Source organism: Antennarius striatus, chromosome 8 (genome assembly GCF_040054535.1).
Source record: "Antennarius striatus isolate MH-2024 chromosome 8, ASM4005453v1, whole genome shotgun sequence".
NCBI lineage: Eukaryota > Metazoa > Chordata > Actinopteri > Lophiiformes > Antennariidae > Antennarius > Antennarius striatus.
Window position 1 is genome coordinate 18,422,162 of NC_090783.1, and position 60,948 is coordinate 18,483,109.

Genomic DNA, 60,948 nt, shown 5'->3' on the forward strand with positions numbered 1-60,948 from the left:
ATGTGTGTATATACACATATATATACACATACATACATACATACATACATATATATATGAATTTTTAAAAATATATATAATTATACCTTTAAAATCAAAAACATAAATATTTTCTTTAAACAAATGTTTTCTTCATAAAATGGTAAAATTACTGACCATTATAAAGTTTATAATTAAACCTACAGGGAAATACTTCTTTGTAAAAAGCAGGTTTCTTGTGTGAGGATAAGCAACATCCTTTGGTTTAAGAAACAAAGGTTGACATCAGTGCTCAGAAGTTTTTTCATTTGTTTACAATTTTAAATAACAATAAACTTTGAACAAAAATGTGTAGTTTTTAAGTTTAGTTTGATGTTAAATTGTATATATCTTTGACAGAATTTGTATGACAGTACTTTTAAATAATGTTCTGAGGCAACATGCCTTCATCAGCAGCCTCTCTCCAGCATTAAGGTGTACAAACTTTGTCTTTCCACCTTCCAAACAACAATCTCTTCCCACAGAATAACAGAACACATCAAATTATATCATATCAACAAGTCAAATTCAGAAATCCAATTACTGATAAGACCACTATATTGATGTGCCTTTTAAAAAAAAGCATGTTATAATCATGTGTAAAGGAGAACAATATGGTTGTACCTGATACGTGTCACACCATGTGGTTTATAACTATAGTCCTATTTTGTAATCATAATTTTATTTGTTGTTGTCTTATATTTTATGAAGGAGTAGTTATGATTAAATAAATAAATGTCTGCAAGAAATTGATATGTCTACTCTCATTTCCATCTAAAAATAAAAATAAGCATTTTTATTGATTTGTTTTCCACTGTCTGCTGTGTATTTGTTACTTACCTCAAAACAGATAAAGCAAACGTTTTTAAAAAAAATCTAAAAGTTCATGCAATAGAGACAATCCAAACAGTAAACTGATGATGCAAAACATTCACAAATTCAAGGAGTCAAGGAGATGTCAGAATTGCCGAATGCTTTACCAGCGCCATCTGGTGTCTCACTGGTCACATGACAGGTGAAGTGGAAGCCGTACCCAATGACAGACTGTTAGACTTCGTCTCAAGCCCAGTGAGTACATCAAATGATAAACTGTCATAGATGTAATTAAAGCTCAGTTCAGGCACTAACCTTCTCCACAGTTACCATCAGTTTTTATTCATCGTCAGCAGGTGGGGGCAGAATTTTATTTCAAGGTTATGAATGAAGATTTCTTTGTAAGATATACATTTGAATTACATTATAGCATGTACCAAAAAATACAGTTTCATCGAGCTTATTATCATTTTATTTATTATAGCATGGTATTATAGTATCTTATTTTTATTCTTGTCTTTTTATGAATCTCTTTACAATTTCTGTATTTTCCACGATGGATGTTTATCATGAACCATTGGTACATGTTTATCATGTATCATTGCTATCACAGCAGTGACTAAAATACTTGTATGCATGAAACAATGATTCATGATAAACATCCATTGTGCAAAGTACAGAAATTGTAAAGAGATTCATAATAAGAATAAGAATGTTATTTATTGCTCGGGTTTTTTCTCTGTGTGGGAAGTTTTTGGCCCCTTTTGTGTGATTCAGTGATTTTATTTTATTTTATTTTATTTTATTTTATTTTATTTTATTTTATTTTATTTTATTTTATTTTATTTTATTTTATTTTATTTTAATATGCCGCCATAAGCGGAACTAGCGGCAGACGAATGAATGAATGAATGGTGACAACTGTAAGCATGCGCGGTGGCCAAACGGAAGTTGACGTTTCCCTGGTTACACTTCCACCAGCTTTGATCGTGGTGCGGTGTCCCGTGCATTCGGGTGTAGCATTATCAGTACGGGTACCTACCGGTTATCAGCATACCATGAATTAAACCAGACAACAGCCACGTGTTGACAAAACCTTCCATACCGGTGATGTAGTTATAACGGTAGGCTAAGACGCTTAATAGCTAAACTAGCTTACGCCGAACCAGACGAGCATTAGGCAGCGATGAACGCATTACCACGAAACTAAATCCTTTTTTTTTTTTTTTTTTTAAAAAGCTCGGTTTTAATTTATTGCGTTTAGTTTCACCGTTTTCAGAATGACAACTCAGGACTGTAGGACTCTGGCTTACACGAAAAGCCCGAAAACATCGAAAAGAACAACATTTCAGGTAACCGGATTGTGTAATCGGAACAATAAAAGAAGTAAGAGAATCAGAAAAGAGGAATGAATCTCCAAAGTTCCCGTGAAGTGTTAAGTCATTCTGAATTTGTGTTGTTGTAGGACGAACTTGAGGCTGCTGTCTCTGCCAGGGCAAGTAAAACCACCACAGATCAATACTCAGATGGATTCACAGAGGATGAAGATGGTAAGGCAGGACCTTGCATAACTGCATTACATAACTATGTATATAACAATGATTCATGAAAATCATGATTCAGAAAAAGCAAAAAATAAATGCTGGTCCAGTCACTGATCTTGGGGTTAGATTGTTTTGTTGTTGATGAAGTATGTACATATATGTTTACCTATATATTTCTACATTTCACAGATTTTCTAAATAAACTCCTCAATTTAAGAAAAAAGAAGGCCAGTAAATTCAAGGCTGAGAGGAGTAAAAATAAAGTCTACGACTTTCAGATTTCAGATGATGAAGACAAACCTGGCAGAACGAAAAGAGTTTCGTTTATGAAAACCCAAAGAATCATCCCTCCCTCAGATGACACCACAACATCAGATTCACATGAAAACAAGCCTCCTGACCCGTCTATCTCTCTGCATACTGATGAGAGTGACTGCTTTTCTTCACAAAACTCCAAGGATGATGCACAATTTGAAAAGAACTATGAAGAGCCTGCTGATCTTCATACTGCAAGATGGGGTGCACGTGAATCTCTCTCATACCAAACAGAGGACGCTACAATGGATATGCCTTCACCAAGTGACAACAACGTGATGGAAGCTCCACATTCTGGGGAGAAGAGACACTATTTTCAGGAAGAATGTTGTCAGACTCCACTTTTATCAGCAGCTGACCTCAAAGACATGTCCTCAGCAGGTTCTGTTTACAGTGTTTCGTTGACAAGTAATAAAGGGTACATTTTACGTTATTTACCAACTATTATTATTCAGGTAGGGCTCCTGAGAAGGAGCTACCAAGGCCAAAACCGAGGCAAAGAACTCTTGGATTGACGAGTCACGACATGAACCAAGAAGATGGGAAATCTCAAGATCTTGCCAGACTTCAGACGTCTTCTGCATCTATTGACGTACCTAGCAACATTTCAAAAAGGAATTCCAGTCCAAATGTGTGTTACACTGCTTGTTTTTTCATCATTTTTAAAGGCAGATTACATCTTTCAATTGTTTTTGTCTAATGTTATTTTATCATTTAGCTAACAGAAGGAGAGGAGGTACTTCCAGGTAACCTTAGCAAATCTTCAAGCGAGAGTGAACAGTTGCAGTTTTTCACAAAGTCCACAGCTGACTCTGCATCCAGAGGTAATACACACTATGTTCAGCACCATAACCTTGTTTTCTGTTTATTATTAACGCCATGATCTTTTTATTATTTAATGTATTGTTTTAGATGGCTTAATTTTTGATGACAGTAAAAGAAAGTACTCCACATCATTTGATGACTTAAATGTAAGTCATTCATTATTTGATGTATTTATGGTTGTCTCATGTTTGATATGTTCTGCCTCCTTTTATGTTCATTTTCAAACTCAGTGACCGTTTTACTGTTTTCAGCCAAATGTAGTCAATGGCTCAGATCAACTCTCTTATGGCCATGAAAATATATGTGACACCAGGTAAGTAAATTATCTACTGCAGCTAACATGCCTGCATATTTATGGATAAGAATGATAGAAGTCTGACTGGATATTATTTCACATATTGGAATATCAAGTTCTCACTCTAAGACTTCCAAGAAATCTGCGTGCTCCAGAAAAGTGGAATCAAGATATCTGGGCTCTCTCAAAGTTCTGGATGGTGAAATCTGCCAGCATGAAACACAAACAGCAAACTCATTCAGAGCTGCCATATATCAGGTCAGTGTGAGAATGAACATGTGTTGTTTTTGTTCTTCTTTTATACTATAGGATATAAAACATTCAGTGGTTTTACTGTGTCCTGCATGTTATGGCAAACAATGTATGCATCAGGGTAGTTGTCCTACACACTATGTAGAGCATTAAGAATGTCTTCCTCACTACATTATTCTACATGTCTATCATCAAATAGAATGAGGGCAAGAAAGAACCGATTTGGATTTGAAATATAGATTTGAAATATACCTTTTCAACAATAATTCAATTAAATAGAGAAGCCTTGAACAGTGTCATATTGCAGTTTAACAGAGTAAAAAAGTAAACACCACAACACACGACAGCTGGAGGTATTGACAGTGAATGAATGAATGAAACGTCAATACCAAATTGTTGTGTGGTACAACAATTTCCTGTTGGATGTGGCTTAGTTTAAAATTGAATTTTATTTGAATAGATTTTGTTTGTACACACTACATTCCACCACTGGTGTTTATCAATCATTACAGTCATTTGAAGGTATCAATCACGCTTATCTTCTCCTCGTCTCTTTGTTGTCCTAAAAGAACTGGCTTCAAAAGCATAAGGAAAAGTTAAGAGAGAACATGCTGCTGAAGAAGAAGGAAGAAATACTAAAGGAATCTAAAAAAAAGGTACATTTTCCTTTTTTTTAATCAATTGGGACTACAGATCAAACTGACCAAACTTATCCAGAACATTATTAAAGAAACACAGGTTATGTTCATGCTGGCTGCTTTCTAGGAAGAAGAAGTTAAGAGGGAAGCTGCTGCTGCAGCATTTGAGGCATGGAAAGAAAAGAAAACTGAAAATCTCAAAGTGAAAGCCAAAGAGAAGCAAGATAATATCAGAAAAGAGCAAAGGAGGATTGAAGAGAAAGAACAGAAAAGACAATCTGCTAAACAGGTATGGTAGCTGTTCATTGTACAACAACAGATCTAAAAAGCCATTTTGTGGGAAAGTATATGTTTAATGTGAAAATTACAGGTGTTTGAACAATGGAAACATCAGCATGATCAACAAAGCAAAGAGAAGTACAGAAAACAAAGAGAAGCTGAAAATGAACTGTTGTTAAAAAAGCAAGAAAAAGAGGATGAACGAAAAAGACAGAGCAAATCTGCCTTTTCTAACTGGTGAGTGTGCAGTTTAACTTTTGGTTATTATTTACATATTTAAAGAGTGATAAAACATGATCTGCCTGTGCACTAACCTCTACAAATGCAAAATGTCATGTTTACTTGTGCATTTGTAGATTAAATACTGTCTTTTCCATGGCTGGTATGGTAGGATTGTACTGTATTTCAATATTGAGATATTTATAATGAAAATAAGTGGTGGTGCATTTCAAATACTGCAGACGCTCAACAGTGTTGTCCAAATGATGTGTCACTAGATGGCAGCAAAAGCCAGCTGTGAAGCTATGTTTTATCTGCAAAGGATAAAAACTTTTTGTGAGCCAGTGGAGTTTTCCACATATTAACCTAGTCAGTATTTGGAACATCCTATCAGCGTGTGTGTGCACATGTGTGTGTGTGCTTGTGTGTGTGTCGAGAAAGAGAGACAGAGGCAGTAGGAGCATGACAAGTATTTCCCATCTAATACAAAGGTATGAAAAGAAGACAGATGGTCTCCATGAAAAAGTCACGATGGAGCTTAAGGCAGTTAAAAATAAGGCAGAAGAGGAACAATACATGAAAGAAGAAAGAGATCTGATGGCTTTGGAGGTGTATGAAAAGTGGCTAGTAAGTACAATTAATTGCTTGTGATATCAGTGATTAGTGGCAGCAAAGTTCTGTTTTATTTGGGGGGGGGGGGTTCAGTAAAGGCAACAAGAAGAGTTGATTTCTTGTGATATACTTTGTCTAACAGGCACGGAAAGATCGACAAGGGAGAAGACAGCAAGAAGCGAGGAGAATACAAGCAATACTCAGTCCACCTCCACCTTGGAGCCCACCTAATAAAATAACACCATTTGGAAAGTAACATTTAAAAGTAACATAATAACCTGAAAATGTCTGGTGTCTGTGTGTTACATTTGAAGTACATTTGAATAGTTTTATGCTGCTTGATTTACTTTTTTTGGGACAGTTTACATTAGCAACTTCGTTTTGTGAGAATAAAATTCTATTTGAGTAAATGCTGGCAATGATGTTAAATTTATGTGCTTATGTGACATTTTCATGTTTACTTGCAAAAACTTGTGTGGCCTTACATTATTCTCTAATAAACTAGTAATTAGTGATCGAATTAATATTGATGTGAAAGGCTGTTGGTTTGTTTTATCTTAGGTTCAAAAACTTCACACAAAAAAGTAACCTGATACGTAAGTATTTTATTTTAAACATATGTTTGTTTGTCTGATTTGTTCGTTTTCCCTACGTGTTTTTTTCTCTTTTTATTCATTTTCACTTTTTTCATTTTCCATGATCCAAAACATATACTTAGAGTGTAAGAAGTAGTTATAAATGTGATGCACTGAAGTGAAAAATCTACATTTCTTTTTAAGTGTCCTTGTACCCACAATAAGAGTGACACTGGACAAATTTATGCAGTGAGAATGATCTTGAATTTACAACTCAAACACACTGGAACCCAGATGTCTTATAATGAATGAATGCTGTTGTGAAATTTGGTTATGACTGCACTGAGGGCTCCTCCTACTCTATTGTTGTATAAAAGACTCCCTAACAGTGCTGGGAAACTCTTCTGATTCTACAATCCATGCTAGTGCTGTCTGACTACTAAAAGCTGCATATTGAAAGGTAAGACATATTTATCTATAAACAGTAGTCCTACTTTCCATACTAAAGCCAGTTTTGAGAGACAATATAACAAATTCAAAGTCAAATATTTTACCAAAAATTTTGTTTCCCTTAGACAGGAATCATTCTACAGCAGTGTGTGTTTTTAATCCATTTAGTCAATATACATGACATGATGACATGCGCCTTAAAGAATCTACTACATTGACTGTGCATGTGCAGTTTGTATTATTTAAAAATAATAGATGTTCTTTGTTATTAAGTTTTATTTAAATCTCAATTTAATCACTTATAACAACAGAGACATTGAAGCCCTTCGAAACGTCTGTGTATGTGATTAAGCGCGTTACAAATAAAAGCCGACTGATGATTGATTGACATGTCAAATGCTACACTAAATAATAAGCACCATAAATTCTTCGGGTGACACAGTTGAATTATGGCACAATCAGTAGTTTGTGTGTGGCCCCCGTCAGAGTTAATAAAGGAGCAGTAATGCTTCTCATAGACAGATTAAAAATTCCAATGATGTCCTTTGGGATGGCAACCCACCCTGCAGTCAGAGCTGCTGAGTCAGCAGAGGATGTTCACCCTGTTGTGCTCACTCACTTGATGTGTTCATTCGTACAAAAAACGAATAAAAACTGGTTTAGGCGTTTTTGCATAAGCTTCCTTGTGTAAGCTTAGACAAAGTTTTTTGTGATCCTCTGACATCACAGTACTAAGACAATATAAGAATAGTTACGTGTTTGGTAACATTCCATCAAGGATAATTTTGACTTCCCTTTATAGGCATGTACAGTAATTAGCAACAGCCGTATTTAACCAAAACAGAGCACACTGAAAACTTAACCCTCATAATATGACTTCTTTCCCACAGGATTTGCAATTACATTCAGTTAAAAAAGAATTTGAATTTCCTGATTCTACCCCTTTGTCCACACACTCAGAAACTAAATGGATTCTTCTTCCATACAATTTGACAAACCCCTCAACATGGTTTGATAAAAATCTGTACGGTAGTTTAGAGTTAATTCACAGAAATCATGATAAGACCAGGAATGTCAAAGTAAGTGAAATTGTGTGTGTGTGTGTGTGTGTGTGTGTGTGTGTGTGTGTGTGTGTGTGTGTGTGTGTGTGTGTGTGTGTGTGTGTGTGTGTGTGTGTGTGTGTGTGTGTGTGTGTGTGTGTGTGTGTGTGTGTGTGTGTGTCCACCCCGCCTTCAGCATCAGCATGCCAATGGAATGATCCGGGTCATGTTGCCCCACCCGTGGTATTCATTCAACATGTCCTGGATGAGTGAGACTGTATACCAGCTTCTTGCAGATGACCTTCCCTTTTTTCTTTTCTTTTTTTGTGGGGGTGGGGTATTAAAGACCAATATTATTCATAAAAATCGATAGATAGATAGATAGATAGATAGATAGATAGATAGATAGATAGATAGATAGATAGATAGATAGATAGAGATATACAACCACATTAAAATAAAAACATATTTTCCCTTAAATTAATCACTAGTTACATTTACCTGTGATTTACTTACAATTCACTCACGATATTCTATATTTTTTTCCACACTTCGTCTATTTTGACGGAAGCAAAGAATGAAGTTGGTGCTTTTACTTTGAAAATATTATAGCGGAAGTGTCTCCCCCACAGCGTAACAGAGAAGGTGGAGGTATCCCATCTCTGTTTTAATTAGACCACGGAAGCCTTAGACTAAAGAAAAGGTGAGTGTGTGCGTCGATCAGTGATGTATTAGTTTGTTAAAATAGCCTTTTGAGAAGAGTTGCTCTGTCTGAAGCTACGGTAATCACGATGAGATACTTTTAAAGGAGGAAACAGAATTTGTTCATTCCTGAAGTTCACAGTGTCGAGGTGGCAAGCTAAAGCAGGACTGTATTAGCTAAGGTTTGCTGGCTAGTAATTCAGAAGGATTGGCCATTGATTTGTTGTGATTGGTTTCGTCTGCTCATGAAGACATAACGCAGATCGTGGCGTAAATGCGTCGTCTTTCCACACACAGTCACGTTGGATTTGTGGCAGTGCTAATGTGATCTAGGAGTAGGTAAGTTGTGAAAAGATGATTGGTGGTGTTCGCTAGACGTGGCAGAGTTTCCATGAATGACTCCTTGTTCTCCACCAGCCTGCAGTGGTTCGACTGGGACTGACGAATCGAGTGATACGTGTGGAGCCTCCAATGATGCAATTAATCCAATAACGAGCTGATTCAAATTAATTTATTTATATAGATAAATGTTTTAACTGTCTTCCAAGCTCAAGGTTTTAGGAATTTGTTAAGCCATGTCAACTAATTGTTGATTATTCAAAATAAGATCCTTACTGTTCAACACAAATCTCAGCTGATGAGTTTTAGGTTCCCTTGAAACAGTTTCACCATGAAAAAAAAACTGAACACTATAAAACATTACAAGTTTTACACTTTTTGTTTTCTGGGTTACAGTTCTTCATTTAGTTTTAGTATTGTCTCATGATTCATGTTTTTTTTTTTTTTTTAACTTGCTCTTTCACTCTACTTTCACAGATGTTTCAGATAAAGAGGATCTGTTGCATTGGTGCTGGGTATGTCGGAGGCCCAACATGTAGTGTTATCGCTAACATGTGTCCAGAGATTGTAGTGACTGTTGTGGACATCAACGAGTCTCGCATCAAAGCCTGGAACTCGGATACTCTGCCCATATATGAGGTATCATATCTGTGTCTCAAAGAATGTGTGTGTGTGTGTGTGTGGGGGGGGGGTTGTGAATTGAATTTAATAGTGATGAAACAATGGATGGCAACGCAACTGCAAATGTAGTCAATTCCAGACCATTAAGTGTTGCAACCTCCCTACGTCAAACATAACCACAGGGTATTACATCATCATGACTAGTGTAGAGAGCAGTTGGCAGCCAATAACGGAGAACTAACTTCACATGTCTAACTGTGCCCTGTTCGTATTACACATTCACTGACTCCCTGTCCCTGTCTCATTTCCTGTCTCTTTCCACCCAGCCGGGTTTGAAAGAGGTGGTTGAATCATGCAGAGGGAGAAATTTGTTTTTCTCCACAGACATAGATTCAGCCATCAGGGATGCAGACCTTGTTTTCATCTCTGTAAGTACATCAGCCCCTGCGTCTGCACATGTTGAAACAGATATTCTGTTGTTTGACCAGTGAAACAGAAAAGGCAATGACACATCAATTGAATTTTACTTCCTCCTTAGGTGAACACCCCAACCAAGACTTATGGGATGGGGAAGGGTCGTGCAGCCGACTTGAAGTTCATTGAAGCTTGTGCTCGGCGGATTGTAGAAGTTTCTGATGGCTACAAGATTGTCACAGAGAAGAGCACTGTACCCGTCCGAGCTGCTGAGAGTATTAGACGGATATTTGATGCCAACACCAAACCCAGCCTCAACCTACAGGTGTGTAGTCGAGCATTGAGGATCGTCCTGTCGTCTTTAGTTCTTCAAGCTGCTAAAGTTGTGTCATTGCTTCAGGTTCTGTCCAATCCAGAGTTCCTGGCAGAGGGGACAGCAGTGAAGGACCTGAAGGAGCCAGACCGTGTCCTCATCGGTGGTGATGAAACAGCTGAAGGTCAAAGGGCAATCAGAGCACTGTGTGCAGTTTATGAGCACTGGGTCCCCAAATCTCGAATCATCACCACCAACACCTGGTCATCTGAACTTTCCAAACTGGTGAGTATAGGGCTGCGGCTAATGACATTTTTTTTATGTTTCTTTCTATTTCTCAATGCTGGATGCATTTTATTTAATTATTTTTGTCAATAAAACATAAGAATATATTCAAATTTGCTTATATAATGTCTCAGAGGGGCAAGGAGATATGGGTGGAACTGAAGGCACGCTGCTGTTAGATATATGGGATGCACATTCTCTTGACTGACTGAGCTTAGATGTACCCCATATTTCTGTTAATATTAAAATAATAATGCCTTAATCTTTACCAAAGATTCATGAAAACTACTAACGGTTGCTGGACGTGAACCAGGTGTGAATGTATTTGTGTGATTTAAGAAAACAGAAAGCTACAGTAATTTCTATGTGTTTCTTTGAATGGTCTGTACTCTGCTTTTAGCTCTACAGTCTAAACCAGGGGTGTCAAATTCATTTTCACCAAAGGCCACATCAGCATAATGGTTGTCCTCAAAGAGCCAGATGTAACTAATAAATGTAACTGAATGTAACTCAATGTAATATAAAATAAATGTAACTACTCCCTAATGTTAAGTAACCCTGAATTTATTACTTATTCAAGTTACAAACATTACAGTTACACAGAAAAAATATGTTTGCTTGTTTCTCTGTTGCAACATAAATTCTTTTAATTTGTCGGGTTATGAAACCAACAAAACTGCATCAATCAAGGATCATAACTATCCAAGAGAATAAATACTTTATTAATCCCGGAGGAAATTGTACAGAAATATAACATCAAGCAAGTTATGACATTAACTTTGCTCAAAACCTTTTTGTCAAAGTTAAAATGGGCTTAATTAGTGCATTATGGGAAATGTAGTTTATGGTCAAAGCACACTTTGGACCTATTCATTTTCAGACACTGACCTTTTATGCTCTCGCGGGTCACATAAAATGATGTGGCAGGCCACGTTTGGCCCCCAGGCCTTGAGTTTGATACATGTGATCCAAACCAAGTTGGTTTGTGTTTTGTAGGCAGCCAATGCATTCCTTGCACAACGAATTAGCAGCATAAACAGTATCAGTGCTCTGTGTGAGGCCACTGGGGCTGATGTGGAGGAGGTTGCCAAGGCTATTGGTATGGACCACAGAATAGGCAAAGAGTTTCTTAAAGCCAGTATAGGTAAGAAACATACCAAACACGGTTATTTTGTGTGTGTGTGTGTGTGTGTGTGTGTGTGTGTGTGTGTGTGTGTGTGTGTGTGTGTGTGTACACCATTTATATGAGCTAAATGCAGATGAAGTGTTGTTTACTGTGCCTGCGTCTTTGACATTCTGGTCAGGTTTTGGTGGAAGCTGTTTCCAAAAGGATGTCCTGAATTTGGTGTACCTGTGCGAGGCCCTGAACTTACCTGAGGTAGCCTCCTATTGGCAGCAGGTGAGACACTATTGAAACTAATAGTTGTTTTTTTATTATGACAAAGGCAACTGGAAGCTGTCTCCACTCTATTCCCCTCACTTTCTCTTTATCACTTCCACAGGTGATAGACATGAATGAATACCAAAGGCGGAGGTTTGCCTGCAGGATTATTGACTGCCTCTTTAACACTGTTACTGGCAAAAAGATTGCTCTGCTGGGTTTCTCCTTCAAAAAAGACACAGGTGACACAAGGTTGGTTTTATTTCATGTTGTTTTCTCCCAACTTTTTTCATTTACCACCTCTTAATCCTCAAGTCTTTGGTTTTTTCTCCCAGCTGCTCGGTTACTCAGTAGCATTGCTTGTAAAAGATGCCTCAAAAGCTTTTTTGTGTGCACCATTTGTAAATACAAAACACACAGCATAATTACTTATTCTATATAACTGCCTGCCAACATCCTATGGTTAACTACAGCCTTGATCAGAGTTCATTTTTTTGTGTTTAACTCCAGGGAGTCATCCAGCATCTACATCTCTAAGTACCTGATGGATGAGGGAGCCAAACTGTTCATCTACGACCCCAAAGTTGTAAAGGAACAAATCATGCATGACCTCTCCCAGCCCAGTATCTCCGAAGACAACCCAGAAAGAGGTCTGTAAAGCTTAAAAAGTCACCTATTAGTATTTTTGTTCACCATTTGCCCTTGTTACGTAGGCAGCACAGAGTTTATTGGAAACAATTGGAGTTAGGGAATAATACAATAAGGACAGGGGTCTCAAGTTTTGATGACATGGTCAGTCTTCTAAATTTCAAGGCAAGTTAATGACTGCCCTGAAGAGAAGTTATCCATGTTGGAGATGTTCACTCATGACATTCTGAAACTTAAAATCAGTGTAATTGAACTACTGTAGTTTTTTCTTAGAATTTACCCCTGTATAGTGTGAAATGGGGGTCTCAGCACAATATTTCATCTGAATGCCTATCTGTGATGATCCCTCGATAAGACCAAACTCCTCATTCATTAATGAAAGAATTATTTTGTTTTTTTCTTAGTATCAGAGCTGGTCACTGTTACCTCAGACCCGTACGAAGCATGCCAGAGTGCACATGCATTGGTCATCTGCACTGAGTGGGACATGTTCAAGGTCACAAGCCCACATTTTTTAAATCAACTATCTTTTATTTTCAATAAACACAAGTCATCAATGCTCGTGCTTTAATTCCAACATAGGAACTGGACTATGAAAAGATTTACAAGAAGATGCTGAAGCCAGCCTTTATATTTGATGGTCGCCGGGTTCTTGACCACCTCCACCCACAACTACAGAACATTGGCTTCCAGGTGACCGAACAGGAAAGATGCAACAAAACTAAAATGACATCAAAATGAACATGTGGCGTTTAGAAACTAGGCAGGTAATTTGATGACTGCTCCTGACCTATTTTGCTACTTTTTTCTGCAGATTGAGACTATCGGTAAGAAAGTGATTGCAACACGAATGCCCTTCACCCCGGCTGCAGTGTGTCCTCGTATCCCTGCAACTGAACCTCCCATCAAGAAAGCCAAAGTCTAAAACTTACTTCATCCACACACAATGCAGCACATTCCTCTCCCAGCCTTTTTATTGCTGGTGAAACATTTGACCCCCTCCTGCAGTTGGTACATACCTAATGATCAAAAGGGTGACTCCCTTGTTGGTTGAGTGAGGGGGAGAAGTTGGACCTTCAGTCCTAAATCATGAGAATGTGATCCATGAATGTTTGAATGAATTGTAGCATTTGTGAGCCAAATATTTTAGATAGAATCACACATGCACCCTCTCTAGTCTATTCCAAATTACAGCTTTTAGCATACATGCAGTTTCCCACAGTATATCCTATATAATCAACTTGTTGCTAAATTTGATACTATTTTTTAAGAATATTTTTTATAAAATCATGTTTATTAAGTAGTATTAGTCCTGTGCTGTCAATGCAATAAAATGTGATACATCCCTCCACTTGTGCCTGTTGACCAAATCAATAATAAAAAATCATACCAGCGAATCTTCTTCAGTTTTTTTTAATTTAATGTACATATATATCTATATATATTTAGTTTAATCAGTGCCTAAATAGAACACATCTTTCAAGTGTAATTTATAGTTTTTTTGTGTAAAAAAAAAGTAGTTTGCACAAGTTGGTACAGATATAGGAACCTATATGTACATTTCTGCATCTGACAACTTTAAAATAGAGCATAGATTTGTTTTTATCACATATCTACAAGAGCATCAGACACAAAAACTTTTGCTTCATTAACTCATCAGTCCTGATCATGAAGCAAAAGACATTGGAACTAATATACGGCCGGTGTTAAAAGGTCAGACACTCGAGGCCCTGAAGGGAAGAGTTCCTGATAGATGAGTACAGCTTCTGCCAACATCAGGCTATTTCCTGCTGGCAGAGACATTATTCTGAAGCTCTACCTGTTCTCTTCTATCCCCGCTCCCATTTCATGTAGGCCTTTGGGAATTGTCACCAATGAATCGCAGATGGCAAGTGTTGAATGGAATGGTCTCAACTCTACTGAACCTTCATAAATACCTTCTTGCTAGAGCTTGAAAATTTTGTTCCTACTCACAGTGTGCTAAACATGTTTCCTGTGCTGCAGATACTGAAGTAAAGCTGTGATGCTTTAGAAATTAAGTAGAAGCTACTGCTTTTGTGCATTTTATTTTGCACTTGTCACTTCTTCTTTTCTCTTCTTCAATAGATTTTTCAGGAAGAACTCGCCTGTAAATGAAAAAGCATGGATTAAAAAAATATTCACTGACCATTATGAATTTAATGAAGAATTAAACAGGGAAGTTTTCTCTATTCTCTTTATAGATGCACATGAACAGTGATCAGAAGGTGTTATCCTTTAGGCAGACAGCAGTTAGCTTTGGGACCTTTGTTTTGTAAAATATCACCCACTACAATTACAGCAATGATCCATTACTCATGTTAAATAATGTTATTTGAGAGATAAAGCCCACATATTTGCTTTATACCTGAAAGTTTAAAAATGATGAAATTTAAATTCAAATAAGTCCTCAGTATTTCAAAATTCAATGCAGAAACTGTCCCTGTTAGCACCATTAAACAAAAGAAGAATTATTGTTTTTAGTAATTATTCTCACTAGGAGGCATTGTGATTGATCTAAAGCGTGACTGGCAACTTTTACACTTCTAAACTGTTACAATGAGTTTTATGTGGATTTTAATCCTATTTGTGTTCTGACACTTTCTTGAGAGCCATTACTGTACTGCTGGAAAATTTTCAAATATTGATTTTTAGAACAGAAAAGATGCCTGGTAGACACAGATATTGTAAAACCTGAGCAGAGTAAAAAAAAAAACAAGGAGTATTGAGGGTTTATATGGACTCGAAAAACAAACCTTTTGGCCCAATAATGAAAAATAAATAATGAGGCAAATTCTGAAATAATTCTTGATTTCTTTTTTCAGTCTAATTTTTTTTGGTGAGAAATAGCCATAATCTCAATCAAGTAAATCCCAAATGGCTACTACTCCCTTGTTATACTAACCCTTCCCAATAAAAAGGATTAAAAACTGATAAGGAAATACCATCTGCAAGGACGCAAAGGCTGGGGCAGCATGACCGGGAATGCGTGAATAGCATGGTGGAAGCAGGGAGTCCATCAAAAGAGATGCTAGGGTGGTGAATGTTCAACATTCCACTATAATGCATCTGTGGCAGCATTATGTAGAGAGAAGAAGGTCAGCCTACTGGCCTGACTGATCATGTATGACGACCCAGAATCAGGATCAACATATCTTCCTGCTGCACCTCAGAAACAGGTTCAGACCAGCATCACGTGACTGCAGCAGAAACTATTTGCAGCATATGACAGGCCTGCACCAAAACAATAAATCTGAGGTATGATGAACTTCAGGTCTGACAACCTTGTGTGATGACATGGCTACTTCTCTGTATTTGTGTATATGCCCAGTTTCCAGAGGAGTTCATAGGGCGTAAAATCCTCCACATACTTAAGAGCAACTCTGGTAAGCTCTGATTGAGGAGAGGGCCCCCATGTGGAGAACTTCATGGCCCTTAAAACATTGTTAGATTGTTCTTTCAATGCCTGTATGATATTCTCACTGATACAATTAATCCCGTCATGTACAAACTATGATACCCTCAGGATTTTTTTTAAAAAGTGTTTTTACTCATCTTTAGGCACAAAACACAAGCTTTAAAACAATCTATATTTTATAAAGATATTTTTTAAATAAATTAAATTACTAAAAAAAATAAAATATTTGTTTCCACCCAAAAAAGTCCCAAAAGATGAAGAATTTTCAACATCTGCAGCACAAATAGACTTATTGTACCTGTACCTATGTATTGTAGCTAAAATACAGCCAGTGATTTCAAGATAATCAATTAAAGTTACTATAAAACTTTCTAAGAAATTTGCAAATTAGAACATTTTTAAATTCCTTGAGTATAAAATATTACAAGGGGTGAATTAACCGCTACGCCTGCTCTCAGAAATGTCTTTGTTACCTGCTTTGTAGGAAGAGCGTACCAGTGGCCCACTGGCTGTGTACACAAAACCCATATCATTCCCCACTTTCTCCCAGTGGGCAAACTTCTCTGGAGTGATGTATTCTTCCACCTAAAAGCAACCCCACATTTCAATTCATTTAACCTTCATTTTTCTTATGCAGCATTTCAATAAACTCAACCATGTGTCATGTTTGTACCTTTAGGTGGCGTTTGGTGGGTTGCATATACTGCCCCAGTGTTAGACAATCCACTCCTGCCTCTCGTAGCTCTGCAATATTGCACCAACAATGCAATTAGAAGACGAACATGTTTCACATTAATGTTTACGGCAGATGTACATACCAGTCAAGGTGTCAAGTATCTGTTGGTCGGTCTCCCCTAATCCCAACATGATTGATGTCTTGGTAAGCAGAGTGGGTTTGACCTTTTTGGCATGCTTCAGAACACTCAGAGACTGGTCAAAGTTCGCTCTATGGTCACGTACATACCTTGGATGAGATGAAACAGACAAATAACCAAAAAGCTGAATACAGTATATAAATATAGATACCCAAGATATATACAGTACTCAGGTCATCTTGATCATGTACTGCAAATGAGGAACACACCTAAATCTGACATCCCTGTGCTTACATTCCTACATTTCATTTCGCATTTACACTAACAATCTGGAAATGGCTTTCTTGTTCCATCAGCAGATCAGTGTGTGCGTCACTGTCCTGCTCTATGGCTGATTTCCCTCTTGAGAAAGAGTTCTGTGGTGCAGCAATTTAATTTTATACAAGTACAGTACTTATTTTGAAAAAGATTAATTTCACTTTAAACCAGGAGGTTTGATGATAGATGGTTGAAATGTACTTGTTTTTACATATTATCCATAAAACAGCACCACATGACACATTTTTCGGCACCCATACACTATTTTGCAAGAACAAGAAAAATTAAACACTTTCTGCCTTTTGCATTGATCCACTCTTTGAGGTTATTCTTTGGACTGTTTTAAAAGACTGCAGGATGTTCAATTACCAGTCAGTGTGTGAAAATTTTAGCTAACCACTAAAATTAAAAAAAAAAAGAGAAGCTTCCAACTCTGAACACAATATCATCTTATCAAGATACAGAAATTACATGCCAAATGTTAAGACACTTATTGGTATATAAATAAAAATAAGATAAATGGCTATCTGTACCCTTGCAACTCTCGCACTGTCTCCACATTGTGGGCATAAACATCTAACCCTGACAAGGCAATTTCTTCTACTGCTGCCAGGTCACCACGAAAATCAGGGGTCAGACATTCAACCAGGATCCGATGGTCCCTTGATGAGGGAGACAAAAGTGCTGATTTAGCAAATTTGCACTGACATTAAGATACTAAAAGTATTTATATCCAGAGTGGAAGATTATACCTCTCCTTCAGGGTGGAGACTGTTTTAGCAAAGTGCTCAGCCCCTCCATCAGGTATATCTGCAAAATAAAGGAACAAGTTGCATTAGGACAAATTAGTACCACTGACATGATTCTTTTTTTTTTCAGAATCTGTATATATACATATAGATACCAATTAAAAAATATGTTTTTAAATGTATTTGTATGAATTTATGTATTCTGTTAAAACATGATTGTAATGTTTTGAAAATCCTGCTTGTGACACATAGCTTTTCTTCTTGAAAAAAATTGCTTACAATTTTAAGTCACAATCGGAAGCATTTAGGTAGATACTGTACACTAAAATAACAATCCATTACCATCCCTGTCGACCGAGGTCAGCACAACGTAGTCCAGCCCCCAGGCAGCAATTGCCTTGGCTGTATTATAGGGCTCATTTGGATCCAGAGGTGGGGGCTTACGGGCGGTCTTTACAGAGCAGAACCTGCATCCACGAGTACACGTGTCCCCCATCAGCTATACAGAGAGACAGAGAAAGAGAGGGAACTCAGCTACACCTGTGTTGAAGAACTGAAACAAGTAATTCATAGAGTTTCATAACTACAAACCCTCTCTAGCGCTATGTTACTTATATGTGAACTAATGGAAAGTTTACGAATTAAAACACAAAACTAATTCAATTGCTGCTATTCTTATATAGTGGACCTACAAAGACGACATCAAGGAGCTTCATTTATTTTTCTATGTTTTTGTGAATTCTGTTGCATTGCAGAGTCACAGTGTTCCAGGAGACTGACCATGATAGTGGCTGTGGCTGTGGCGTACTCTCCTCCTCCCCAGCATTCCCCAATGTTAGGACACCTTGCCTCCTCACACACCTGGGGTAAAAAGAAGACATATGCAAATACAGTAGATCCTGCTATAAAATATATAATAAGTTTATAATTTCATGACTAAATGGATGAATGAAAGATATTACTATCTTGAAGGAATGAAGGAATTAATCATGGAAAACTGCTTATCCACGCACATGGGGTTATGTTTGGTTAGGGTTAGTATAGGGGTTAGCCCAGGCATGGGCACACTAGGGTCGGTGGGCCAATCACCAGTTCTAGTTAAGTGTGAATAAAATTCAAAAATAAAATATAATTGCATTGACATGGGGCAGCACAGTGGCGCAGTGGGTAGCGCTGTTGCGTCACAGAAGGAAGGTATTTTTTCTGTGGCATCTGCATGTTATCTCCATGTCTGTGAGTGTTCTTTCTAGGTTCTCTGTCCTTCTCCCACCTCCAAAAAACATGCAGCCGAGATAAATTAGTCACTTCAAACTGTCTGTAGGTGTGAGTGTGAGGGGTGGTCTGTCATTCTGTGTGGCCTATTGAGGAACTGGCGACTTATCCAGGATGCACCCTGCCTCTCGCCCATGGCCAGCTGGCATAGGCTCCAGCGTAATCCACGACCCGGATTTAGATAAGCGACTGATGGCGAGACAATTACGACTGTCTGATCTTCAAAAAGATGAATAAAAGAACTAATATATGATGATTCTTCCATTGGAATGTAACTTTAGGTCCCTCCATTCATCTATGCGAGCCATTTTCTTTACATTATTCCTTTAACTTACCGTGTGGAGGTTGAGATCTCTCAAGGTGTTCTTCAGCTTGTTGTAGTTTTTTCCAATGGGAATCTCTGTCTTTAGCCATGGAGGAAGTCGCAGCCTGTCACAAACACAACAGCAGAGCCATTTCACTACATATGCAATAGTAGTCTCCTCTCCATGAAAAAAACTAGACACTGCTTTACAGTTGTTAAACAAAAATGACCCTGAAAACCAGATAACCGCCACCTTTTTCAAAGAATTCTAAAATATTGAATATCCATACAGTTCTGCAGCAGTTCCACTAAATATTTTGCTAACAAAGATCCATTAGCTACAGTATATTTTGTCAGATAATCAAACTCTGGTTTCACTTCAGTTTTGCCCATGAAGCTCATTTCAGAAAGAGCTGGATCTGATATTTGCATCTACCAGTTTTCCCTGCTCTAGATATTAACCCAAACTATTTTCATTGTCTTTGATGCACATTGTTCCTCAAATGGTTTGTGATCGCCTAAAATAACTTGCCCATTTCAATGATGAGCTTTTGTGGTCTGATGACTAATTAATTCCAATTCGAGTGAATCAAGTAAGGCCATGGGGTGACCGGTCTTAGGTCAAACCAAGTACAAGGCAGTGCTCTTGGAAAAAATGCACCTTTCTACATTCTCATAAGAAAAGCATCATCCAACAAGAATATTGTGAGGATGTGTTTCTAAATATTGCAGACATCTGACAAGAAGTGTGAGGTGTAAAGAGAATGCCTCAACATCCAAGATCCCTCAACATCTGTCAAGAAGGACACTTTAAACTGAATACACACTCTTGTAGCACTCCAATTCAGTCTTTGAACCCTTCTGATAACACTTCATTAACAGACAATATGAGGGGTGATGCATTGTAATTATCAGTGTTCATCCGTTCGTCTGTCTGTCCGTCTGTATGTCCACCAAATATCTTCACAACCGTTGCAGATAGAGAGATGAAACAAAAAGCACATTACTCTGGTGGCAAAGGGGATGAAAATGACATGATGACCTTAACCTTGAGAGAACTAGGTCAAGGTCAACTTTTGTACACTCAGGAACCGGATAAGATAGAAAGACGACGGAGAAGGCCAGTGTGAGTAAGACCATAGATCAAAGCTAGTACTTTGATCTGTGAAAGTAGGTCAGAGCACTAGCTTTGATCCTATACAAGTGGGTTAGGGTAAAATCTTAAATTCAGGGGTGTCGCGGGATGTTGCATTCTGTGACTGCCTGGGTTCTAGTTAAATTTGACAGACAACATCAATAACATATGTGCTCGCTTGCCTTTCTCCTTTCTGTCTCTTCAGGTTGCCTTTGTACTCTTCCCACTTGCTTTTCTCAGATAGCTCCCCTGAAATAAAATCTTGTAGGTCAGGCCCGTCATCGCTGAGGAGCTCTTTTCTGTTCTGTCTTTCTGCGGACGACTTCGCAACAGTTGAAAAACTGCTGGTGTAACCCTATAAATTAAAGACTGGGTTAGTTCAGTTTCTCCTCGCACACTCACACTGTTTCTCTACGTGTTTGATCAATTATAAACACACTTCCTCTCATTACTGCTAGTTCAAAGGCCCATGATGAAGGCCCATGACCGGGCATACACATGAGCTTTTAGCTAAAATTTTTGTAGTTTGGAGAATATGAAAGCAGTGAATGTATGTACTCACGTGTAACATGCATCTTGCACTCAGCCATACATGGTTCGTCAGAAAACGACCAGCTGCACAAGAACTCTGTTTGAGAAGTGCCATAACATTCGCTAGCAGACCAAGACCAGTGTCATCGACAACAAACCTCTGTGATTGACTATTTTAGTCTGGTGCTGCATTCAGGTGCTCTACAAGAGTAGGAGAACAGGACTGTTGTTATACAGTATTTTATTGTACAGTAGTGGATGTGTGGAAGGAAGAAAAGCAATACGATCGCAGCCAACACCAAAGCAAACTGATCACAGCCGACACCAAAGCTAGTGCTTTGATCCATGACAGTAGGTCAGAGCACTAGCTCTGATCTTTGACTTATGCAAGTAGGTCAGGGTAAAATTTTGAATTCAGGGGTGTCGCGGGATATTGTTGGGGCGGCAGTGGCTCAGCAGTAGAGCAGACGTCTTGAAGACAGACTACCCAGCCATCGGTGGCTCGAGTCCCACTCCCGCCAGGACATCCTCCAGAGTGTGAGCTGACGGTGGGAGGTGTCAGCTCACCTCCCAGCCACTGCCAAGGTGCCCTTGAGCAAGGCGCTGTCCCCCCTACAAGCCGTCCCCCCTGTCTGATGTCTGTGTGATGTTAATAATTGCATGCCTACAGGCCCATAGCGTGTTGTGTTCAGGGGCCTGTATTTAACTATGCATGACCTAAGCCATATGTAACTGCATGCAACTGTAGTGTTGAGTGAGAACGACAATTTCCCCATTGAGGGATGATAAAGTGGACTTTCTTCTTCTACTACTTCTACTCTGTGACTGCCTTGGTTCTAGTTGTTTATTGCACAGGTATAGGACAGTACGCATAAATGCATGAAACCTGTTTTCCTAGAAATAAAAATATGCAGCGTGCCGTCTGTAATTTTTTAAAGGTTATTTTTACTGCTTTCTAAACCTATGACCTATGAAATTAGTAAAACTATTTAGCAGCTAAATTGTTTGTCCGTTGAGTTCCTCGATCGACCAGTCACGTCTGATGACGGCCCCGACGGGGCTCTTCATCTGCGTCGTGACGTACTTCCTTCTTCCTTTCCTCTGATACCGTCGAGGTGAGGGTTGCATAAAATTGTTTTGTGGGTTTCATCTAACGTCATCTTTGTGAATTAAACGAGTTTTGTCTTAATTTTCAACCGTCAGACGTAGAAAATGTTACACATCACAACTTTATATGTATTTCCCCGTTGCTCTAAGGCATGTAGGAAATACGCTAATTGTTTTGCATTGGGTCCGGCGTTGGTGAGATGATGTTACTGTGTCCGAAGGCCGCAACCGGATGAGCAATACTATAACTCTATACTGTATATACTGTATGTGTATGGCTTCAGGTGCGGTGTGTGTTCACTACGTTAACATACGTTTTGTGAAGCATACTAGTGGTCGAGTCGCTCATCTGGCCTCGGCTAACATTAGCGCTAATGCTAGGTCATTCAGATGACTGGTTGTACTTCGGCTAATGTTCAGCTGTAAGTGTTTTGTTTAATATCACCTGAAACTCTTTTTAGAGCCTAAACAGCAGTAGTTTGGTACTTGGTGCGCCAAACCAGCCCAAAACAATTCTGCACAGTTTAAGCTGACTATAACCATAGCCTTAAATGACAAATCAGCAACTTTTCTTGAATGGATTTGAAGACGTTTCACAGTCTTAATTATGTTGTGTGTCTTTGTAGAATGAAGACCATTCTCAGCAGTCAGACTGTCGACATCCCCGACAATGGTAAATATGTGATTCCTTTGAAATGTTGACAATATGGAACTTGTGAAGTGTGGCTGCTGAATGTCTCCCCACCCCCTGTGATGTGGCTGTACAGTCGAGGTGCGGTTGAGGGGCCGGACAGTGACTGTCAAGGGGCCCCGTGGGAAACTCGTCAGGGAGTTCAACCACATCAACCTGGAGCTCAGCCTCCTGGGAAAGAAACAGAAGAAGGTAAGGAAAGCAAATCCAGTTTGAAGCCAATATATCCAAAAACAAACCTCACAAGTAACTCAATGTAACAGAATTCATTTCTTTAGCACATTCATCATGACACTGTGGCCTCATAACAATTGAACCACATTAATCTTTTTTTTTTTTTTTTAATAAGAGCACATGTAAAAATCAAGCATTTGTAAAAAACAAACAAAAACCCACAGGATTATTAAGTGATAACTTGTGAATTTCCATCAACAATTAGGAGGTTGTTATGCAATATATAATGTTCAATGAGAAATTTATAATTGTCATTTTTATTACATCATAATATGTCTTTGAGTTATAACTTCATATATTAAGGAGTTTGGGGGGAAAAACAATTTCTCACCTCAAAGAAATATATACTACAAATTGTATCTGTACTGTATTACTTGAAATGGCAATAGCTGCAATATGTAAGCAACTTCTCAAGTGCAGTATAGTATTTTTAATGTTGGGTTGAAGAATGAATTTTTTTTTATGTGCAGAGTTTATAAGAGACATTTGAAAGTGAGTTTTAAACTTTAAATATAAAATAACTTTTAAACTTTAAATATGAGAGTTGTCTTAAACCTAGTTTTTTTGAGATGCGAGCTGTCATGTCATTCTCAGCTGCGTGTGGATAAATGGTGGGGAAACAGAAAGGAGCTGGCCACAGTCCGCACCATCTGCAGCCACGTCCAGAATATGATCAAGGGAGTCACTTTGGTAAGACTACTGTCAAAGAGAACTGGATGTTCTCTAGTCATGAATTCTATTGTGTAGCTAGACAGCCACGCAAATGGTCATTGTTGGTAGAACCATTCCTGACATTTGGTTTCTGTGATTCTACTAAATCTTTTTGAATTTGTTTGGCTGCAGGGTTTCCGATACAAAATGCGTTCTGTGTACGCCCATTTCCCCATCAACGTGGTCATTCAGGAAACTGGAACTTTGGTGGAAATCAGAAACTTCCTGGGAGAGAAGTACATCCGTCGTGTCCGGATGAGGGCTGGTGAGTTGATATGTTCTGGAACTGTTGCAGTGAAGAGATGAGAACTGTGATCAGATGTTTGTCTGATTTAAAATGTGTGACAGTAAATTTTAAGTTTGTTGATAAAGATGATCAATATTGATATCTGTATACTGGGATAGAAGTTTTATGCTGGTGTGGTAAATATGGATTATGTAATTACAAGACCAAATAATAATGTTAAATCTGGAGAATGAACCGGGTGGAAACGGTTTAATTACTAATACCTATTCCATTGACGATGCGCTCCCTCACAGCGGAAGTGGCACAATCGCAGATATCAGGGTGAATACATATCAGCGCCATTATATATACGGCAAGCGACAACAAGCCAACATTATTACACTTATCAAGAAATCATCTCAAATGAAGATGTATCACTTGATTGATCATATTGTGCTGTAATGGCTGCCCTGACTGATGAAGCGATAGATGTCGCCGATGACGCCTGACCCCACATGACGGTGCTGCTGCAGCACAGCTTTTAAGGTTTCCTGACACCAGGGATGATGCCAGACTTCTGGAAAAAAAATTTATTTCTATTTTTTCATAATGATAAACAAAATAATATTACTTTAAAATGAGTTTACTGTCGCTTTAATAGACCAGTGTGTTGTGGCCATCAAGAGAGTCATGATAGAATTGTGTTGATCGGTTAATGTTATTCCTGATACAAGTGTTGCTGGACCTTTTACCTTTTGAGAGCTTTTTTCCTTCTCCACACCTTTTGTCATAGGTGAAGTTGTTCCAGAAACCCAAGCACTTGTTAATGAATAAACAAATTAATTGCAGAAGCTTATGGATTTGATAAAGTACTACAGACGTATACACTCTGTTTTTATTACTATCTATTGATTTAAGGATGTGTGGTAGTTCTTGTATTCAGTATAATTGCAAACTCATCTTTTTCCTCATGTCTCAGGTGTGAATTGTTCAGTCTCAGCCTCCCAGAAGGATGAGCTGATCTTGGAGGGTAACGACATTGAGTTGGTGTCAAACTCAGGTAAAACATTCCCTTTCCTCCAATTTTATTAGAGTTATTAGTGATTGTCACTGAATTATTCTTGAACATGAAGGTTTTAAAATGGGGCTTCCTCATGAGACCCATGATAGAATAATTTCAGTAGTGCTACACTGAAGTTCAGTCCAACACTTTGTCATTAGAGGTAACAGGACATCAAGAATATTTGGAGTGATGATTGGATTACCTTTGCACGTTAATTTTAACGTGTTTTGTTTCATAAAACTTTGCTAAGCCATTAAATATATGCAAGAATACATAAGGTAGTGGTAACATTGTACAATAGTGTTTAAGTATTTACATTTCTTTGTAGTGGTGCTGTATTCTTGCACATTTTTTTCACGTTACACCGTGGACAGATTTTTACAACAAAAACAATAAACCAAACATCTTGGTTGGTTACCAGAGGGGTGGTAGGAATGTCGTAGAACAACAACAACAACATAACTCTTTCGGCATCTCCAAGAAATAAAATGTCAATTTGTGACCAGAAATTCACATGGTTGTTCTTCATAGTTTGTAATGGCACTCGCTTTCCAGGCCTCATCTTTTATCCAACCTTTTGTATAATTGTGATCCTATGTGATGTGACATATTGCTCATCATTACAACTTTTCTCTGTTCCAGCTGCATTGATCCAACAGGCTACCACAGTCAAAAATAAGGATATCAGAAAGTTCTTGGATGGTATTTATGTTTCTGAGAAAGGAACAGTCGTGGAACCAGATCAGTAAAAGTTCCATTTTCACCCAGAGGTAAGACAACACCTTCTCGGCCGATGTGATTTTATTTACTTGGGTTTTCCATTTCCGTTGCTCCCTGGTGTTTGGTTGGCAATGCAGAAATGTTAATTATGTAATTCTGATGTATATACAAAATTCGAGAACCAAAATACACATTATCCACTATCATTCAATCTTTATATTTTCACATTGAAGTCTTATATAAAAAGGTCATTGTATTCCATATAAAAATCATACATTTAAGAAGTTTAACCAAGAAAATATTTTGACATTTTTACCTAAAAGTAGTGTACAGGTTTTGTTAATCAGTCATAACTTGTAACCGTCTCAATAATTTGACATCTTTGTTCTTGTGGTTGTTAGTTGGCTTAGGGTTAGGACTGAAGTAACATCATTTCCTTGTATTTCATGAAATTTCAGTTCGGGGAGCTATTGGATTTCATTTATGAACCACAAGAATTAATCCAGGAATGCACGATTTGTTCTCTGTAACGTTCCACTGAAAGTCTGTCACTGAACTTTTGTAGACTTCAGATTACGCTTAAACTTTATATGTTGGAGCTGAATCCTAACCTCAGCATACAGTAATCCCTTGCTATTCGCAGTTAATGCGTTCCAGGACCACCCGCAAAAAGTTCCGCTATAGTGATGAACTATTTTATGATTTACGGTAATTTAAATGTTTATGAACCCTTCCCATACTGATATTAAACCACCTTATCTGTATTACCTTTTTCCACACTCTTATAGACTGTTTAAAACACTTTTGTATGAAAGAAAAGTGTTTATTTGATACACAGAAGTGCACTGCGTTCCGTGAGTCTCGGAATGCAGTGCATTCGCGTACAGTATCGCGTGACTACCTACTAAAAATCTGTGATGCAGTGAAATTGTGCATCTTGAAGCGTAAATAAAAGAGGGATTACTGTATATCTAAAATCTGATGTGCTCAATTTTTCATGTTGTAATTTCACAACCTCGGATGTTCCAATGACATTTTCCTTTCATTCTGTTTTCTATTTTTCAGTGGCCTCATGCCAACTGGCCACCTTGGTCTGAAAGGACATACAGAAGTTCTCTGATGGCAATTTTGTCAACAAGAAGATCACAATGTTCAACATGTCTCCTTGTGAACAATAAACTACCAATTTTTCAATTTAAATCTGTTGTCCTTCTATATTGAGTTGATTCACTTGGTTGCTGGTTAGAATAAGTGAAGAAAACTTCAAGGAGTGGGAGAGAGGAAGCCAGCCAAATGCAGAGCAATTATGGCTATGCAGTAATTAAAAATAAAAGTATAAAGACTATGTGCCACCCATTCCAATTTTAAATATGATAAATGATAATTGGATCAATGGACATCAGCCATGACTACAGAAGCATGGTACATGCCTAAGTCCTTCAGAATGTGTGATATGAGTGAAATCAATTTTGCAGGAGTACTAAATCGGTTTCAAATTTACTTTGGTAATTTAAAAGAATACATTTCAGCTAAAATGTCAGTAACATGGTTTTCACATTCTGATAATCCGTATTGCAGCAACATGTCCAAATGCATTAAGTTGTTAGCCATGTGATTTATCAGACATGAGCAGATAAACTGGTGTATGTAACTTAACCCAAGTGTTTAAGATTACAAATAATTCATACAAGCTATCCTTCAGCTCTTTTTTTTTCATCCAATTGCTGTTAACCTGTATTTTATTTGTATGATTTTGCGCAGGCAACAAACATGGACCAAATATGAAACATTACCAAAAATCGGCATTTTTTTCCTGTGTAATGCAAGACAGTTACATGTATTGGATAAAAATACATTATTAAAACATTTTAAAAGAACACCCTGAACCATTACTATTGGTTTCCAAATTGCACTCTAATGATTGTTGAAAGTAACTGATTTTTACATGTATTATTGCTGTCATTTATTTTAATAGTGCACTACAACAAATGTACTTGAATTTATCATACCTAAAACTACAGTGCCTTGCGAAAGTATTGGCCCCCCAAGAACTTTGACATTTTGCCACATTTCAGGCTTCAAACTTAAAGATAACAAACTGAAAATATCAACAACATGTGAAACAAAATTGTGAAGTGGAGCCAAATTTATTCAACATTTTATATTATGTTTACAAATTAAAAACTGAACAGTAGGAGGTGCAAAAGTATTGGCCCCCTTTGAGTTAATACTTTGTCCAACCACCTTTTGCTGCGATCACAGCTGCAAGTCTTTTGGGGTTTGTTTCTATAAGTTTTGCACATCTTGAGACAAATATTTGCCCATTCCTCCTTACAAAACGGCTCAAGTTCCTTAAGGTTTGATGGCGGTCGATTGTGCACAGCAATTTTCAGATCTTTCCACAGATGCTCTATTGAATTGAGGTTTGGACTTTGGCTTGGCCATTCTAACACCTTGATTTGGTTAGTTTTAAACCATTCCATTGTAGTTTTGGCTCTATGTTTAGGATCGTTGTCCTGTTGGAAGGTGAACCTCCACCCCATCCTCACATCTTTTGCAGACGATTTTCTGCCAGAATCACCCTGTATTTGGCTCTATCCATCTTCCCATCAACTCTAACAATCTTCTCAGTCCCTGCTGAAGAAAAGCAACCCCAGAGCATGATGCTGCCACCACCACGTTTGACGGTGGGGATGATGTTTTCAGGTTGATGTGCAGTGTTACTCTTACGCCTAACGTAACGTTTCACATTCAGCCCAGAAAGTTCATTTTTGGTCTCTTCTGACCACAGCACCTTGTTCCACATGTCATCTGTGTCTCCCATGTGGCTTCTTGAAAACTCCAAATGGACCTTTTTATGGTTTTCTTTCAGAAATGGCTTTCTTCTTGCCACTCTTCCATAAAGGCCAGATTTATGCAGAGTACGACTAATAGTTATCTTATGGACAGATTGTTCCACCTCAGCTGTGTGTGTCTGCAGGTCATCCAACGTGATCATGGGCCTCTTGGTTGCTTCTCTGCTTAGTTTCCTCCTTGTTTTGGACTCAAAAAGTTCTTGGGGGGCCAATACTTTCGCAAGGCACTGTATATCAGACCCATTATCTTAGTCTTTAATATTTTATATGCTGTGTTTATATTTTATATTTACAGTAGTTTATCAGATTCAGGACTGTGACAAGGTTCTACAAGGTTCTAGTGGCAATTCTTCATTGAGCATTGCATAAAGGTTTCAAGTTTATATCATGCAAAAGATGTTTGAATGTACATCTATTCTACATCTACTTCTTTGATCAAAATATATTTCATTTAGCTATGTTGATGTACAGCCATTTATTGTACTTTAGTTAAATGTAGCGTACCATCGTTATTTATTTATTTATTTATTTATTTATTTATTTATTTATTTATTTATTTATGCTCTGTTTTGCAACATTTTTCACACTGATACTTTGGTTGATATTTTTCTTGTTGTATTTGGTACCTTAAATTGTTTCACATTATAAAAAACAAAAACGCGGTGACGTAGTGACGTAGTCACGTACACCAGCCAACTAACAGCCGGATGTACGTCATCTCTTAGCGACAACCCCAAGCTTCGCGCCAATCAGTTGGGATTTCAAGATACTTTTTGAGAACTCTCCTGAGTCTAAATTGCGAAAATATGGTACGTTAAACATTTTCAGAAATTTATTCCATCTGAAGCGACGTTTTTCTTCTAAAGAAAGTGACTTAATAACCCCAATCCATTTGTCTTGTTGAATCTGCGCGTTGCTGTTGAAACTTCCAAGTGCAGTCTGCTAGCCATAGCCAAAGGAACATCTCATATTAGTTAGAATTAGACTTCTACGAGAAACATAACATACATACAACATCTGTGGTATTATTATTGTGTTAAGTATTGACATCTTTGTGCTGATTAGTTAATGACGAGACACGATGCACAATTACATGACAATATAAATGTTCGAAAGTGAAATCTCCAAACTGTTAGGCGTCACTTATCCTTGTCCAATTTAGAAGCGCAGCGTTGTGTCAGTTCTGATCAGTAACCAAATAGTTTTTTTTCCTCGGAGAAATTTCCTGATCAGGCCAATGAATTTGTTGTCCGCAGGACATCAGGAGGTTCTTTCAGCCGACTTCAGCCAAACCTGCGGCGCAGAAATCGACCTCAAAAGGGGACATTAAAGCAGAGAAGAAAAAGAATTCTCTGTCAGACGAGGAAGTGAAGAAGAAAGCGACTAAAGTAAAGAAGTCCTGTCACAGTCTGCCTGCTTTGTTCTAATAATTCTTCTTTTTAATTTATTTTGTTTCATTTGCTTCAGGTCAAAAGCAAGCCTGAGGAGAAACACAAGGTTGGTGACAAAAAACGAAAGAAACATGGAGTCATAGATTCAGGTATGCACGCTTTTAAAACTTTATGCCTTGTTGGACCATTCGCAATGATTTCCACTCCATGATTATTCTGATTGTGTACCTGGTATGTGTTATCCTGTTTGAGCGAACAAAACAAAGGTCAGTGTTGGGAAGTGTTGCTTTAAAACAAAATGACATATCTCATGTGCCATTAAAAAATTAAATGCTTCTAGTCGTATGAAATAGAAGTCTATTGACAGAACACAAATACAGAGAAACCTGAACAACGGGAGTTTGAAATTTTGAGAAAGTTAAAAAACATGAGCATAGAGAATTATCATTTCTAGCATTATTGGATGTGGAACTAGTTGCAACTTTGGAATTTAATCCAGGCTGTCAGGAGACATCTTTTTTTATTTAAGAAAAATCTTCTTCTTTTCCTTTCGGCTTTTCCCTTCAGGGGTCGCCACAGCGAATCAGTTGCCTCCATCTAACCCTGTCTTCTGCATCCTCTTCTCTCACACCAACTACCTTCATGTCCTCTTTCACTACATCCATAAACCTCCTCTTTGGTCTTCCTCTAGGCCTACTGCCTGGCAGTTCAAAACTCAGCATCCTTCTACCAATATATTAACTATCTCTCCTCTGGACATCTCCAAACCATCTCAGTCTGGCCTCTCTGACTTTATCTCCAAAACCTCTAACATGTGCTGTCCCTCTGATGTACTCATTACTGATCCTATCCTTCCTGGTCACTCCCAGAGAGAACCTCAGCATCTTCATCTCTGCTACCTCCAGCTCTGTCTCCTGTCTTTTCCTCAGGGACACTGTCTCTAGACCAAACAACATCGCTGGTCTCACCACAGTTTTGTACACCTTTCCTTTCATTTTAGCTGAAACTCTTCTATCACACATCACACCTGACACTTTCCTCCACCCGTACCATCCTGAAGAAGAAAAATGCAGTATTGATTCATAATGACAGATGTTTACCTCTGGGGACTTGTTCCTTGAGTTGCTACCAAAAACTTGATATTTTCCTCCTTGCACACATCTTTTCTTGTCTCATCAGATTCTGATGAAGAAGAATTAGCCCGGAAGTCAAAGAAATCCCCCCCAAAAAAATCAAAAATGAGAATGACTGAGCAGCCTTCCAAAAAAGATCCTGTGCAGTATGTCTCTGAAACAGGTAATGGGACAGTGCTGACATACACCTTGGTCTTGGCATTTTGAAATAAAATGGTTTATTGTCATGTTTGCTATGATGAAAGTAAAGGCTTTTTTTTTTGATGACATCTGTGCAATTTTGTCTGTTTTTGCAGACATTAAAGTTGCAGCTGTAGTGTCAATCAGATAGTCCTTGCTATCTAGTGTTACAGATTTGTCATTGCTTCGCTTGACTGTAGTACTTAACCTGCTCTGAGTACCTGTACCTTAATTCATACTCTTAACAATTTTGAAGGATCCTGCTTTATGATGGGGAATTCCGGTAGGAGTATTCTGGTAATTTCCTAGATACTATGTTTTGATAAGATCTTCATCTTTTTTTTGGTTTTAGACTCAGACAGTGATACTTTTCAGTCTTTGAAGAAAGTCTCCAAACCCAAGCAGAATGGTAGAGCCAAACCATCAAAGTCAAATCCTGAGAGCACTCACCCTGGAACAAAGATGGTGAAGTCGCCTGGCAAATCCTCTTCCACACAGAGTAAAAGTACAGCAAAGTCTCCTGTCACCCCAAAGACAGCCCCACCTCCTTCACCCAAACAAACCCCCACCTCTGTACTAGAATACTTCGGCAGTGCGGCAATTCAGCGCTCTGATAAGAAGCTCGTAGGCAGCACCAAGCGAAAGGCTGTAAGTCTTGATGATCTCCATCACTCGTTGCTGTTAAAATTTATTACTCCTCTCATCACATCTCTAAAATCACAGATCTCTGAGTATTACCCACTAAACCCTTCACTGAACTTTTTCTCTGGTGTCATTACAACATCAAATAAGAACATGAGTATAGCAGGTTGAATTTATTAAAAATTATTTCCTCCCCAGCCAACTGAGGACACAGATGAGCTCATTAGCGATGAACAAATTGCCAGAGCACTGCAGATGGACGAGGACATGGAGGTAGATATTTTGTTAATTTCTATTCTTATTAAACGGTAGTTTATCAGTCAACAGGGAGAAAAAAAATTAGCAATACAAGTGTTTTGACAGATGTTGGCAGACATCTTTTTTACTTGTTTTATTTTTGATAAATTAACCTCTCCTTTTAAACTTTCCTTCTTAAATGATTAGTAAGTTAGATAACATGCAGTTTAGCTGTGTTGGGTCTTGGGAAATTGTTTTGACAAAATTATCAGTCTAAGCAAACAATCAGATTCATCAATTGTAAGGTTAATGTAAGGTTAATGTACAAGAATGTGAGGGCTGGTGCAAAAAAGGAAAATCCTTAACTTAAAAGTTTATATTGCCACCTGAGTGTAAACAAAAGGTTATTGTGACTCTTTTCATAGAATTACTAAAATAACATACAATTTAAAGTGTCTTTAAATACATAAGTGTGTAAATCAAAGAACAAGTTAAACATGTGACAAACTTGTTAAAACCTCATAGCAATGACGCTACTCAGTTAACAGTTCAGCTTGTCCTTTGTTGTCTTCTCTCAGCTAGAAAAGCAGGTTCATGAAGATGAGGACTTTGCCAGAACGTTGGCGATGCTGGATAATGAGCCTCAAGCAAAGAAGGTGACTAAAAAGCTACAACATAACGGCGCATTTACTTTTGTTGTTGTGGTTGTTAAAGGTAATGTAAATTTCCTTGGGGTCTCTATATTCAGGCTCGTAAAGGCTCAGATGATAAAACAATCCCTGTCACATCTCCCAAAAAGAGCAGTTCAAACTATGCTGCCAGCAGTACCTCCAGCTCTTCGAAGTCCAGTCAAAGATGCAACGTGTCGGACGATGCAATGACTCAGTCTCATAAGAAGAACGCTGACCAGGTCAAAACCAGCTCTAAACTGGCTATGATGAAGAAAAAAGATGAGGAGGGAGATGAAGGTCTGAAGGTGAAAGCTGCAGTTTCCCCCAGAAAACCAAAAATCTCTCCCAAAAAGGAGCCACTTGCTTCGTCAAGCCCAGACATGAAGGTCACACCCACCACAGCCAAGACTTCTCCCAAGAAACCAGAGGTGAACAGAGGAGATGGTTTTTGTCAATTAAAATGCATTCTAACAATGACATTATTACAAATCATTATATTCTTGAATGAGAAGTGAAAAGTAAATGGCTCATAAAAGAAACACATAATTTAAACACATCATCTTTTGTCTCAATCAGGGCACAAGTCCTGATGATACACAGAAGAAGATCAACACATCAGCTTACAGGAACTACCTCAACAGAGATGGGCCCCGAGCTCTGGGCTCCAAGGAAATTCCTAAGGTTGCACAGAGAAAATCCATCCTTCAGCTCACAACCATCTTTTTGGGATTGTCACTTATGATTTGGTTTGTTTGTTTTCCAGGGTGCAGAGAATTGTTTGGAGGGCTGTGTGTTTGTGGTGACTGGTGTCCTGGAATCAATGGAAAGAGATGAAGCCAAGTCCCTGATCGAGCGCTACGGAGGCAAAGTGACAAGCAACATCAGCAAAAAGACCACCTACCTGGTGCAGGGCAGAGACAGTGGCGTCTCAAAGCTTGAAAAGGTGACCAACCTAATCCAGACTAGCAAATTCTGATTTAAATTTACATGTGATATTGATATCACAGTCATACAGAAATTAACTGTGTTCATGGACTTCTACATACAGTGAAAGTAAGTGGAAACTAAGACTACTATTGGCATTGATCTACTGTAGTGTATGAAATATAAAAAAATGGGAGTTTTCAAAATTTAAATTTAGATCCTACTGAATCAGAAGTTGTGTGTCGAGAATGTTAGAGACAGCAGTTTAGAAGAAGGATCAGCACCCATCTACAAATGATAACATCTGAGACATAGTCATTTGTCAGATAAAATGCACTAAAAACTCGTCATGAAGTTTTCAAGTTTCAAGTTTATTTATTTTTATATAGCCCAGATTCACAAGCAATGTCTCAAAGGGCTTTACAATCTGCACATGGACGATATCCCTCTGACCTTTGTGCACTGCAAGCAGTGCGACCCTCGCATCGGATAAGGAACAACTCCCCCCAGAAACCCTTTTAACAGGGGAAAAAATGGATGGGAGAAACCTCAGGAAGACTGCAGAGGAGGGACCCCTCTTCCAGGAGTGGACAGACGAAGCAATAGATACCGCATGTACAGATTAACAACACAATAATAATAACAGTAACAATAACAGTCACAATAAATGTATAACAAAGGCATGCCGATCCATCCAGTAGAGCGAGTCACCACCAGCCGATGAAGCACACAGAGGTCACCGATTGCTGAGGATCCACCACTCTGAGGACAGACCAAACAGTGCCTAAGTCATTCAGCTCAAAAAAGTTAAAGTCAAGGTTACTCTGGCAAAACCCCAAAACCACAGCAGAACCAAATGAGGCAGAACCAGCACTCCCCTAGTGGATGGTGAAACAGGACCACTGTACAGCTTGTGCTATCGCCAGCCATGGAAGCAGACAGAGGTAGCCGATTGCCGATGATCCACCACACAGAGGCCTGTGAGAGAGAACAGCAGAAGAAGGAAGAGAAACAGAGATAGCAGAGATAGCAGGGGCGAGAGTGGTGCTAGAGGGACCAGAACAGCAGAGAATTAATGGGAGGCAGGGGCCTAACTAAGAAATCCTATGACTCGTCGGCAGGACTAGGCTAAACCTAAACATTGAGACCGCCATCCCCGATATTACTTATATGTTAGGTCGAACAGATATGTTTTGAGTCTAGATTTAAAGACATTTACAGATTCAGACTGTCTAATATTTATAGGGAGGTTATTCCACAAGAAAGGGGCACGATAGGAGAAGGCCCTCTGGCCAGCTGACTTCTTTTTAAATCTAGGAACACACAAGAGACCAGTATTCTGAGAGCGGAGAGCCCTAGTCGGCGTATAAGGTTTAACAAGATCAGACAGATAGGTTGGTGCAAGCCCATTAAGGCTTTTGTATGTTAGTAAGAGTACCTTAAAATCGGATCTAACATGAATCGGGAGCCAGTGTAATGCAGCCAAAACTGGGGTGATATGGTCAAATTTCCTAGTTTTAGTTAATATTCTTGCTGCTGTGTTCTGAACCATCTGAAGGCCCCTAGTTCTAGACCGAGGCAACCCTGATAACAGAACATTACAATAGTCAAGTCTAGAGGACACAAAGGCATGAATCAAAATTTCAGCATCAGCCATGGCTAAAGAGGACCTAATTTTGGAAATATTACGTAGATGAAAGAAGGCGATCTTTGTCACCTCTTTAATATGCTTGTCAAAGGCAAGAGTCGAATCTAACGTTACTCCTAGGTTCTTGACTGTTGAACTATGGGTTATAAGACAGTTATCTACAGATATTGTTAGGTTTTGAAATTGGTTACTATGTCGTGCAGGGCCAATGATTAACATTTCAGTTTTGTCTGGGTTTAGGAGCAGGAAATTACTGGACATCCAACTATTCACAGCAGAAAGACAGGCCTCTAGTTTACTCAATTCAGATCGATCATCTGCTTTTATAGGCATATAAAGTTGTGTGTCATCCGCATAACAGTGGAAACCTATTCCAAAGCTGCGTATAATTTGACCAAGAGGTGCAACATACAGGGAGAATAGTAGAGGACCAAGGACAGACCCCTGAGGTACGCCATATTTGACGTCGGAGAAGGCAGAAGTTTTATTATTGTAGGAGACACATTGTGTCCTATCAGATAGATAAGATTTTAACCAAGCCAGAGCTAACTCACAGACACCAAACTGTCTCTCCAGTCGGTCAAGGAGTATACAGTGATCTATAGTATCAAATGCTGCACTAAGATCCAAAAGAAGGAGAACAGAAGTGGTATCAGAGTCCAGATTTAATAGGAGATCATTCACAACTTTGGTAAGTGCTGTTTCAGTGGAATGGCGGGCCCGAAAAGCTGATTGGAATGGTTCGAAAAGACCGCTTAATGATAAATAATCTAAGAGCTGTTGAGATACCACCCTTTCTAGTATTTTAGATAAGAATGGAAGGTTAGAAACTGGTCTATAATTATTTAAAGACTCTTGGTCGAGATGTGGCTTTTTAAGCAGAGGTTTAACCACGGCCGCTTTAAAGCTAGTGGGAACAACACCAGTTGCAAGAGAAAGATTAACTACATTTAACATAGTAGGGCCCAGCAATGGCCATAATTCTTTAACTAATTTAGCAGGGAGAGGGTCTAAGAGGCATGTAGTAGGTTTGGAGAATGAGACCAACTTTGTTAATTCTACCAGAGAGACATTCTCAAAGTGTGTTAAAGAGAAAAGTTGGGTTTTAACACCCAGAGAAGGAACCACATCAAATTTTGATCCAGGTGAAGCTGAAGAAGTTATTTCATGTCTAATGTTATCAATTTTACGGCAGAAAAAATCTTGGAAATCATCAGCCGCCAATAACAAGCTGCTTGCCGTTGACTGTTTCTGGGTCAATCTGGCTACAGTATTAAACAGAAATCGAGGGTTGTGTTTATTTTTACTTATTAATCTGGAGAAATAGGCAGCTTTAGCGGTGGACAGAGCACGTTTGTAATTTAAGACACATTCGTGCCAAGAGATGTAGCATGATTTAGATTTAGATTTACGCCACCTGCGCTCTAAACTCCTACAGGCTCGTCTGAGAGCGCGTGTCTCCTCGTTAAACCATGGTGTAGACCTGCGCACCCCTATGGTTTTAGTTTTTAGAGGTGCAACTGAGTCCAACAGACTAGAAAGAGCTGAGTTTAGATCACTAGTGTAATTTTCGATTGATCCTGTTGCTACAGTAAAAGGAGTCAATACCTCAGGTAGAAGCTCACTAAGTTTAGATACCGTTGACAAGCCGATATGGCGAGTAGTGACTAAATCAGGAGTAATGCTATTTTGACAAGTAAAGGCTGCTTTAAAAGTAATAAGAAAATGGTCAGATATCACTGACGTAAGAGGAGAGACAGTCACAGCAGTAACATTTATACCACGCGATAGAATCAGATCTAGGGTATTACCATTGGAATGAGTTGCTTCATGAACCCACTGAGTGAAACCTAACATGTCCAGGAGGGTTAGGAAAGCTTTACACAACGGATCACTAGGGTTATTTAAATGAATGTTAAAATCACCTGTCACCATAACCTCATCAGATTGAGTAATTAGATCCGAAATGAATTCACCAAATTCTTCTAAGAATAAAGAATAGGGACCAGGCGGTCTATAGACTACTACAAGATAAAGCCTGCTGTTTACAGCTGTAGGCGATGGTTTTAGAACAAGAGCCTCAAAAGATGTAAAATGAATATCTAGATTCGAAGTCAGGTTCAGAATAGATTTGTAGACTAAAGCAACACCTCCACCCTGTTTATCAGCCCTTGCGGCATGAGCATATGTAAAATCAGGTGGTGAAGCTTCATTTAACGGTAAGAAGACATTTGGTTTTAGCCATGTTTCACATAGAGCAATCATATCCAGGCCATGCTGAAGAATTAAATCGTTCACAAGCAAGGCCTTCGATGACATTGATCTAATATTTAAAAGGCCAAATTGAAATGTGGTAGTGTCACTAACATGATTATTAGACGGTTTAACAGCTGAGGATGTATTAATCTTAATCAGATGCCGCGTCTCAATAAATCTGGGAGGTAAAGACCTATAAACACGATGTGATACAATAACTGGGATGCTTTCAGGTATAGAGTCTTGGATAACCTGATCAGGTGCTTCACTGAAAAGCACCTTGTCAGTGGTGATAAGAGCAGAAGTAAGATTCACATGGGTAATGTCCCGGGCCATTTTATTAAAAATCTGAGGGAAGGAGACAGTCTCAACGTCACTAACTATTCCATCAGTCTGATGGTTTCCTAGTCTAGACTCCACAACCGCATCAACAACTACCCTAGCAGGCTCTCTAATCACCTGCAGCCCGAGCGCTGTATGGCTATTGTTAAAGACGCTGTAAGGCCCTGTCTATATTCCTGGATAATAGAGCTGCCCCTGCCCCAGTAGGATGCAGGCCGTCAGCTCTCAGCAGCTCGGGGCGGCCCCAGAAGGAAGGCCAGTTATCTACGAAGCCTAAACCCTGTTCTAAACCCTGTTCCCTACAGTAGCGCGCCAGCCAGCGGTTCAAAGCTGTTAGTCTGCTATAAGTCTCATCATTCCCCCGCACAGGCAAGAGGCCAGAGACTATTACTCGATGCCGACACATCTTCCTAGCGCAGTCCAGAGCCCTAACCAAGCTATTCTTGGTATTCCTGCTGCATCAGTCACTTATTAAAGACTTGGTTGCCACTTCTCAGTCTTATGTCTTCTGTACAATTTGCCGATACAGTAGTACCTTGAGATATGAGCTAGTCGACATGTGACTTTTTCTAGATCAGACCTGTGGCTCTGTCCATATTTCTGTTTGACATGTGAATATAAAGCTGAGATACAAGCCGTGCTTTGGAAGACCCCCTCTAGTTGGCGGATGGATACAAGATTAGCTGAGACCAGATCTCATGGTCATTCATGGAGTAAAGATGAAGTTCATATGTGCTTGTGACTTTTGCGTTTCTTTTAATACTTTATCATGTTTTATAATTAATTATACACAGGCAGGTATAGCATGCATGTCTATTGTTTTATTAAAAATATGTGTGTTTAGGAGGGGGTTTTTTTTCATAATTTAGAAGCTTTGGGGTTTTTTTTATAAGGCTGGAACTAATTAAAATGATTTTAGTTATTTTAAATTGGGAAAATTTGTTTTTCAGGTATGAGCTGTTTGACTTAAAAGCTCAGTCACAGAAAAAATGAAACTTGCATCTCAAGGTACTACTGTATCTTAATGCATTGTTTTCTTTTGTCCACTTTTATACTCAGGCACAGAGTTTTGGTACCCAGATCCTGGATGAGGATGGTCTGTTAGAGCTGATCAGGACAACACCAGGAAAGAAGTCCAAATATGTCATTGCTGCGGAGGCTGAGGTCAGCATGAACATTTTTTTCCTGAATGATGTTCATGAAATCATTTAATATGTGACGGGCTAATATGACTTCCAATTGTTTTATTCTTTTAGAGGAAGGTGTCAGTGACCCGCACGCCCCCCAGTAAAACTTCAAAGAGCACCCCCAAATCTCAGAAGACGTCTCCCTCCAAAGGTAACTCTACATCGCCTCACACCCCAAGTCCGTCAAAGACCAGCTTGGTGCAAGGCCACGGTGCCAAGTTCAAGGAAGGTGGAACTCCAGCTGGGAGAGGCTCACGTTACACAGCTAGGAGAGACCTGGCGCTTTCATCTTCTTCTCCATCTTCTTCTGGATTGTCATCCTTATCGACTGGAGAGTGCGACAGTCTGCTGTGGGTTGACAAGTACCGGCCGCTGTCTTTGAAGGCTGTTATTGGCCAGCAGGGAGATCAGAGCTGTGCCAATAAGCTGCTACGTTGGCTGCAGAACTGGTACAAACACCACGGCGGGAATGCTTCTAAGCCACCAGGTATCAACATGTTGAACTGCGTTTGTGGTGTTTGAGCAAATTTGATGGTGATGAAAACTGGTTGCCAGGAATTGTTTTGTTCAGTAAATTTTCAACTCGAAAAGATGTTTCTGTCTGCAAGAGCGTGTGATTTGTTCTATTTTTATTCTGCGTAGCTGCAAGGTTTGGTAAGTTTGGAGGAGGAAAAGATGATGGATCAGGATACAAAGCTGCTCTGCTCTCTGGACCTCCGGGTGTTGGGAAGACCACAACAGCTGCCCTGGTCTGTGAGGTCAGTCTGAATACAGATGCCGGCATGTCTTGGGAAATTTTTGTTTTGTATGTTTTGCCATGTTTAGTGTGTTATTTTTTAATATTCATAAACCAGTGATCTCCAGCTGGTTACACATTTCCTCACAGTCTGATCTGTACCCCTCTGTGCTTGTGTGATTTTCTTACAGGAATTGGGCTTCAGTTATGTGGAGATGAATGCTAGCTGCACTCGCAGTAAGAAGAATTTGAAAGAAGTTGTCGCAGAATCTCTTAACAACACAACCATTGAAAATTTCTACAAAGGTGAAACTATTTTATTTCTTGTTTCTTCATGGTGTTGTGTTATATTTTTTACTTGAAATCGGTCTTTATTGATGCACTTGTTTTTCAAGAAGTTCAGCAGAAGTTTTAATTGTGAAATAAATCCAGACGAGATCGTGGAGCAGAGAAGTTTCTGTTTGCATTTTTTTGCTGCACAATGTCATTTCAGTGCTTGTGAAGCAGTGTGCTAACATTTTCTCAAGGTTTGCAAAAATAATAGAAAAATCTAAGAATAAATATTATAATTAGTATTCTTTGGGGGGTTTTTTTTGTTTATTTGTGGGGTTTTTGGCTGTCTTGGAGATGTTCCATATTTTTCTTGCAGTAAGTGAACTCTATATCTGACTGTTAGTCATGTTTTGTAGGCACGTCTCAGACTGTGAGCAGCAAACATGTCCTGATCATGGATGAGGTAGACGGCATGGCTGGCAATGAGGACCGTGGAGGAATCCAGGTACAGCAGTTTACTGGTGGAAAATAACTGCTGTCGTTCTACGCTGCCATGAAGCTAAAAAGCCCGAACCGCGCTAGTTTTGTAATTTAAATCAAGGTGTATCCATGAAAATCAATTTATTATGTTCTCTTTGTTGATTTCTGACCATTTCCTTCTTGTAGGAGATGATCGGCCTGATCAAAAATTCAAAGATTCCCATTATCTGCATGTGCAACGATCGTAACCACATGAAAATCAGGTCACTGGCCAACTACTGCTATGACCTCCGGTTCCAGAGACCACGAGTCGAGCAGATCAAGGTACACATACAAACAGCCTTTATTCTAGCTTCTGATTAAAATGAAACAGTAGAAACTTCAAAATACATCAGACATGGAGCTGTTGAATGAATTTAGCTGGTACGTGTAGATGTTAAATTGGAAAACCTAATGATTAAAAACAAGCTAAGAATATTCAAAAAGTAAGCCTTATTTATTCCTCTCTTTGTTTCCTTTTTCAGGGAGCCATGATGTCCATGGCTTACAAGGAGGGAATCAAAATCCCACCCCCAGCTCTTAATGAAATGATCCTAGCTGCCGGTCAGGATATCCGACAGGTAAAGCTCAAGTAAAAAAGAATAAAAGTCCCAATCATAATGAAGTCATGGTTACGCCTGTTACCTTTGGTTGCCACTCTCACCTAGATGGTTGTTTTCCCATTAGGTGATCCACAATCTGAGTATGTGGTCAGCCAAAGACAGAGTGATGTCTTATGACCAGTGTAAGTCTGACGCAGCCAAAGCCCGCAAGGACACGAAGATGGGGCCGTTTGATGTTTGTAGGAAGGTGTTTTCATCAGGGGAGGAGACATCCCACATGAGCCTCATCGACAAACTGGATCTCTTTTTCCACGACTACTCACTAGCACCACTCTTTGTTCAAGAGAACTACCTTCATGTTCGGCCACAAGCTGCTGGGTAAGACAGCTCATATTTTCTCCAGCAGGTTTCCAGCCTTTTTGCTTCATGTCTTAACAGACAGGAAAACAAGCTAAATGAGCATATTCCCCCAAAAATTACTAAGTTCCTTGATTTGTCTGCTTTCTTGTAGTGGTAATATGAAGTCTCACCTAGTTTTGCTCAGCAAGACAGCTGACTCCATTTCTGATGGAGACCTGGTGGACAGACGGATCCGCTCTGGGCAGAACTGGTCACTACTGCCAACCCAGGTACCACAGTCACACAAACTAAAAAATAACGGTGGGCTTGTCTGTAGGTCAAGATGCACCCGATCAAACAACAACAGTGGGGTTTTTTTTTTAATATATAATAACATATTAACGTTCTCGCATTTATTATATTACTGGTTTCCTTTTCCAAATTTTTTTTTCTAAATTAATAACATTTTCTTCTTTTACCTGAGCTGTTGTTAATGTTTCATAACAAACACTGAATTTCATACTTAAATAACTAAGTGCACTGGATACTTTTAATGAGCCAGTGCATTTAAACACACACAGACAGAAACGTGTTCCTGACATTCATCATTATGCTGGTCTTTTTGTGTGCTTTCAGGCCATTTATGCCAGTGTGCTACCAGGCGAGCTCATGAAAGGCTACATGAGTCAGTTTCCCACTTTTCCCAGCTGGCTCGGCAAGAATTCTTCTACTGGTAAACATTCCCGCATCATCCAGGAGCTGGCCTCACACATGAGTTTAAAGTGAGCAGATCTTCACACACTCTTTGAACTAGTTACAAAAAATGAAATTGTTTTATTGTTGTTGTTTTTTTTGGCCCCTGCAGGACTCTGAGCAGCAGACAGGCGGTAAACCTGGACTACCTCCATTACCTGCGGCAGCTGCTGCTGAGCCCGCTGCAAAAACTCGGAGCAGATGGAGCTGGCGTAGCCGTGCAGCTGCTGGACGATTACCAGCTCCTCAAGGAGGACGTGGATAGCATCATGGAGATCAGCATCTGGGGAGGAAAACCCGATCCGTACTCCAAACTGGACTCTAAGGTCAGCAGGAGGTGGGAGGGTCTGGAGTTTGGATTTTGGAACCTGTGGTTTAAATCATGGGTCAGAGATGATACGTTAGTTTTATTTACCCATTTGCATTTACTGCTGTTAAACCTAATGTTCAATACACTTCTAAACCCATATGAGTGGTTCTCTCTTGGGTAAAAATTAAATCTACAGACTTCGATGAATGAATCAAAATGACTCTTTCTCTGGTGACATTGTCCTTCTCCTCCCAGGTGAAGTCGGCATTTACACGGACCTACAACAAAGAAGCTCACCTGATGCCATACTCCCTGCAAGGAGTAAAAAAGGGTCGTCGTGGTGGGGGCGGTGTAGAGTCAGAGTTGGGAGGCGAGGATGTGGACAACGACATGCAGGAGTCTGAGGATGAGGCAGAGGGCCTCAAAACAGATGCCATGATCAAAGTAAGAGCATTCTGAAGGGGGTGGAAGTGTGTAATCCTATTTGATACGATGAACAAAAAGTATTTTCTGACTCATCTTTTGGATTTTTTTTTCTCTGTCTTGTTCGTTCCTGCAACAGAAGAAGGCTAAAGCTATGAAGGAATCAAATAAAGAGAAGACAGAAGATTCTGGGAAGGGGAAAGGGAAAGGGGCAAGCAAGGGGAAGGGCAAGGCCAAGAAATAAAACATGACCAAAGGTGGAAAACAATCCCCCTCCTTTCACCCGCACCAGATCTTCGTGTCCTCTGCATCTTCAGTGAACAATAACATTGAAACTGATCTTATCCGCGTCATTCAGCTCATCTGTCCCGCATTCAAACGCTTTACTAGAGTAACACGTGGCTCAAAATTGTATTTCTTATTTTTAACTTAATGTTTTTCATCATAGCTCTTCTAAACGAACGATGCCTCGTATCTGTTCATACTAACAGCTATCATGTCTGTACTCCTCTGCATTAACCCACAAGAGTACAGTGCTTTTGTTCCATCATCAGTGTATGAGCCAGGTGTCACAGCTGTAAATAATGTGCTGTAGTTGAATGTAAAAGTTACTTTTTGCTAAGACTACAATGGAGAAATGTTGCAGAACAAACGGTTGTGCTTACATGCCTGTAAATTGCAATTTTGTAAAACACCTAGTAGGCATTAAAATAAAAATATCACTGAGGAGTGTTGATTGGGTTTTTTATTTTTTAATTAAAGTATCCTGATCTGGCAGAGGCACACATTTTTAGAAAATGTTTAAAAGCTTGTCAGCGTAATTTGGTTTTTAGATTGTTTTGCCTGAATTTAAAAGTTGTTCTTAGACATAAAAACATGACACTAAATAAGTTGGTCAGATCATAGGTTATACTGGTAGTACTTACAACAATGTAACTAAATAATGTCAAATGCCAAAAATAAATCATAACCTCACAGAAAAAGATAAATTCTTCAAATGTTTACCCCAGAACCCCAGAAGATAATCAATTTACAGAACCAGCGTCTGAAAGTGAAACTTAAATTTTGCTTGGAAATTATCATTTATTTATGAAGTATTAAATTTATCAAGCAATGATTTAGTTTGAATCAAGATAAAATCAACAACTTGGTAAAAAATTATATCAAGGTTCTGTACCATCAAAAACAAGTAGTTCTACAGACAGTAAACAAATATTTAAATTTTGAGGTCAATTTTATTAAGCTTTGAAACAAAAAGTCATACCTCATGTCCAAATCGCTCAATCTGTAATACCAAAACGTTACTAAAATATATTTGTCAATCAAATCATACAAGAACCATTTAAATGGATCAGCAGGTAGAACAAGTGTTTCCCAAAGTATATCTCCCATTTACCGACTTCCTTCAGTCTCAAAATGATCCAGCTTTTAATAACCCCATGACACCAGCATCTCTAGTACTTGGTAAAGAACTTCTTGCTCCTCTGACACACTGGAAAAGTGATGCCTACCAGATACCAGAATCATATCTTAGTCCAATCTTCACCAGCAAAACTCCAGTTATTGAGTATTCCACTTCACTCGGCAGAAAAGCATCCAAAAATTTCTGGCTTATCTAAATGTTTTTTTCCTTTTCAGCTTAGTGGTGGCCATTGGTCCTACCAGAAAATCTTCAGGGCTGTACTGCATGAGTACAGTAAATCATTGTTACGGTGTTTTTAACTATTTGCAAATGCACATTTTTAGTCTGCAGTAGTATTTGAAAGTAGCATTTTGCTGGAAAACCTCAAATCCGCTGCACTGTGCCATTTAAACTACTTGTGTTATTTGGGTATCAGGCATTTGTGAAAACTGAAGTATTAGTATCTACAGTTCTTTATTAAACTGGATCTGAGCATGATTTTGTAATTGAAATGACTGCTGTGCAACACAGACCAAACTGAGTTTGAGATGGTGTGATTTTGTAAAAAAAACCTGTCCTTTATAAAAATGTTCTGAAATGAAGAAACCCCTTCGACTTCTTAATACAGTAAAAAGCAAAACAGAACCATAAATATTTCACCTAAAAATACATTTATTTACAGAAATAGAAACTATCATGGGACTATTTTTATTGATTAGGTTCATCAGCTCTCAGGTAAATGGAACAATCAGAGATCTTCTTCACCTGTTGGACATTCAGTGTCTCGGAGCACATGGGACATACCGTCTCTGTTTCCAGCAACCTGGACACACAAACGGTTCGGTGTAGATTAGAGAATGTTACAGAAAGAGAAGAGACTGAACCCGCTTATACTTAATCAATTTCACTGAGAATAATAAATATTTTACACCACTAACATCTGCACTTTACTTATTTAGACCGTTAACACAGGTTAGGGACTAAACAAGTACTCAACTGAGTATTTCATGACATCAGTGACTCAAATATTGTGTGGATATTGAAAAAGATTGTCCCCAGTGACCGAGCTCTAGCTCTGCAAAAAGAGCTTTAGTGTTGGGAGTGGAGGCAACCCACAGGTCATGACAGCCTTGCATTACCACGAATTTCAATTAGAGAGAAATCATGATTAAACCCAAACGTACTGTAGGCTGGAAATGGTCTCCAATCAGACTATGACTGGTTTAAAACACCCTCCAATATAAACTAGCACCCATAACATTTACAGATAAAGTCACAAGACATTCTGAGAAGATTCAAAGATTTTTTCTTAAGAATTACATTTATTTTTATGATTTATGAATTTCAAAACAACTATGTTTACTGTACTTACAACGTTAATTGTGAGTAGAGAGCAGGAAATTCACAATGTGGACATAGAGACCAGTCCTCCTTCAGCATATGACGACCCTGAGAATTGTTTTTAAAAAGAACAAACGATAAGACAAAGTAGAAGTGTAACCATTTTGCTCAATGAAAATAGTGTTTTTTAATCAGGTGTACCGTGGCAATGCAGTAGGGCAGATTGTTGTTGCAGGAAATGCACAGCAGTTCATTCTGCTTTAGCTGAGAGCCACAGAAAGGACAGGGAGTAGTTTCTTCCTCCAGCTCAGATGTATCTGGATGTCTGTAATGACGCGTGGAGAAAAGAGGGAATTCTCAAAACATAGAAAACATGTTTAAAAATTAAAAGTGACAGAAAAAGGGAAGTGCAGACTCACCGAACTATAGCCTCAATCTTCTTCCTGTGCGTTGGGTTGATCTCGTTACGGTACTCAGGTCTCAGCAGCATGGCGGCAAAGCTGAAAGCCGAGTTCTTCAGTCCAGCACGATGGCATTCAATAACTGCTGATGTTAGAATGGGAACGACATCTACACACAAAAAGAGTACGAGATTTTTTAATTTCAATGACATTTAAGCATCATTTAGTCTTTTCCATCTTAAAAAAGGTGGATCTCACTTTCCCTCTGTGAGAGACTTACGAGATGGAAACTTGCTGATGTTGTTGCCAACGCGAATGAGCATGCGAGCTGCTTTGAGGTGGTCGCCCCTCTTCACGTGAATCTATATGATCACACAAAATTCTTCAAAGTCAACAATACTGCACTCAAATAATGTTAATGTTATAGTATGATGGACAACAATCCCTTGTATCTGAGGAGTCCTAGAAAACAAAAACAGGATCACTCTGGTAAACTTGTAGTTAAAATGCAGCTATGGTTCAGCACACTGTTGCTTCCCCTGGAACTTGTCACCAATCTCAGGACCATTGATCTCAACAAAGTTTTAGACCCTGAAATGAATGACAGGCACCCACATTCTTCACCATACATCACTGTATGGCCACACACAGCTCCAACACCATCATTAAATTTGCTGATGACATGAACCGCATTCTGAACATCAGCAAAACCGGAGCTCTGATTGAGGACTAAAGGGAAATACAGAGAGAAGAACATGCCCCCCTCTACATCAATGGGATTACAGTGGCTATTCAGCAGCTCCAGGTTCTTCAGGGTCCATGTAAGTGTATGATGACTCCAGGTCACGTCCTCAGACTTTAATAAAAATTCAGCCAGACAGCGCCGCTTCTTCCTGTGCCGGCTACAGAGGCTCAACATGGACTCCAGGATACTCTACAGATTCTAGGGGGGCACCATAGAGTGTTTTCTAGCTGCATAACCGCCATGTTACTACAGCTGCACTGCCCTCAACACAAAGTTATACAGAGGGTGGTCTCCTCACCACATCACCAGGATGGTGCTGCCTTCCATGGGGGACCTCTACAACCCACTCCACCCCAGCAGCAAACTGTTGCCCCTGTTGCCATCTGGCTGATAGTATTATAGCATTTGGGCCAACAGCAGCAGGTTTTTGTTTTGTTACCATCTTCATCTCATTACTTACTTATATTTATCTAAGATTACTTCTTTTAAGCTTTGTCAATGACACAAGCACTTCACTGCCAGCAACTGCTCTATGTAATTGTTGTGCACATGATCAATCAGCTCTTGTTTATCAAGCGTTTAGTTACATCAACAGATTTTTCAAGGCAAAAATGTTATCCTCACTTTAGCTATTTTTCTCTCTCTGATGTGAACAAACATTGCAACACCAAAAACAATAATTTTACTATCTCTAAACAATGAGCACCAATATGGCTGGCTTACCATTCCTCTTTCCAGTCAGGCTGTTCAAAACTACAAACACTTTTTCTGGATATCGTGTTACACACACTGTAGTAGTTCTAACTGAACATGAGCCAACATCTCACATTGCTGCTTCGCATTCAGCCCCCATCCCAAAAAAACATGCCAAAATTATGAATGACAGACATCAGTTTCACTGACCTTGACCAACAGGTATGAGTGCAGGATCATCAGGTTTGTGACCATCTCAGCAGGGATTTTGATCTTCTGAGCCTGCAGTTCCGTGTACATGCTGAACAATACGTCGTGGGCATTTCGATAGTTTCCTTTGGGAGAAACGTGGAAAGGTAAATTGAATGTACAGAAACAGACACTTTATGGTAAACATCTATTTTGAGAATGTTGGTATGTGAATACATTTGTACCTGCACATTGTTCCTCTCTGGCAATTATGATGGCGGTGCGCGCTGCCTCTCGGTACCGCTGCAGCGCCATGTACAGACGGAACAGGTACTTGGCATCCTGGGAAAAGAAAAAGAAGGCAAATAGCACTGACTACTTTAATCAACAATGTCATTCTCACTGTCAAACAGGATCTGATTTACACAGATGCATTTACATTGGAGATAGCTGTTAGCTAACTGCAGTTCAGTAAAATGAAAGCCAAATAAAAGTGATGCGTGTACAAAATAATAACCTTATGAAGGCATTTCCTACAAAAGCTTTTGATAATATTAACTAATGTGCACATTTTCACCATCAGAAGCTGCAATTTTTTTACTGACCCCAGTACTGAGACAATCCAGCAGACAACTAAACACATTTAATGTATCTGATTTTATTCTCTTGCCCTAAAGGCTTTGAAAAGCTTCTGTTCCTCTCTTCAGTTATATATCAATTCAGAATCTTCATCTGGGGATCATATGTACAAGAAAGGCAACTCTAGGATTTGCAAATTGACTGTCATCTGTCATGGTATTTTTTTTCTGTGCCATAAAAGCAGAAAATATCAATTCTAAGACAAACATATTATTTGTGTTTCTAATTAGGTTAGAGATTCTCTTCGACATCCATAGGGAAATGATCGATTTCCATATGGACTGGTAGTGACTTTCGTAAAACTTGGATATTATATTAGGTATTTGAATGGAAAGACACGCTGGCCTGCAGACATGGAGGAAAACACTGGAAATTCTAGATCTAGACGTGACACTATAGATGGTTTGAAAGTGTTCAAAACTGAAAGGCAGTGAGAGGCAGAAAAGGGGATGTCTCAACAGTTACCACATTTATCAAAAATTCTCGAGAAACTGTTCATGAAGGACTAGTGATAATAACTGAGTGACTGAGCGGCTGGGAACAACAATGTGCCACCATGGCTGCAAAAATTCAATGTATAAATTGGTTGACAACATATTGTGATGAGAGATGTTTGTTGATTCTGGGGACGGGAATTTCACCGTCAGTTCTTTTTTTTTCGAGTGTTCTTGATGTTATTGAAGGTGTGAAGTCTGTTGTTATGACGTCGGGGAAAAAACCAAAGAAACAAATAAAAATAAAAAAAATTATATAAAATATAAAAGCAAAACAGAAGACAATCCAATGCATTAACTACCTTGGGCATGCCATCGCTCTCTCCCATCAAGTAGTCTATCAGCTGAGTCGTCAGTGTACTGTCTTTGGCCTGACCCACCTGTAACACACATACAGACACACACCACACACACCCCTGAATCAACCAAGGTCATTTTGCACTTGTACTGGGATATTCACAGTGACACCCACCGTCTGTATAGCCATCTCAACAGCTTGGTTGTCATCAGTGCTGGGACATTTCAGGAAGTGATTCAGGGCCTGAGTGGTAGTGGATGGAAAAATAGAGGAAACCAGCGAATGGATTCAATAACTGTTTTTGCATGCAAAAAAAAAAAGACTGCTTTGGTTTGATCAGAAAAAAAGAGTTCTCACTCTGCTATATTGTCCACACTTCTGGAAGAACTTGCCAGCCTGCATGTGCTTCTTCTCTGCTGCAAAGTAGAGAGCGATACTCTGGTAGTCCTCCTGCGTTGCCTCAGGCCCTGATTAACAAACCACAGCAGTTGTTTAAATTTCAACCCTTTCATTGAAAGTAAAAAAATTGTGACACAGTATAACGTTAGACCCATTATGCTTGTGTATTCTAAATTGAAATTTAAAAAAAAATAAAATAAACACACAAAGGTACCGATAATGTCTGCGTAGACCTCCATTTGTCCGTGCTGCTGTGCCAGTTGGAAGGCTTCATCATTGCACTGAGACAGGACCAGTAAGTAGATGGCTGATCCGTAGTCGTTCAATCCCTGGAAGAACCTGAGGCATACATGAACATATGTTTATTCCACAAACAGAAAGCAGCAGATGACAAGAACTGGAGGGGACACAAACAGATTAATAATCAGTGAGAAGCTAGCAGTACAACAGATAACCACTCTACCCCTGAGCCACAGACACCCTGTATTTCATATACAGTAAGCATAAACTGAAAATCCCTGGACTGTTTTGGAGATTTGGACAGACAAAATGACAATTTGAAGACACCACTGAATATTTTAATTATAGCTCTTTTTCTATGTTTAGTAGCTTACATAATTAAAAAAAAGAAACAGCAATTAGTTGATAAAGTTGCAAATTTTATAAATTCTTTTTACCAGTACATCCTGTGACATGACAGTAACTTCCCGGTTGACAATACAAAAGTTTCATAGCTCAGAGAGTAGACCAGGCCTGTTCTTTGTCCTACCTGGCGACCATCTTTGCTCCGTCGATGCTCCGTGTCTCCCTCACAATACGAACTGCATCCTGTGGGTTTTTCAGGTGGTCCAACAACACACGGATTGCGTTGTCCCAGTCTTTGGCACTCTCATAAGACTGTGCAGCTTCCTCATACCTAGTACAAGCAGTGCGCAGTATGCTACATTTATTCTTCGCTAATAATTTTACCATCTTCAATGTGACTGACATTCAAACTAAGAACTTACTTGCTGTCTGCCTCTTTGGCTTTGGCGTACTGCAGGTGGATCTTAGGAGAGGAAACTTGTGGAAGCAACTCTCCCACCTTTGCCCTGTGGTGGAAGGACAAACAGTGTTGTATAAAGTAGGAGAGAAATCTGCATGTCTAAGTTTTGATTTGTTTTTCGTCTCACCAGTTCTTGCAACGGATGTAGACTGATGCTGCTTTTTCATAATACTGGCCCTTTTCATAAAGCTGAGCAGCTTCAAAGAATTGCTTCAAGACAGAAATGAAAATCACAGAGGAGGATATAAATGACACTGCTTCAACCTCTGATTGATGAGTGTTTTGAGAAAAAAAAACATCAAACAGTCTTTGAGTTCTGTTCTACAAATGTAATATAATGGACAGACGGAATGGAGAAGACAGAAAAATTTTTGCATCCTGCTCGACTTAATTTGTGGCAGACAATAACTTTGGGAATTATCCGAAACACATTATTTAGGAGATAAGAGAGACTCTTCACCTTCATATTCTCCAGTATGGCTCCACATTCCTTCTTTAGGACTCTGCTCGGGTGTTGAATTGCAATAGCAGCTCCTCTCCTGATGTCACCCATTCTGATGGACATCCTAGCTATACCTGCTTGACATGCTTCGTCATGATCCTGGAAACAGTAGTAAGATTGGAATCCTACAATATTTTATAACAACAAAAGTATCTCAGCCTGTCAGCTAAAACTCTTTCTTCAAAGTGTTCTTTGAAAATGCACAGAAAAAAAAATTGATAAGTCAAAGAGGCATTTCATAGGAAGTGGATTTCTTTGGATGCATGAGGACAGCTATCTGTGTTAAGTTATTGATTAGAAGCACTTAAGAGTTTGAAAAGTATGGAGAAAAAAATTAATGTTATCAGTGCAGAAGTTTCACATCAAATATGCTGTACTTACTTGATTAACGTGGGTCATGCCTTTTTCATAGTGTGCCAAAGCATTTACATAGTCTCCACTATAACGACGGAGAGACGAGGGTTAGACACAGTCTAGATCACAGTCAGGTCTATTCAATAATAATAATGGATTACATTTATATTGCGCTTTTCTGGACATTCAAAGAGCTTCACAGTGGTTCCATTATTCATTTACTCCTCATTCATACATGGTGATGGTAAACTACATGTGTAGACACAGCTACCCTGGGACAGAGTGATGGAAACATCAATCGGCGCAAACGGCTTCTCCAATCACCACCAAACCGGCAATCCTACGATCATTGGATGACCTGCTCTACCACTGTGCAACTGCTGCCCACAAGACTGTGTTTGTGTTTGCATACTTACATAAATTCCAGATGGACGGCATATTCTTTCGATATAAAGGGAATCTGGTCTTCTGCTAACCTCTTGGCTATCATAAGAGCGCTGTCCCAATGCAACAGATCTTTCCTCATCTAAAAGACACACAGATGCACACACATCATGGAAGCTGAACAGATTATATACCGGTTTTTTTTTTTTACTCTACCATCAAAAGGCAAAAGTAAACAGACTGCTGCTATGGATTGTTTTACAGCACAAGCTAGCATTCACTCGTTCACACACATTCACACTACAGTGGCAGTGGCTCCTATTTATGTGGTGATAATCATTGACACGATCACTTACTCAACAACTGCTCAATATGTTGACCCACGACACTACGACATGCAGCTGGAGCCAAAGACTGAACAACTGACCTTGAGATTGTTTGGACAATTCGCTCAGATTCAAAATAATGAATGCTGAATTAATATGCTTGTATTGTTGTGTACCTCCAGTGCAGCGATTGGACCACTTGAGGACAGATAGAGGTCCTGAGCCAAGTTGTATTCTCCAAGAAACAAGGCCAAATGCCCTGCCTGTAAATTCATGTCCTCGATACCCTGGATGGAAGGTGAAAGAGTGAAAGCAGGAGACAGAGAGAGATATTTTTGATTTTGATTTGATATTTACCATCACTTTTATTCATAAAAGTCAAATTACAAAATAATCACGTTGTCACAAAATCCAAAAGAGATTCACGTAAAGAGTATTTCCAACAGTATTGTGCATTTTCTGAACACAGAAACATCTAGCCTTTTAACATTTATTAAACTAAAAAAACAGACAAAATTAAGAAAAAAAAAACAGTGTCTGGTCCGTCTATGTTTGTAGGAGCCACACATCATTTGTCACTGCTTTTTGTATTTTTTAGTTGTCCTGGAGTGAGTATGCTTTTCTACAGCAGCAGCACGTCATACAAATATACAGGTCCTATTCTCTACCTCTCAAGCAGATTTAAGAAATTTGGAAAGCTGCCATAATGTTAGAGGGAGTGATGTATGAACAGTGGTGTGTGTTGTTATGTCTGTGAGTCATACCTGGATATCCTGTAATGACATAACCATGCCAACATCCCCATTCATGCGATAGACCTGAATTGCAAGGTCAACCTCCATGTGGACCAGGCAGGCTTTGCCTAACTCAGCCCAGTCTTTCTCACTACTTGCAGACTTACAGAGATCAAAGGCTTCATGGAACCTGGAAAGGAGCACAAAATAAGTCCCATAATGAAGTTGTACGTTCTACACTATAGGATGTTGCATAAATTTTGCAAACTGTATATATGTGTGACCTATTATTTTGTTTCATTACTTGTCCATTCATGATACACTAACAGAGGTGACGAATGCTCATAAACATCAATCAACGTGAACTTTATTAATATTCTATTCTAATTGTGACTAATTCCACATTTATTTAAAGAATCACTTTGAGAATATTCAACCTCAAAATAATTCAAGCCAACAACCTCTTGAGGGTGAGTGCCTGTTCGATCATCTTGCTGAGCTCCGGTGGTGAATTTGGGGCTGTGCCTGTGGAATGCTTCAGGAAGGAGTGCGTACTGAGAGACACTTCACTGGTCTTGCCGCTTGCCATCTGACACGTCAGCTCTCCATTGTACAACAGCAAAGGTTTCTGGGAGTGAAGGAGAGTGGTGCTTCCAACCAACACCACCCGTGGGCCTTGACAAGAAGGATGACAATATACAATGAAATTACAGTTGTCTTTTTGCTGTATTAAGGTCAGAGGAAGAAGGTAAGAGGTGCCAGATGTTTGCGTTCCATCAGGCACGTGACACATATTGTATAGCAATGGCAGATCATGAGGCAGGGAAACAATTCAAAAGGTCAACAGTTGCATTTGACAGCTCACTAATATATTAAAAGTTAGAAATCTCTATGTATGTTCTCAGTCATACAGGTTTAGGTAAATCAAGACGAGCATAGAGAGAGTCAACTGGACTTGTTTAAGGTTGTTTGAAGACATTTCTCCTCTCATCCAAGAGGCTTCTTTAGTTCAGCTCAGTTCAGTTCGTTTCAGTTGTTCAGTAGAACTGTGAAATGTCTTCAAACAACTTTAAGCAAGTCCAGTTGACTCTTGTTTTTTACTCTTCTTGATTTCTGCAATGTTAGAGTTAATCATCAACTGAGGTAAAAATGCTATGCGTGTTGTTGCTGTGGTGTCACCCTACCATATATGGTGGTTTTATGCAGGACGTAAGTATAAACCTTGTCGTCATCATAAGCTACAAATACTCCTCTGTCTGCATGCCAGTTGTCCCACAGTACTCCTGTGATGGTGGGTGAGAAGTTGGGCAGCTCAATGCAAGATTCTGTTTTCTGTAATGAATGAACACACACAATTAATCCAAATCTGTTCTTTGCATTTCTTTTATGCTTGTGAAATACTACAAAATCTCGGCCATTGATAAGAAGCATATGAATAAAATACATTTATATTTTTGCAGAAGGTTAAATGACTAAATGAGTGCAATCTCATCTCCTTTTAGCGCAGTATTTTAATGACTTACTTGCGTAATGTGCTTGTAAAAACCTCTACTTACACTGTATATATGCCCAATGTATATCTAATAGTGCAAAATGCATAAATGTGTCAAGTAATCATATGTACTGACATTTGCAGGGGACAGCAGGAATCCACCATTTTTATTGTCGATGAAAACCAGTCGTGTGCCGTTTAGGTCAGGGAAAACTTTTTTCACACCAACGGAGTGGTTGTAGATACACACGGTTTCCCAGTCCTCCACCAACACACACACCACATTACCTGACTGAAGAGAGAAGGAGATGACAACACCCATTAGATAAAGCAAACAGGGGTAAAGCAAAGATGAAATGGAAAAAAAGTCATGGACAAAAACATGGATGAGAAAATCTTGGTAGAGTAAGCTCAAGCCAACACCCAATCCATTTGTAACAGATGACTAATAAGGGATCAATAAATGGATGTCTTTGCCAAAGTAAAACCAGGACAAATATTACAGAGCCGCTAAAAAAGCAAAAGACCAAACAGCATCATGACAACATGATACAAATATGTACGCAGTTCTGTCTTTAGACCTACACTGCTCCTCTCTCCTCCTCTCCGACCTCTCTCTAACCAAGTCTCCAATCACACCATACTAACTCGACTTCTTCCCTGGAGTCTCTGTGTTCTATGTCCTCACAGGTTTTTCTCAGGTTCACCCCTCATCCGTCCATCCGCTGTGGATCTGCTCCTCTAATCCAACCAGTATCACCCCTCATCTATCCATTGACTGGGGTCCTGCTTCCTTTCTTCCTCCCTGTCACCATACAGTCGTCTCCATAATGCGACACGGTGGCGCAGTGGGTAGCATTGTCGCCGCATAGCAAGGCAGTTCCGGGTTTGAGTCCCGCTCTGTGCGGAGTTTGCATGTTCTCCAAGTGTCTGTGTGGGTTTGCTCTGGGTTCTCCGGCTTCCTCCCACCTCCAAAAACATGCACTTCAGGATAATTGACCGTTCCGTAGTGTGTGAGTGTGCATGTTTGTCTGCGTCTGTGTAACTCTGCGGTGCACTGGCGTTGCACCCAGAGTTTCCCCTGCCTCACACCCCCAGTCAGCTGGGAGAGGTTCCAGCTCCCCGCGACCCACTACAGCGGATGAAGCGGTAGAAGATGAATGAATGACCAACGATTCTTCAAAAGCACAAATCAATTAGACTTTTTGTGTTAAGGTCTATATGAAATGTGATACAACTGCCATAAATTTCTGGGTAGAGGAAAAAAAATACTTGTGCACCTGCAGCACAAATGCTGCAGAAAAAACTGATATGATATGATATCAATTTAGGATTGTCTCTGTTCTATGATCATGAAATAACAAATACAGTTCTGTACAGAGCAAATACAAGAAATTGACTTCATCAGTGTATCAGTCACCAAGGAGTTTGAGCTTATGTGTTCAAGTGAAACCTTCACACAAATTAGTTTTATGTGTGTGTGCATATAGTGTGTGTGTGTGTGTGTGTGTGTGTGTGTTTATGTACATATATATATATAGACACACATATACATATACGTATACACACACACATATATACATATACAGTATATACTGTATGTACATACATATATACATATATATATACACATGCATACATATACAGTATGTATTCACATGTGTGTGCTGGAACACAACCCACACATACATATACTCACATCAGAGCCATAGTAGAGAAAGTCAGCAGTGAGGGCATGGCAAAGGATCCGGCCTTGTCTGTCACCATCTGGAAACAACTTCATTTGCTTCTTCTCCTCCTGGTCTTTGCTTTCTATCTAGAACATTTTCAGAGACAAAAAAAGACATATACTGATACCCATCCAAATATTGTTCACTTGTCAGTAAAACAGAAACAAAGATGTACATAACCCACCATGTGAAGCTGCACTTTTCCCTCAAACAAAGCTGCAGCATAGTCTGAGTTAAGGCACATGCTAGCTATTGTCCCCAAATACTCTATGTCCTTCAGCTTCTTTACACCTAAAAGAAAAATAAAGCCATGTATTACTAATTTATATCCCCACACACAATGGCACAAATATAAACAGACTGCACAATGTGGTAATCACACCAGGTTCTTGGTCCAGGAATGTGTAGAACCAGGCTCTGTTGTTCATTCCCACAGCCACATGATACGGTCCCATTGCAATGAAAGTAGGCTCTACTTCAACCTGAATGGTCACAGGAGTCTCCTGAAAAAAGATTGGATATGGTCAGCAGAGTCGACCTGCTGTTATACAGCACTCTCATCAGTCTCAACCTTGAACCCACTTATTTGCTGATCTTTTGCAGATGTCTGAAATGATTGTTTTTGGACCATTTGGATATCGATAAAGTAGTAGTAGTCTTTATGATCTTGTATTTTTTACTCTTGATACTAATAATATATACTTCTTTTTTGCTTGTCTGATATTTTTAAAATTAACTGGAAGTAAAGACAGTAATTATTAAGTATATTAAGGAATAAAACATGAAGAAGCACTCACATCAATTTTTTCTCTAAACCCCAATATATGACTGTACTGTACAAAGAACAGTGTTCCTCATTTCAGTCCTCACCTCAGTGATTTTATGCCTTATGTTACAAAAATTGAAACATTCCATATTTCTTTGACCTCATATGTAACAGCAATTAAGTGTACTTCATTTTATGGCTGCCATCAATGAAACAAAATTACTGTGTCACACTACTGGATATGATTTCCAATAATTTGCTATTGCTAAAAAAAATCATAACACAGGCTGGCGTTGCAGAGGATTATTAATTTCATTTTTGTTACATTGCTACAATTCCTCACCTCTTCCACCTGGTTGGACACCGTCACCTCCAGTAGGGAGGTGAGATACGCTAACCGTGTACTGTAGCTGTCACCCAGAATAGGCAGCTTGGTGAGGAAGACATGGAGTGCCCCTTTCTGTGTTGAAACTGCTAAAAGCTGGCCGTCATCTGTCCAACTGAGCTTGTCCAGACCTAAATGGAAGTGAGGAAGAAGAAGTATGAGATTTGTTCAACATGGCCTCTGATGGTATGGTTAGAAAAGAGGGCAGCCTCACCTTTGGTTTCTTCTTCCAGCTCAACTACATTGATAATGTCGCTAAGCTCAGACAGCTCGTGGATCTTAATGCTACAATAACACATGGATTTGTTAGAAAAACAAAACAACAGCAAAGCAGTTGGGTTATTTTCAAAGAGTGTGTGTACCTGTTGTCCCCACAGGAAGCAACCTTATTTAAAGCTGCTGAGATGGCCACACTATTTAGGATATCTTTATAATTGCGAATTTCAAAGATCTCATTCCCAATCTCCCTGACATGAGTGGAAATGACTACTAAGTACCCACGGGAGAAGCCAGTCAATATGTACCCATCACCGTACCTTGAAGAAAAACACAAAGGGTGAGAACTAACATTAACACAAACATCTGACTGTTATGACTTAGTACCTGTGTTTTGCTATTGTGTGATCACATGCAGTACCAGCAATATGACACGATATTTCCATAGTGCTGCTGGAAGGCCAATTCTTGCCGGTCTTCAGGGTTGTTGACATTGACAAGTGTCAATATTTTCTTGTCCACAGACATACTTACCTGAGGAGTCAATATTTTTATGAGGAAATAATATTTGCCATGAATTACAAGTTAAAATTGGCTTCACTGTACATTTAAAGTAGACATCTAGAGGTCAATAAAACTGTGACAAAAGATATGAGGTGACATTTTAAATCAAGATGATATGTGAACATGTGATTAATGTGTAAATTATATAGCATGTATATAAAAAATGAGGACAAAGTAAAAACTCCAGAGCTTACAGTGTTTTCTCCTTGAGCAGACCTTTCATTTGTCTTCAGAACTGAAAAGCAAATATTTGCAGGTTCACCACGAAGCGTGATCTGGCAAAAGAAGAAAACGGAAGATTGGAATTTTTTTTCACCCATATTTAGAATTGTTCTCTTATCACAACACCAATAATTGAGACAAACAAGCATATGTAGCTGTTGAACCTACGTCAAGTTAACCTGAAAAATTTGATAACTCTATAGTTACATTACAAATATCACATATGAACAAGTTAAAACATTTAAGCATCATGTGTGCATGTGTGTGTGTGTGTGTGTGTGTGTGTGTGTGTGTGTGTGTGTACTTGTCTGATGGTGTCCCCCTCATGATTGCTGATGCTCAAAGTGTTGTCATCACTTCCCAGAGCAAGTAAATTCTGTGCACTCCAGCATCCACATGTGATCTTCTTGGTATGTTTACCTAGTATTTATGGAAAGTGGATGAGATACAACAAATATAATATAAATAAGACAAAGGTGTACAAATATGTATGAAATTGCTTTGTATGTATATTACCCAGGACTGGAATTTTGCGTGAGGTCTGCTGATTGTAAATTAAAAGATTTCCCTTTTCTGTCCCAACTGCCAACACTGGACCCAACTTTGACCACAAAATAATGGACATCTGATCTCTAATGAAATCGACAATAACAAGAAACAAAGCAAATGTTTTTGAAATATTTACAGTTGTGTCACAGTGGTTTGATCTTTTTTTTTTTTAGAAAGAGGGCATGTTGCTCTGTCAGAGCATTTGTAAAATGTGTTGTGTGCTTTCCATACCTCATACCACTGTCTATCTGGGATGTTTTATTGACACTGGCATCCCAGAGAAAGATGGAGCTGGATTTCGCAGCTATCACAGCTAAAATGTCCCCATCTTTATCCCAGTCCATTCCCACACAGCGTCTGGGGACATCATGAGAATTAAGAACAAATGAAAAGATATTTCAAAGACTTTTAGTTGGTAACTTGAAACCAGAACAGGCTTGACAAACAGAATTTAAGTAAATAATTGTGTTTCTAAACTTACCCAGCAAGGTTGAGTTCAGTCCACTTTTGTCCATGCCGATCAAAAATTTTCACAGAGTTGTCATGTCTATATTTTAAAAAAACATCACAAGATTCTTAAGTAATGTACTGATAAAATGGGTGTGTATAGGTATATGGATAAACTAGACTGAACTTCTAACAGCAGTTTACTCACCCTGCAACAGCGATATAATTCCCAAGACTTTTCTGCCACTTATAAAGTAGACTAAAACCTGACCAGGCCTTGTCATTCAGGGTGAAAAGACTCTATAAACACAATAATTACAATGTTTAATTGCGTTTTACTTGGGAAACACACAAATGATATATGAAATTTAAAATTACACCGCATGTACTTGGAAGACAAATTTTCTGTTTACTGCTTGCATATTTGAATGGCTTACCATAACATTTTACCACGATACGCTCATCATGGTGAAATGTCACAACAAGCATAGTTGACATTTTGCCAACTATGCTTGGAACTGTTCGACAATGCACTAAAAAAAAAACCCGATTCTTTAGTAAACTGCAGTTTACGATGTGGTTAACGAGATAGCTGGTTTAACCATTTTCAGCCAATGACAATAACGTTACATTACCAGTTTTCACAAGTTTGCTACTGAACGCTAATGCTAGCACGGAGCTAAATTAGCTAGCCAAATGAAGCCCTTTGGTGTGATATAACTCAACCAGAAAACGTAAGAACAGATGTAACGCTACTGGAAGTCAATAACTCGGCACTAACCTTCATATTTGTGTTATCGCGTTCAACTTTCTTAATTTTTATACAGCTTGCTCACGGACGCTGGATGTCCCGTATATTCCACAATACTTCCGTCTGAAGCGTCCGCAGAAGCTAAAACGATGTCATAGCAACAACCATCAGCCAATGAGGAGCCGCTAAAGTAGCGCGTGAGAAAAAATACAGGGAAGTAAGAACATGCTCTTTGTCGTCTCCAGGATTCAAAGGATTCAAAGCGTTTATTGTCATGTGCGCAGTAAAGAAACAGCTTCCCTGTAAAAATTAAAAACTTCGTTTTTTCCACTTAATTCCATATTTTTTCTAATATAAAAATATTTTAAAAATATAAAACATTTAAATTACTTCTAATTGCTGGATTAGAAGTAATTTAAAATCATCCACATGGAGTGAAGGAAATTAATACTGTATGATAGTAATGATCGTAACATTTAGTCTCATAAGGAAGCGGTCACTGGTTGGCGACAGGTCTGAGTTGGGAGCACTGAGGCTTATGGGACTGTTAAAGTTAAAGTTACAAAGTGATCTTTTGTCATGTATTGATGTTTAAGTGAACTGTATGT

At 39.0% G+C, this 60,948-nt stretch overlaps 6 protein-coding genes across 8 annotated transcripts; 4 read left to right on the forward strand and 2 right to left on the reverse strand.

Moving 5' to 3' along the window:
- Nucleotides 1-1,726: 1,726 nt before the first annotated feature.
- Nucleotides 1,727-6,777, forward strand: map9 (microtubule-associated protein 9). The gene is made up of 14 exons (XM_068321706.1): nt 1,727-2,183; nt 2,297-2,381; nt 2,565-3,071; nt 3,146-3,321; nt 3,409-3,514; nt 3,603-3,661; nt 3,767-3,828; nt 3,927-4,068; nt 4,632-4,718; nt 4,828-4,989; nt 5,071-5,216; nt 5,690-5,825; nt 5,953-6,406; nt 6,763-6,777. The coding sequence occupies exons 1-13, from the start codon at nt 2,112-2,114 to the stop codon at nt 6,064-6,066; spliced, it is 1,854 nt and encodes a 617-aa protein (XP_068177807.1). The 5' UTR covers nt 1,727-2,111; the 3' UTR covers nt 6,067-6,406; nt 6,763-6,777.
- ugdh (UDP-glucose 6-dehydrogenase) lies at nt 6,771-13,929 on the forward strand. 2 transcript variants are annotated; one of them, XM_068321707.1, is made up of 12 exons: nt 6,771-6,845; nt 9,394-9,555; nt 9,864-9,965; nt 10,076-10,276; nt 10,352-10,549; nt 11,546-11,693; nt 11,854-11,948; nt 12,052-12,182; nt 12,441-12,580; nt 12,983-13,074; nt 13,161-13,271; nt 13,393-13,929. In XM_068321707.1, exons 2-12 carry the CDS (start codon nt 9,394-9,396, stop codon nt 13,501-13,503), a joined length of 1,491 nt encoding a protein of 496 aa, XP_068177808.1. In that variant the 5' UTR covers nt 6,771-6,845; the 3' UTR covers nt 13,504-13,929. The 2 variants fall into 2 exon arrangements, with proteins under 2 accessions (XP_068177808.1, XP_068177809.1); XM_068321708.1 differs by lacking the exon at nt 6,771-6,845 and adding an exon at nt 8,326-8,578.
- Nucleotides 13,930-14,043: 114 nt separating this feature from the next.
- Nucleotides 14,044-21,293, reverse strand: lias (lipoic acid synthetase). The gene is made up of 11 exons (XM_068321709.1): nt 21,170-21,293; nt 20,790-20,962; nt 19,504-19,597; nt 18,677-18,757; nt 18,239-18,395; nt 17,900-17,957; nt 17,681-17,809; nt 16,833-16,978; nt 16,688-16,758; nt 16,488-16,599; nt 14,044-14,704 (listed from the first exon to the last, which is right to left on the reverse strand). Exons 1-11 carry the CDS (start codon nt 21,251-21,253, stop codon nt 14,643-14,645), a joined length of 1,167 nt encoding a protein of 388 aa, XP_068177810.1. The 5' UTR covers nt 21,254-21,293; the 3' UTR covers nt 14,044-14,642.
- A 1,474-nt stretch (nt 21,294-22,767) lies between these two features.
- On the forward strand, nt 22,768-27,090 carry rpl9 (ribosomal protein L9). The gene is made up of 7 exons (XM_068322484.1): nt 22,768-22,918; nt 23,013-23,128; nt 23,765-23,860; nt 24,014-24,146; nt 25,087-25,167; nt 25,813-25,940; nt 26,956-27,090. The coding sequence occupies exons 1-6, from the start codon at nt 22,822-22,824 to the stop codon at nt 25,917-25,919; spliced, it is 630 nt and encodes a 209-aa protein (XP_068178585.1). The 5' UTR covers nt 22,768-22,821; the 3' UTR covers nt 25,920-25,940; nt 26,956-27,090.
- Nucleotides 27,091-29,456: 2,366 nt separating this feature from the next.
- rfc1 (replication factor C (activator 1) 1) lies at nt 29,457-43,994 on the forward strand. Its single transcript, XM_068320792.1, has 23 exons — nt 29,457-29,554; nt 30,002-30,133; nt 30,213-30,285; nt 31,316-31,432; nt 31,802-32,097; nt 32,290-32,364; nt 32,907-32,984; nt 33,077-33,427; nt 33,576-33,680; nt 33,763-33,942; nt 39,229-39,333; nt 39,426-39,843; nt 39,999-40,114; nt 40,284-40,398; nt 40,782-40,870; nt 41,032-41,169; nt 41,370-41,465; nt 41,572-41,825; nt 41,959-42,076; nt 42,423-42,568; nt 42,652-42,865; nt 43,105-43,293; nt 43,412-43,994. Exons 1-23 carry the CDS (start codon nt 29,552-29,554, stop codon nt 43,514-43,516), a joined length of 3,513 nt encoding a protein of 1,170 aa, XP_068176893.1. The 5' UTR covers nt 29,457-29,551; the 3' UTR covers nt 43,517-43,994.
- Nucleotides 43,267-60,492, reverse strand: wdr19 (WD repeat domain 19). Of its 2 annotated transcripts, XM_068320790.1 has the most exons (37): nt 60,371-60,492; nt 59,798-59,889; nt 59,624-59,689; nt 59,374-59,499; nt 59,110-59,225; nt 58,898-59,013; nt 58,566-58,646; nt 58,229-58,341; nt 57,954-58,127; nt 57,806-57,876; nt 57,550-57,722; nt 56,823-56,943; nt 56,625-56,731; nt 56,410-56,526; nt 54,847-55,002; nt 54,403-54,550; nt 53,680-53,893; nt 53,249-53,408; nt 52,661-52,771; nt 52,191-52,300; nt 51,802-51,859; nt 51,379-51,519; nt 51,046-51,128; nt 50,881-50,964; nt 50,643-50,789; nt 50,088-50,212; nt 49,832-49,941; nt 49,649-49,717; nt 49,479-49,556; nt 48,289-48,385; nt 48,065-48,189; nt 46,697-46,778; nt 46,435-46,585; nt 46,217-46,340; nt 46,047-46,123; nt 45,440-45,497; nt 43,267-43,402 (listed from the first exon to the last, which is right to left on the reverse strand). In XM_068320790.1, the coding sequence occupies exons 1-37, from the start codon at nt 60,374-60,376 to the stop codon at nt 43,289-43,291; spliced, it is 4,101 nt and encodes a 1,366-aa protein (XP_068176891.1). In that variant the 5' UTR covers nt 60,377-60,492; the 3' UTR covers nt 43,267-43,288. The 2 variants fall into 2 exon arrangements, with proteins under 2 accessions (XP_068176891.1, XP_068176892.1); XM_068320791.1 differs by lacking the exon at nt 43,267-43,402 and having other exon boundaries at nt 45,337-45,497.
- Between the last annotated feature and the right edge of the window lie 456 nt (nt 60,493-60,948).

Coding starts and splice junctions, on each gene's coding strand:
- map9 (XM_068321706.1), top strand. CDS start 2,112: ATGACAACTCAGGACTGTAGGACTCTGGCTTACACGAAAAGCCCGAAA. Junction 3,322..3,408: donor AAAGGAATTCCAGTCCAAAT/GTGTGTTACACT, acceptor TTTATCATTTAG/CTAACAGAAGGAGAGGAGGT. Junction 3,829..3,926: donor GAAAATATATGTGACACCAG/GTAAGTAAATTA, acceptor TGGAATATCAAG/TTCTCACTCTAAGACTTCCA.
- ugdh (XM_068321707.1), top strand. CDS start 9,394: ATGTTTCAGATAAAGAGGATCTGTTGCATTGGTGCTGGGTATGTCGGA. Junction 9,556..9,863: donor ATACTCTGCCCATATATGAG/GTATCATATCTG, acceptor CTTTCCACCCAG/CCGGGTTTGAAAGAGGTGGT. Junction 12,581..12,982: donor CGAAGACAACCCAGAAAGAG/GTCTGTAAAGCT, acceptor TTTTTTTCTTAG/TATCAGAGCTGGTCACTGTT.
- lias (XM_068321709.1), bottom strand. CDS start 21,253: ATGGCACTTCTCAAACAGAGTTCTTGTGCAGCTGGTCGTTTTCTGACG. Junction 19,598..20,789: donor AAGAGACAGAAAGGAGAAAG/GCAAGCGAGCAC, acceptor TGTTTGTGACAG/GCTGCGACTTCCTCCATGGC. Junction 17,810..17,899: donor GTCTCCACCCTGAAGGAGAG/GTATAATCTTCC, acceptor TCCCTCATCAAG/GGACCATCGGATCCTGGTTG.
- rpl9 (XM_068322484.1), top strand. CDS start 22,822: ATGGATTTGAAGACGTTTCACAGTCTTAATTATGTTGTGTGTCTTTGT. Junction 22,919..23,012: donor TGTCGACATCCCCGACAATG/GTAAATATGTGA, acceptor GTGGCTGTACAG/TCGAGGTGCGGTTGAGGGGC. Junction 24,147..25,086: donor TCGTGTCCGGATGAGGGCTG/GTGAGTTGATAT, acceptor CTCATGTCTCAG/GTGTGAATTGTTCAGTCTCA.
- rfc1 (XM_068320792.1), top strand. Junction 33,943..39,228: donor GCGTCTCAAAGCTTGAAAAG/GTGACCAACCTA, acceptor TTTTATACTCAG/GCACAGAGTTTTGGTACCCA. Junction 41,170..41,369: donor CACGAGTCGAGCAGATCAAG/GTACACATACAA, acceptor TTCCTTTTTCAG/GGAGCCATGATGTCCATGGC.
- wdr19 (XM_068320790.1), bottom strand. Junction 49,718..49,831: donor AGTGTGGACAATATAGCAGA/GTGAGAACTCTT, acceptor ACTACCACTCAG/GCCCTGAATCACTTCCTGAA. Junction 45,498..46,046: donor CTCTACTCACAATTAACGTT/GTAAGTACAGTA, acceptor TTGTGTGTCCAG/GTTGCTGGAAACAGAGACGG.